This window comes from Anoplophora glabripennis, unplaced genomic scaffold (genome assembly GCF_000390285.2).
Source record: "Anoplophora glabripennis isolate ALB-LARVAE unplaced genomic scaffold, Agla_2.0 scaffold27, whole genome shotgun sequence".
In the NCBI taxonomy this organism is placed as follows: Eukaryota; Metazoa; Arthropoda; class Insecta; order Coleoptera; family Cerambycidae; genus Anoplophora; species Anoplophora glabripennis.
In genome coordinates, this window is record NW_019416292.1 from 1,401,203 (window position 1) to 1,470,857 (window position 69,655).

At 32.1% G+C, this 69,655-nt stretch overlaps 9 protein-coding genes across 12 annotated transcripts; 8 read left to right on the forward strand and 1 right to left on the reverse strand.

The window, feature by feature from the left end:
• Positions 1-23,154: 23,154 nt before the first annotated feature.
• On the forward strand, positions 23,155-31,270 carry LOC108910463 (fatty acid binding protein 1-B.1-like). 2 transcript variants are annotated; one of them, XM_018715073.2, is made up of 5 exons: positions 23,155-23,270; positions 23,394-23,560; positions 23,742-23,846; positions 24,395-24,461; positions 31,252-31,270. In XM_018715073.2, exons 1-4 carry the CDS (start codon positions 23,201-23,203, stop codon positions 24,455-24,457), a joined length of 405 nt encoding a protein of 134 aa, XP_018570589.1. In that variant the 5' UTR covers positions 23,155-23,200; the 3' UTR covers positions 24,458-24,461; positions 31,252-31,270. The 2 variants fall into 2 exon arrangements, with proteins under 2 accessions (XP_018570589.1, XP_018570581.1); XM_018715065.1 differs by lacking the exon at positions 31,252-31,270 and having other exon boundaries at positions 24,395-24,528.
• LOC108910489 (fatty acid binding protein 1-B.1-like) lies at positions 25,819-27,745 on the forward strand. Its single transcript, XM_018715097.1, has 4 exons — positions 25,819-25,933; positions 26,057-26,220; positions 26,423-26,527; positions 27,615-27,745. The coding sequence occupies exons 1-4, from the start codon at positions 25,864-25,866 to the stop codon at positions 27,675-27,677; spliced, it is 402 nt and encodes a 133-aa protein (XP_018570613.1). The 5' UTR covers positions 25,819-25,863; the 3' UTR covers positions 27,678-27,745.
• Positions 29,686-31,335, forward strand: LOC108910481 (fatty acid-binding protein, liver-like). Its single transcript, XM_018715085.1, has 4 exons — positions 29,686-29,797; positions 29,921-30,087; positions 30,255-30,359; positions 31,185-31,335. Exons 1-4 carry the CDS (start codon positions 29,728-29,730, stop codon positions 31,245-31,247), a joined length of 405 nt encoding a protein of 134 aa, XP_018570601.1. The 5' UTR covers positions 29,686-29,727; the 3' UTR covers positions 31,248-31,335.
• Positions 31,336-34,130: 2,795 nt separating this feature from the next.
• LOC108910036 (fatty acid binding protein 1-A, liver-like) lies at positions 34,131-35,017 on the forward strand. The gene is made up of 4 exons (XM_018714531.1): positions 34,131-34,246; positions 34,362-34,528; positions 34,777-34,884; positions 34,950-35,017. The coding sequence occupies exons 1-4, from the start codon at positions 34,177-34,179 to the stop codon at positions 35,007-35,009; spliced, it is 405 nt and encodes a 134-aa protein (XP_018570047.1). The 5' UTR covers positions 34,131-34,176; the 3' UTR covers positions 35,010-35,017.
• Positions 35,018-39,183: 4,166 nt separating this feature from the next.
• On the forward strand, positions 39,184-43,656 carry LOC108909883 (fatty acid-binding protein, liver-like). Of its 3 annotated transcripts, none has more exons than XM_023453930.1 (4): positions 39,184-39,299; positions 39,415-39,581; positions 39,830-39,937; positions 43,490-43,656. In XM_023453930.1, exons 1-4 carry the CDS (start codon positions 39,230-39,232, stop codon positions 43,547-43,549), a joined length of 405 nt encoding a protein of 134 aa, XP_023309698.1. In that variant the 5' UTR covers positions 39,184-39,229; the 3' UTR covers positions 43,550-43,656. The 3 variants fall into 3 exon arrangements, with proteins under 3 accessions (XP_023309698.1, XP_018569853.1, XP_018569838.1); XM_018714337.1 differs by lacking the exon at positions 43,490-43,656 and adding an exon at positions 40,003-40,070; XM_018714322.2 differs by lacking the exons at positions 39,184-39,299; positions 39,415-39,581; positions 39,830-39,937 and adding exons at positions 42,545-42,662; positions 42,757-42,923; positions 43,321-43,428 and having other exon boundaries at positions 43,490-43,604.
• Positions 43,657-47,776: 4,120 nt separating this feature from the next.
• LOC108910010 (fatty acid-binding protein homolog 5-like) lies at positions 47,777-49,148 on the forward strand. The gene is made up of 4 exons (XM_018714501.1): positions 47,777-47,918; positions 48,353-48,516; positions 48,784-48,891; positions 48,997-49,148. The coding sequence occupies exons 1-4, from the start codon at positions 47,849-47,851 to the stop codon at positions 49,057-49,059; spliced, it is 405 nt and encodes a 134-aa protein (XP_018570017.1). The 5' UTR covers positions 47,777-47,848; the 3' UTR covers positions 49,060-49,148.
• Positions 49,149-51,593: 2,445 nt separating this feature from the next.
• On the forward strand, positions 51,594-53,610 carry LOC108909979 (fatty acid binding protein 1-A, liver). Its single transcript, XM_018714464.1, has 4 exons — positions 51,594-51,721; positions 51,825-51,988; positions 52,660-52,767; positions 53,453-53,610. Exons 1-4 carry the CDS (start codon positions 51,652-51,654, stop codon positions 53,513-53,515), a joined length of 405 nt encoding a protein of 134 aa, XP_018569980.1. The 5' UTR covers positions 51,594-51,651; the 3' UTR covers positions 53,516-53,610.
• A 1,197-nt stretch (positions 53,611-54,807) lies between these two features.
• On the forward strand, positions 54,808-56,231 carry LOC108910060 (fatty acid-binding protein, liver). The gene is made up of 4 exons (XM_018714558.2): positions 54,808-54,953; positions 55,059-55,222; positions 55,632-55,739; positions 56,084-56,231. Exons 1-4 carry the CDS (start codon positions 54,884-54,886, stop codon positions 56,144-56,146), a joined length of 405 nt encoding a protein of 134 aa, XP_018570074.1. The 5' UTR covers positions 54,808-54,883; the 3' UTR covers positions 56,147-56,231.
• Positions 56,232-63,846: 7,615 nt separating this feature from the next.
• On the reverse strand, positions 63,847-67,414 carry LOC108909951 (fatty acid-binding protein, liver). Its single transcript, XM_018714431.1, has 4 exons — positions 67,150-67,414; positions 65,165-65,337; positions 64,717-64,821; positions 63,847-63,967 (listed from the first exon to the last, which is right to left on the reverse strand). Exons 1-4 carry the CDS (start codon positions 67,217-67,219, stop codon positions 63,908-63,910), a joined length of 408 nt encoding a protein of 135 aa, XP_018569947.1. The 5' UTR covers positions 67,220-67,414; the 3' UTR covers positions 63,847-63,907.
• Positions 67,415-69,655: the final 2,241 nt, after the last annotated feature.

Below are 69,655 nucleotides of genomic sequence, written 5' to 3' on the forward strand. Positions count from 1 at the left end.
CATACTTTCAAAGTGGCTTAATTGCATACAGGGTGCTAGAAATTTAATGCCGAGTTTAGTTAACTTCAAGCCTTCATAAGTCGGTTTTCTTAAATGGAACACCCTGTATGTTTTTCTATATTCTGATACACAATTTTATTCTCTTTCGAACGGTATCAGAGTTCCCTATACCTATCTCTTCTAGTTTTTAAGTTTTCTACAATTTTTGGGGAAACAACCAAAAACCTGGAAATTCCTGGGAAGAAAAACGGGGAAATTTTAACAAAACTTCAACTAATTTTAACTAGCTGGTTATTGTAATGTAAATGGAGAAAATCACCCATCTTTGGAGCAGCCCAGTAAACAACAAGATTATAGGGTGGAAATTGGAGATAGGGGTGAAAATGCACCCCTTTCAGTTTTTTAATTGTAGCTCGAAAACGAAGCAAAATTACACTATAGTTAATAGGAAAAATTATTTAGAGAATTGAATTTCTCATCGAAATAGCTTATTTAAAAATTTTAAAAGGAACATTTTATGGAAAAAAATCGTTAATAAACTATTTGAAAAAAGCAAAAAATTCGATTTTCCCACTGTTTTTACTTTTTTACCTCTAGTTTTTTTTTGAGTAAAGATAGGTATAGGCATTGCTTCATAGAAAAAAAAGTTGATAAAATTTCCTTCAAAACAAGAGGTTGTAAAGTATTTTTGGATGAAAATGACTCATATATGGCCGCTCAAACTTAGCCAATTTTTCGATTTTTGTCGCGTTTACCCTTATACGTTTTAGGAAGGAAATAAGAAGTTCAAGGATTTTGCTCACATGACTTGTTCGAATATATTATTTCTGGTACTAAATTTATTATATCCATTACCTGAAAAACCACAACAAAACATTTCATGTACAACTACCATACTAATGGTTGTAGTCTTGACTTCTTAGTGTCTATCATAGAAATTGGCTAGATTGTTGCCCAAGCAATTTACTAATGTACCTCAGAATTATTAAACTAGAGTTGTTTCTCATGATATTAAACAACAGCACTCAATGTTCAGAGCGTATCTGGCTTTAAAGCAATTGCGGGTCCATTTATCTTCCTCAATAATTACTTAATTGAACATTAAAGTAATTTTCTCTTATAGCGGGGTTCTGTGAAAACATAGTTTCATGTAGTTTTCCACAAAACGTTGGATTTTCGATAAAATATTTTCTGTACACGTTGGCTTTAGTACTGGAAATATTTACTGCAATAATTCAATAGAAAAACAATGCCATATATGAAAATTTAAATGTTACTAGACAAAGTGTTAGTCATGTATTAAAATATATGATTAGAAAGGTAGGTGAATTCGCTGACTTGAACCTAAATGTAGATATAATCATTGCCAATAAACTGATATAATTAGTTACGTTTCTCATTTTGAAAATATGACTATTATATTTTATATTCCAATGCAACGAAAGTGAAACAATACGCTACACTTATTTTTCCGACAGATGAAAATTTGTTCAAGAAATGAAACGCAGCAATTCCACTTCTAACTTTGTTCCATTTTGTTTGTAAAAGTGGAGGGGTTTGTTATTTGCATTGTGCATATTAGAATATTTCTCATCAAGAACTCGCAACAGTTCGTTTTAATTTAAATTGTTATATCTTCCGAATTTCTAGTCTAAAATATCGGCCAATGTAGCAAACTAGTTCCTTAACTTCCTTTATTATTTATATTACCAATTCTAAATATTTAAATAACATATTTTTCTTTATTTGAATATTTACTTTCTATTTTTTCAACGGGTTTGAAATATGAAGAAGTTTAATTACATTAGTCTCATCGATTTAGGAAGTATGTTTGGGTAAATCTAGTTCTATTACATTCGATTTTGTGGTTAGGACTTCTTATGACAGTTAGTTGTAAACTCTATTCGATTTAAACTTTGATGTTAAAGGTGCCTTGCATCTCTAAACGTACATATTCCTCATAATTAATAAGTAATTTGAGCATTTGGGGAGCCAGTTTTCAATAGAAGGAAAGTCGTCCTTTTGACGCAAATGACGTAGACCATATTAATTAATTAGACTTTAAAGTAAAATGCCCGCCACGGAAGACCACTTAGTATTGATCGAGGGAACTGCGAGCCCGCGTAATTAATTTTACAGCCCAAAAGCGTTCACCTGAGAGTGAACTAAAGTTTAAATGAAAGTTGCATCGAGCGAAAAGCAGGCAGTAATGTGATTACTTTGTTTTGGCTTCGGTTGATTTGTTAAAATGTTAAAAGCTTTATTTACGGTCCGCGCCCAACGGAGGCAGGCAGAAGGTAAATTAATGTGTCGGCGCGGACTCTGACGATTTCATTAAATAACATGATACTGATTCGAGCTTTGTTTGGGGCTGGCCGGCGTTGGAGGTGTTAAAAACGCAATTTTTCGTTGTCACGGCCTCCCACTTCCGTGTAATGGGGACGTCATCGTCGATTATGCCATCGTTTTACCTGTTGTGCAGTCAATTAATAAAAAAAGGACGAGATGAACTTTTTTCCTCCATTCTCTTTCCAAGGTGCTTTTGGTCTTCATTTCAATTATTTTGTCATTCCTTTTCTATGGTTTAAGACGTTGTCGTTTTAGGTTTCTTAACGTTTAGAAGAAACTGTGAAATTGGAAATTAAGTCTCTGATTGGTATTTTTATTCTGATCCAGTGTCCATGACGTTCTGTCTGATCCATGCTTGTAATTGACGAAATTTGTTCTATATTTTGTTCTGGTCAAAAGACATCATGCCTAAACCCTTAACTCTATTCAGCCTCTTCAAATTGTTTATAAAAATAAAAATACAAGTGGTCCAAGATTTGAACCTTGAGGTACACCTGCTAAAGGGACAAATGGTGGTAATTTGAAACATTCGTTTTCCAACTTATGTTTTCTGGTAATAGACCAGGCAAGTTAGACAATAGTTCAGAAAATTCTTTCTAATGAACCGATCGAGTTGCGGTTTTCGGCATTATCTTCGGAAAAATATCAGGAAAAAAGTCTATCTGTTACACTTTGGGGCTGGATCGAAACTGCATTGCGGGTGCATAAAGTGCATCAATTTTTACGAATTTTCTAAAAATGGTAAAAATTGACTAAAAGTTGTAGAAATTTGTGTGGACGGGTTTTCGGGGTCGGAGATTCCAAATTTGACCCTGAAAAATATGCCCGACCGCCCTGGACCCCCCCATGGAGGCAAGGGGGGGCCTTCTGTAAAACATCGAATAGCTGAGTAATTACCTTCTAAATTTCCACTCGGGGGTTTTCGGGGTTGGAGATTCCGATTCTGACACTGGAAAATATCCATTAATCTTAGCTTGTCTATCACTGAGAAAAATTTTCGTAGAATTGGAGAACTCCTGGACAATCCGGACAAACACACATGTATGAGCTGATGAAAATTCTCATGCCACTATTGTTTCGCATCAGCAATATCAGTTCCAATCAATTAACATCCAGGCAGGAATTATTGTAAATTTTTTTATTGCACCATTCGTATTGACGGAACAGTTGAACATTGAATGGACAACTTTATTTGAAGTTCCTTCAGAGCGCTTTGCTAGATTTAATAGAACACCTTATTTCAGCGTTGGTGTGCGGGAGCACCTGAATAACGTCTATCCAAACCGTTGGATACGTAGAGGAGGACCTATTGCCTGGCCTCCTCGATCTCCCGACTTAACGCTTCTGGATTTTTACCGTCGTGCCCTAGAGTATATGACTTCACCTGTACGAACAAATTTTATAGGAACTTATTTTTTATCTTATTCATTCATCTTATTATTCATTTTTTTCATGTTCTATCTGCACCCGAGAGATTTCCCACATTTTCCTGAATACCCTGTATACAGAAGAGGAAAATTAGACAATGTTAATCTACTAAATGCAATGAGTTCTTACGCAAATGTACCTATTTATTTGTACAAATTTTAGGAAAAATTTTGAGTATCATTGTGGACATTCATCAATTTGTTGTTGAACATTGATCGGTTTAAATATACACTGTTGCGAAAATCGCTGAATGAATACTAATTTGTCCAAATATTTTTATTGTCATTGAGGCTATTAATACATTACAGCAGTTTTTATTGCCCGGCCCCAGGTGCCCATTGTAATACCGCTGCGGCGCAAATTCTCCATTACACACAAAGCAACATAAAGTAGACAGGCGTTCCATGCTCGGGCAAAAGTGGCAATGAAATGTCTACCCGGTTTATTTGCTCGTAAATTAACCAAAACTAATAGCTATTTGCCCAATTATACGCTTCGGTTTATTACCCTACTTATATCCGATGTAATTATTCAAGGGCTGTTTGCTACAATGTAAAATCGCGTTATGCACCCTACAAAGTACTTACATCCGTCCAACGTTCCGAATCAGCTCTAATAAGACAAACATATCAGTCACGAGTAAACATCGGACACTTTGTGGCGACAATCAAATAAATAAACTATATTACGCTTGTATCGAATAAATTGATCGATGCGAAACTTCAGATCATAAAAGAGAACCCCGTACCACATTGAAGCCGCTCTAACATTTCCGATTTCTAGTCATGAGCTAATCAAACATAATTTTATTATAAAAGGATGAAAAAATGTTGGGGAAAGAATAAAAGATATAAGTCTTGGACACTCTGTTTGTTGGCTATTATCAACTCTTGAATGAGGAAACTTTGGTATTTTAACATGCGGGATCTGTTTTGCTGTGTACCGTTAACAGCGGATACCCTGTATGCGTACATCCAAACGTAAATTTGCATCGCAGGCAGTCCATCGTCCTCTATAATTTGTAGCGCAAATCCATGATTACGGCATAGACGGGAAATTCATTTTGGCGCACCATAAAGTAAATCCCGCAATAATATCAAAGGGTAATTTAATGGAGATGCATTATATTTCGTCAATAAAATCTGCAGTGTCTGTTGCGAGCTACTTCATTGTGCAGTACCGACCGCACACCGCATATCACGGGGCAATTACTTTAAAATAAATATGTGTTGGCTAATGGATTCTGTGAGGTAGATAAATGGTCGTCTGCCTCGGGGATGGTTCCCGGGAATATCCGATTTAGTTTCACTGGGATATACAGCGTGTCTCTAGAAGATCTGGACAAAGCTCTCCCACATTCCTGGGGCCAAAATATGATGGTCTGATCCAAGTTACCTCAGTCCAAAATTTGATAATTTCCGAGATACAGATGTTAAGTTGCAATTTTATTTTAGTTTTTCTACAATAATTTTATTATTTGTTGTAGCAAATACATAAAACCTGGTATAGGGGAGATTTCTTACATGAGAAATTGAAATCTGGTGTGGAATTTGCTGAAATTATTAGAAACGCCACCTACTGTATTTTTCATGCATTTAAATTGTCATAACTTTTTTGTGTCATTGTGTATTGAATGTATTGTGTATTTTTTTCTAAAAAGGCATACTTGGTAAAAGTCGTTTTGACAACTGATTTTTGGATATCTAGATTTAAGGGTTTATAAATTACCTTAGAAATTGTAGTCATAGTATAGCAATTTACTAAGCTTTTATTGAATTATTTATAATAGACAACCTCTTAATTTTTTTAAAGATTTGCATATACAGCAGTAAAGGTAGCAGAATTTCTTCGTGCCTCGTCATAAATTAAAACAATATCAATTAATAACTTGTATAGTCAATGTAAACAATAAATCACGGTAATAAGGGCACTCTGAAGACCACAGTAATAAATATAAACAGATTACAGCGGTCCAGTTACATAGTACTTTTAATTGTAACACTTCAAACACTTTTTTACTACAACTTTTTTGGAGATATCAATTATATATTTTATGGCGAATATATACTTAAAATTTTTTGAGGAAGTTGTCAATCATTGTGTATAATAAATAGTTATTACTTATATTATTTCCAAACAAAGTATACCAATGTGTGTTTTTTAATATAAAAATTTGTCTAAAAGATGTCTTGAAAAAAAACTTGAATTGTTTGCTTTATTATTTGAATGCAGTCTCTATCGCGCTATGTCACTGTGAGTAATAATAGATATAAAATTAAACAATATTAATCTACAACAAACATTATATCATAAAAATATTATCATGTTACATTTGAAATGTGATTAACAAAAATTTAGATAACATGTTACTTAAATATCCACCAAAAATTCTGAAATAACAACAAAGCAATAAAACAGGTGTGCATTGTCAAGGTCTCTACTTGGTATCTACTAGAAATCATTTTAACGTAGTTGATAACAGTTATAAGTAAAATATTATGATATATCCATCCCTAATTTAAAAAATATTGTCTTTATTAGATAAAAACATTGGCCCTGCGCAGTTAAATATATTTTTCTCGAAAAGACTATTTAATATGTATATACTTACTTTTGTTTCCTTCCTTAAAACAAAAAGCGATAAGGAATTGGATAATCTGAAAGACTACAATCTTATAATGTACATCAAATGAGACTTTGACAGTTCTTATGGTTAGAATGTAATTTCTCAACTGTTCTTGGGTGAATGTAGAGCAACTTTGGATTCAAAATATATTTATGACTTCCATTGTGCTTTTTTAAATCACTATAATTTGAATGGATGAAGACATTTCAGTTAATCATCGCCCTTTCTGACAGTGAGCACTATATTGTAGAGTTGAGAAAATGATTGTCAAAAATTAATCAATAAACTGTAAGAAACAAGGCATGTTCTACATTTGACGATTTTAGATGAGCAAGTGGCTCAACATATTACTGAACCGTAAGTAGCTACTTCATTCGTGGGACTAGCTTATCTGAAATGAACCACTTATGGAGCACGAATCAAATTCATGAAGTACATAATACGTATTAGGTACAACTTCAAATTTTTGTCGTGCAAGACTAAGAAAGTTAAATTTCCAATCAGAGAGGCTGAAAATAATTCATGGATCAACTTGATGCTGTAAAGCATGGTTATGGTTCCTCAAGTACTGGAAATACCGTCATCTTTATCAAAGAAATCGTAATTATAGAAATACTGTGTTTATAAATCGATAAAATATCGGAATATTACGTTTGGCATTAGTTTCTGTACTATTTGTATGTTCACTTTATTAAGCAGAATCTAAATTTCAAAACATTCCAATCTTTAAGGAATTTCCGTTAACACTCATGAGTTTCATGCGTCGACTGACAAAGCATATATTATGTTAATTAAATTACGTATATCTCGCGATATCTCGAGTACGATTAGGTGTAACCACCCGATAATGGTTTCTTTCAGTTTAGAGCAAAAAATACAAGGCAACACATTATAGCCTTTTAAAATCTAGTTTTGTTTCATATTGCTTTATCTACATGAAATAGCGAAGAGAGGAGGGGAAGATTTTCCATTCGCATCCGATTTTTTAAAGAAGAAACTGATAATCGAGAATATCTAAATCGAATATAATCTAATCTTTCGCTAAAACTACTCAAAGTGGTTCTAAATTGGCAGATAGCAAATTTAATTACAATTTCGGACAATTTATCCGTACAAGGATTTGATAAAAAAAAGGGAAAATCACAGATTGTTTTTAACTCCAAATCCAAGCTGGAAAGAGATAAATTCAAGGGTATGGTACAAGAACTGCCTAGAAAGAAAATTAATTACATGCGTATATGATGTCAGAGTATGTTACAAGTGTCATCTTAAATAACAGAAATATTTTCGGGGGTAATACCATAAAAATAACATAACATTGCTATATAGACCGATCGAAATAACTCATTTAGAGGAAAAAAAAAAGAAAATTGTTACCTGGACTTTTATAAGTGGAAATGGTAAAGGGGACTATAATAAACGAAAAAAATAAATAAATAAATGCATGAGCAGGGGTGGCAAAGGGTTGATTTGGGGGGTTGAAAAGTTGTATCATTGGGATTTCTGGCGAAAGTTGACGTCAAACAAAAAAGTATCCAATACAAAAGTTGTAGATCATACAAAAATCTACAACTTTTGTAGAGATCACTTTTTAAGATAACCTCAAAATTTCTGAGAAGAATGCGAAAAACCGGGTTTCTTCTTATTTTTCGTTATTATTTCTTATTTCCGCAAAAATAATTTAATTTTAACGAAACTTGGCGAAAGTATACCTTTCTATGTCTTAAATAACCTCAAATTTTTTGGATAAAAAAATCAAGAAGTTTCCGAGATACCTATTAATTTTTTCCGATCTAAAACACTTTTTTTTCAAAGAAAAATTCTACCTACAAAAATAATCGTACAGAGTTTTGCCGTGATAATTTTTTTCGTTTTGACATATACTTTTAAGTGAAATAAAAAATGACTTGGAACGATGAATTTTTCAGTAATCGTCGATAATTTGTTTAAATTTTAAAAAAACTGATTACACCATTTCATTGTACGGAAAAAAATACAAAAAGAACTGCCTCATTTTTTCACCCAAAACTTTATTTTTGTAAGTATTGCTATAAACATAAGTCGAATAGTGAATAAATAAAATAAATATTTTTTTTTACATAGGAATGATTATTGGTGTACTTATTTTTTTTTTAATTTTGTAGAATTCATAGATATACAGTGTATCCAAGATAAAGATGGGATAGTATTGATCTAGGAAACGGTAAGACGTACGGGGTGGCTCAGATTAGAAAACAGTTTTTTTTATACCTAGCAATATGCAGTTTAAAAAGTTTTAAAATTCCGGGTAGTTCCGGAGATATCCTGAAAAATCCGAAATTTTGCAAAATTGTTTAATTTTTTTTTGTGGCTTTATGTGAAAACGAGTTTTAAAATAAATTGCATATTTACGATGCAATTTTTTTCGCTCTATACAATGGCGTCATCATTTCTGCAATCCGACGTTTCATCTTCGAGGGGCCATCAGGTTATTTTTTTTAAATACGTCGCTGCTTTTTTTATGACAAAATCTAGTCATTTTTAATTCTGAATTAGATGAAATTACTATTGTAATCGCTTAAAAAGTTTTTAGCTTGTTTAGCTATCATTTAAAATTTTCCGTGAGTACGACTCTGAACGCTTTCAAAATATTTATTGGATGTCATAACAGTATAACAGTCAAGGTTAGTTTTTTCCTACTATTAGCAATACTAATTAGAAATAATAAAATATTTCATAAATTCGTATTATTTTTTTTATTAGGTACAACTTTTTAAATTATTGAATTAAAAAAATTGTTGAATATTTTGTGATAGCTAAAACAAGCTAAAAACCTTTTTACAATAGTAATATCATCTAATTTAGAATTAAAAATTACTAGATTTTATCATAAAAATAGCAGTGGTGTATTTAAAAAAATTAACCTGATAATGACCCCTCGAAGACGAAACGTCGGATTGCAGAAATGTTGACGCCATTGTATAGAGCGAAACAAATTGCATCGCAAATATGCTATTTATTTTAAAATTCGTTTTCGGATAAAGCTGAAATCTCAAATCTTTCAGAGATAATTTATCATTTGTGATATACTGTACAAAAATAAAGTTTTGGGTCAAACGATGAGACACAGTTTTTTTTCTACTTTTTCCGTAGAATTGAATGGTATAATCAGTTTTTGAATATTTTTTAATTTAAACAAATTATCAACAATTACTGAAAAATTAATTGTTGCAAGTCATTTTATATATTTTTTTGCATTTTTGAGCATGTTTTTGAACTGTGACTACAGATTTTTTTATTTCACCAAAAAGTATATGTCAAAACGAAAAAAATGATCACGGCAGAACTCTGTACCATAATTTTTCTAAGTAGAATTTTCTTTGAAAAAAAAATTGTTTCAAACCGGAAAAAATTAATACTTCGGAAACTTCTTAATTTTTTTATCTAAAAAAAATTGTTGTTATTTAAGACACAAAAAGGTATACTGTCACCAAGTTTAAAAATTAAATTATTTTTGCGGAAATGAGAAATAAAAACCAAAAATCAGAAAAAACCTGTTTTGCATTTTTCTCAGAAATTTTGAGGTTATTTTAAAAAGTGACCTCTACAAAAGCTGTAGATTTTTGCATGATCTACAACGTTTGTATTGAATACTTTTTTGTTTGACGTCAACTTTCGCCAGAAATCCCAAAGATACAATTTTTCACAACTTTTGAACCCCCCAAATCAATCCTCCGCCACCCCTGCACACGTAATTTTTTTTTTTAGGTTTATTATAAGCCTTTTCACCATTTCCACTTATATAAGTCCAGGTAACAATTTTTTTTTCTCCAAGTGTTTTTCCAACCTAATTTGTCTGCTTTTTTTTATCTAATTGCATTTATCTTCCTTCCTATTTAGCCGATAAGCAAACTACGATTTTTGTGTTCGAAAAATTGGATATTTTCTAAAATATATGAGTGGAATTGCCAGAGAGAAAATTTTTATAATTATATCAATTTGTGTCATATTTCGGCTGTAACAAAATATTTAATATTTTGAAGAAACAAAGGCTTCCTACTATTTTCGAGTTTCTTTCCTCAGTGTATTTATGAGATGTGAGATACTTGGCATCCGATACAGCTCAAAGTTGACTAATGCCACTATCTTAGAAGGCTTTCTAATAACATACTCGTAATGTTGGTTGGTTCGAATGAAGAGACTGACTTGTTAGACAGCTTTCGAAATTCGGCAAGTCTGTTGCCATTTTCAAGATTTATGTGAGCGAACTTTCCAACTGTTTCGAAATGTGATTTCCGTTCGGCTTCCAGGTAACCCGCCCCTCAGCCTACTCCGTGAAAATGTTAATAATATGAAACATTTCAGCCGACTGCCACCGCACACATTTATCCACGTTGCGTTCAGAATTTATATTTCCATCGATTCCTGAAAGATTTATGAGGTGCAGAATCATAAATCACTGGCGCGCTGCCGCGTTTTAAAATCAATTAGTTAATTGCTCGGGGCTCATCCGTAAAATGACGGACCGCGGGGGTATACGCAGGCGGCGGCATCGCAACTATAGTTGGTTGTGTAATTGGAGCTGGCATCTTTTGACGTCCTCCAAGGCTCCGGTTGTCCCAAATTCGATAAATTTCGCCCGTGGTGGGCGGTAATTGACGTTTGTCGCAGGAGATTTTACGGTGGGGAACGAACTCGATTCCGTGTTAAATAGGAACACAACGGAGACGCTTTAGACTTTTCTTCATATCTAAACCAATAATTGTTCTTAATAGATTCGTTTCCCATTTGTGATTTTCGACCATTTTTTTAAGTTTCAAAAATTGTCTTTGAACTGATTCCAATATTTGCCGATGTACATTATAAACTGGGTCATAGGCGTAGCTAGGATTCTTGTTTGGGGTGGGCCCAGGGCTGCTGAAACTGCTGCAAGTTCTATGGAGGCTTCTAAAACGAGTTACCGATATAATTTTTCAAAACTTGACACTCTCTCGTTTCTAAACGAGGTGACACAGTCAGCGACTTACCGATATGAGAAAGATGATATTATTGGATTTTTTTTCTGGGGTGGCCCCTAGCTACGCCCATGCATAACGTGGAGCTATATTCCAATTTCGAGATAATAAATGAGAGAACAAAATAGTTGCGATAAACAAAGCCGTAAGTTTTAAAATAGTATCAGTTCCATTTTATGGATTTTTGCAAACCTTTTACAATAAATTACAATTTTGTGAATATCCTGAAATTATAAAACCTAGAATAAATTTTGCAGAAGGAAAATAATATCATTACATGAAAATTAAAAGAGACTGCGATTATTTTATTCAACGGTGAAAGGTGACTGTCAAATTACTCCGCCAACTTAGATCTTTTTTGCCTACAAACGTTAAAGAAGAATTAAGTAATAATGTTATAATTATCATAATTATAATATCTCTAGCTGTACAAACAGATAAACAAACGAATTTAAACTGTGAAACCTAATTAAAAAAAAGAGAAGTCATTCTACGTTTTGATAACGAAAAAAGATTATGAAGTTTTATGAAACGCCAACTGTAATTGAAGTGTGTGATATGTGTATTTTTTAATTTTTATTTGACTACTTCTTCAGTGGACGAGTTTTGATTAGTAAACATAGTTTAATAAAGATAACCAATGAGTGATCCTTATGAAGCAACGGTTTTTCAAATTATTTTATTTTTTCACTGGTGGCAAGATACCACATAAACAGATAACAAACGTTATACAAGGCTTCTATAAGCTTTGTGACAAACTTTGACAGATGATAGCTGGGTTAATTTGAAACATTTATTCTTATATGAACATAGGTCCCATTCGTTTTGTTTAGAAGATACAAACATTTAAAAAAATATTATTTCATATTTTAGTCAAAGTAGCCTGATAAATAAAAATCATGGTTGTTGTAACAATCATTATTATTTGTGCCATTTTGTTTATTCATCTGATACTTACCGTTAAGGGTGCCGTACTCTTTAAATAGTGTTTTCCATAAAGACAAATAATTTCAAACATTTAATAACTGAATAATCTAAAGCTTATCAAGTAATAGGAATGTTATGTCATGCCATCCGAGTATTTTCAAAGACGCCGCAGTAAAACGAATAAACAGGTGCAAAAAACGATCGAACCATCAAGGTTTTAGGTACTGAAATCTACGAAAATACTAACTTTTTATACAGGGTGGCCAAATGAAAACGAAACAGAGCCATTTTCAGGAACTGCGTCAAGATTGTAGAAAAACGCTCAGACCCGTCGATTTTAAATTAAAGGGGGACATTCTTTGCCGGTATTTTTGACTTCGCCACTTTCACCCCCAAGCAAGGGTAAGCATCACCCCAAAATATTTAAATGGCATTGGGGGTTGAGTAATATTTCTTTTGAAAGCTCTTACAATTCTCTTTACAACAGACTTTAAATTTTATAATTCCGTACAATACTTTGAAAAAAATTTACATTTTAAAATTTAAATTATATTTAGTTGCTTACTTACTACTTAATTGATTAAATGTTCAAACTGATGACCGCCCGCTTCCATACAAGATTAAAGATTTTGCTCGAAACGTTCGCGCACATTCCAAAGCATTTCGGAGTGATTCGACGGCATTCGTCGACGATTCTTTGGCGCAAATCTTCCAGCGACGCTGGCTGTGTTTTATAGATTTTACTTTTTAGGTATCCCCACAAAAAGAAATCAAGGGGCGATAAATCCGATGATCGTGGAGGCCACTCAATGCTGCCTCTTCTCCCAATCCAATTCCGTAAAAAACGTTGGTCAAAAAACTGACGGACAATTAACGCATAATGCGGAGGAGCACCGTCCTGTTGTAAAATCAAAAGATCTTCATCATACTCTGGAACATTTTCCATAATATCAGTCAAGGCAGGGTCGGTAGCGTCTTCCAGTAACTGCAAATACATTTGGCCAGTCAAATTACCAGGTAGAAAAAAAGGACCCACCAGCCGCTCACCGAAAATTCCAGCCCATACATTTAATTTTTCCGGTTGCTGTGTATGCACCTCGTGAAAAAATCTTGGGTTTGAATCGGACCAATAACGATTTACCGTTCCGTTCAAGAAAAAACTACATTCATCAGAAAAACAGATGTTAAAAAGGAACTGTGGATCATTCCCTGCTCGCTCACTCATTATTTCGCAAAATTGCAAACGGCGATCACAATCATCCTCATGAAGTTCCTGGACTAAATGTATTTTGTATGGATGGAATTTATTCTTCTTCAAAATGGTTTGTATGCTAGTTCGATTGATCCCAGACACAGATGCCAGCTGCCTCGTACTTAATGTAGGATCAAGATGAACTTGTCCCAAAACTGCAACTTCACTAGCTTTATTAACTATAGGTTTTTCAATTTCTCGTTTTTAATTGGCTACGTTTCCAGTCTCTTGAATTTTTTTACTAACTCTAGAACATACTTCCTCCTGACATGTCGATCTTGATGTTATTCATTAAATAGCTGAGCTGTTCTATTCGCACATTTATTGTTCATAAAGTAAAGCGAAATGATATCTACCCTTTCCGCAATGGAATAAACCATAGTGTTTAATTTTCAAAAACACACTTAAATACACTACCAACCAACGCTTCCAAATAATACTAGAAAATAATTTGGAATCCACTAATTTTACGTTCATTGTGTGTGTATAGCATTAATTTATGTTTTTTCAATTGTGTTTTTTTTTACGAAACAAATTACCAAAAACCAATGTAACGCAAGAAATACTAAATTTATACCATTGGCGTATTTAACTCGAATGACTGACATTTTTACCGTTACTAATTGTTTGTACATAAGTTTCAACTTTAAAATTGGGCGGAGTTATAAAATTTAAAGTCTGTTGTAAAGAGAATTGTAAGAGCTTTCAAAAGAAATATTACTCAACCCCCTATGCCATTTAAATATTTTGCTTACCCTTGCTTGGGGGTGAAAGTGGCAGAGTTAAAAATACCAGCAAAGAATGTCCCCCTTTAATCTAAAATCGACGGGTCTGAGCGTTTTTCTACAATCTTGACGGAGTTCCTGAAAATGGCTCTGTTTCGTTTTCATTTGGCCACCCTGTATAATATTACGCCTATATACCGTACGCGGTAGCGCAAAACGGCGGCGGCGGCGGCGGTTCTCGAAACGTGTCGTTCAACTAAAATTATTCCGGCGATTAGCCGACCAATACATATTATTAAAAAAATTCGGGAAGCCCGGCAGCGCCCACTTTGCATTTTTAGGGCCCATTAACGAAATCCATGCATTTCCCGTGCGTTCAGCTAAGTGCTAATATATGTATGTACACGCTGGGCCCCGTAATAACACCTGAATGTTTCATGAGATGCGGCGCCAATTCGGACCATCGCGCCATAATCTCACCTATTTATTCTATTATTTACGCCCTCATTTTGCCAGATTATTATAACGCCCATGCCTCATTCATTAAATTACAGCGAGTGATTTACTTTACCGGGAGACCAGGTATTACCGCCAATTTATATTCAAAGTACGTCACCGGTCGCAACTTACTGATTTGACAGTTTTCTGTACGCTGAATAGCATGATATTTATAATAGTTTCATGCCACTTACAAAGTATTATCCCTTGTCTTGAATTTTCCCTCAAAAACGCTTCCATGAGATTCAAACTGGGATACGAGACCGAGTTGTCTTGTATAAATCTAAAATAACAGCCAGATTCCAGGACGAGGCGCGTCAATAGCCAAAACTCATCTGAATATAGAAAGACCAGAATCCATACCGAATAGCAGTCCTCCAGAATTGGCGGAGCCACCATGAACCGCGATCGAACGTCGACTTTGGTATCTTCGTGTTCTATAATCAGAGTAGAAGTCTCTTCTGGCCAGCTTATGTAATACATAACTTGAGTATTTGTTGCCTTTCGATGCCATAAAGATGTCTTTGCTTATCTACAGGGAAATAAGTACCAATATGCTGAGTGTTCCACACGACAGGTCCAAGGAAAAACTTGGAAAACGAAATGCAGTTTTTTTAATTCGCTTTAACTTTTACCACATTGTGATTAATATTTTGAAAAAAAATACAATAAAAACTTTTATTTTTACAAAATAAATTATTATATTTTGTTGTTTGAGACCTAGATCGTCAATCTACCATCCAATCGCTCAGGACTTCATATGCCTGTGACGAGGATTATAAAAAACGCTTAAATACAGTAATATTACACACATAAACAGTGAAAAAAAATCAGCCAAACGGCTCAGTTAAAAACTTTTCTACTAAACTACATACAAAAAAGAAAAAATGGGATTAGTTAGCTATAGTAGTATTATATATTACATATATTATAAAAGCAGTTATTCAGAAGAACTTTATGCCTAAATTAAATTGAGAAGATTCGAAGGTTTATCATCTATTGAAGACAATCATTTCAAAAGGTTATCTAGAAACTATCGCAATGAAAATAGGCCGTATCCTGCTTATGTTAAGGGGTGACTCTGGTAGTTAGATTACTAGAATTTGACAATTTTTATTTCAATCTTCCCAAAGAGGATTAATATTTCTTCTTGATTTAATTTGAAATGTCATCTTACTCTGTAACTTCATATTTAATAATAAATATATTAACAATACTGTTTTGTTGTTCCTGGAATATAAGAATTTATTACCTAAAATACCACAATTATCTTAATTCGTCGTATCTACGGAAAAATCCATGGGAAGACACACCCAAATGTCAACTACAATTTTACACATACGAAAATTTAATACAAGCAAATATTATCTTAATGACATACTATTCTCTTTTTTTAGACGACTTAACAGCTACGAGATAAAGTTCCTAATATTTTGATACCATACAATTATCAGATAATTCTTGCAACAACGTATTAATTGGAAATATATTGTGTATTTGGTGATTACTAACAGCAATGATACGAACTTTTCTATTGGAAAAATAGTCAGTTATATTTTGTCGATACCTATACAGTAATTTAATATTTTCCCGATCGACATTAAAGGCGTAGTTTTAGTAACAGCTGTCAGGCACTAAAGTGTCACATTTACTGTCTAGGCATTTTTATTGCCGCTAAATTAAAAATTCGTGTTCAGCAACATCGAAAACCTCCGTGTACAAAATTTGGTGACAATCGGTTAACTTTCAAAAATTTCGTCCGCCATCTTGATTTCGCCGCCATTTTGAAATTTTATGGGGGTTCCCATTTAAAAAAATCATTTTGACCCTATAATGTCCACGTGGTCAGTGGTCATGGCATGGTGACCATTGAATAGCCCGGGAAAAATCCTAAATCCATATCTCGCAAGATTTTTTGGGGTTCCCATACTTTTATGCCACCCTGTATATGTATAAACATCTAACTTGCAGAAAAAATATTTTTCTATTTTAAAAAAATATTTGCCGTTCTTACTAACTTTATAATTCTATTTGAAAGATGTTTTGCTGATACGAATTCAAAACAATATTTGAAAAATTATGTTTTTTTTAAACTTGGTCTAGAAAGTTTATATAAAAATTATTTTTCAAAAAAAAAACATATATTTTTTAAGGTGTAAAGTTTAATACGTGTTTTATTGCACGCGCTGAAACCGTCGTTAATCGTTTGTAGATACTAGTAAATATATCGAGGATTATTAATTGATTTATAAGAGCGCCTACAAAGCTTCGTTAAACTGACAGCATTTGGGGTTGAAATTGCGTGACCAGAGGGCCAACACGCCTAAGCAAACCTTGCGTTATCAGTACGCATAATTTCTACCGGCTACCTTTGGGCAGAAACGAATCCAACTTGTTTGATTAGTTCCTAGGGTTCCAATTCCAATCGTGTTTTGTAATTAAATTTTGATTGCGAAACTTTTCACTTTATTCCCACTCGGATCGGGCAAAAGTTACAGCGATGCCACGGGAAAATTTAAATAACAACGTGTGTGGTTTGGTTGAGAAAAGTATGGAATACGTACGTCTGTAGAATTAGAGGTATGCGGAATGATGGAAGGTAGAAATTAATACTAAGGCATAAAAATAATAATACGATAAAGGCATATTTACGGGCTTCGCTTTGAATTACTGTCGCAGATGAAGTTCTCTACGGGATACACCAGGAAAATTAGCGAAAATAAAAGAGAAACTCGAAAAAAGTCCTATCCGCGAGATTATTGTAAAATTGTCTAAATGAACATAATACAAGACATCTCTCGTCTCGTGAGTCAAAAATTTTTATTAGCTAACTTTTCTATTTAAACAAATAAGTGAGGAAAACAGTTTTTTCACTTTGCAGGGAAAACCATCAATTTTAGCGAAAAGTGACTCTCAGACAGCTTATAGGGAGTAAAATTATCTACAAAATTAGACTTGTTAAATTAAAATCGGTTAATAAACAAAAAAGTTATTGCAAAAAAACAAGAAAAGTGCCCATTTTTAAATTTGTTTATAACTATCGCATTTATTGTTAAAATTTTATAAAACCTATGACAAGTTCAGGGTTTTGTCATACTTCAAAAGTCTGCCAAAAGTGGGCGCTGTAGGTGCAATAGTTTTCGCACAATTAAATTTGTTTATAACGGAGGCTCCAAAAGTTATGAACTTTAAGGCTCTGTACAGGCGTTAATTTTCAACCAAACATGATTCTGAAAGCGTCATTGTAATCTTAAAGACGTAATTAAGCGACCTATTTAAAAATATCACCGTTTTTTGACATTAACATTCTCAAATTGTGCATTAAAAACCGTGAGTTTTTCGCTTATAAACAATTTGAATAACATTGTTGCTATTTATGCTATCTCAACCGAAAATAGATGCAATGGATAGCTGGCAAAAAAATACAAATTTAAAATAAAAAAGTACCCTCTATGACCAACAAGAGTCAAGATAAGAATTTTTTTGTAAAAAATCGTAGCGCAATTGTTTATAAATATTAAGACTTGAATTTTTCGCAAAATAAACGATTTCTCGTGAATTGCATTGAAAAATGTTGAAAAAAGTTCAAATTGATGCGCGCTGTAAATTTAGCAAAATCTCGGCTTCTATTCATCACAGAAACTTATTTTTGTTTTCAAACTGGGGTAGCTCGACGGAAAAATAAGAATGGGCATATTTACGAATTCGTAGAATAGCCCTGAACCCCAGAAAAAATGCATCTTTTATACTTAAATTTTTTTAATTTACAAAAATGTCACATAAATTATTGTTAAACGAAATATTAATTAAAATTTCCATTTCGGAATTATTTTGTATGACAAAACCTTGAACTTGTCATAGGTTTTATAAAATTTTAACAATAAATGCGATAGTTATAAACAAATTAAAAAATTGCCACTTTTCTTGTTTTTTCGCAATAACTTTTTTGTTTATTAACCAACTTTAATTTAACAAGTCTCATTTTGTAGATAATTTTACTCCCTGCAAGCTGTCTCGGAGTCACTTTTCGCTAAAATTGATGGTTTTCCCCGAAAAGTGAAAAAACTGTTTTCCTGACTTATTTGTTTAAATAGAAAAGTTAGCTAATAAAAGTTTTTGACTCACGGGATGAGAGATGTCTTGTATTATGTTCCCTTAGACAATTTTACAATAATCTCGCGGATACGACTTTTTCCGAGTAAAAATTTAATTTGCTTGGTCTATTTGTATTTATCGTCCGCCTGTATTTTCTCTCTGTCCATCAACCTGCCTTTCTATTGGCAATTTTGTCTATCTTCCTGTCTGACTAAATGACTAAATGTTTCTATCTGTATGTTTTTCTGCCAACCTGAATGAGTTTGAACAAAGATATCAGGGTGTTTGGGAGAAGAAAATGTCGCAGACTATTGCTGCAATCTAAAGAGAGGCACAAATAAAGCACTAAAAGAAAAACGATTCGAAGATTATTTCAGGAACAAAGTAAGCGCTCTCGCCCGAATTTCGACACTTATGCGGAGAAGTGAATTCATTTGTTGAAGGTTTTCAAAAGTTTCTTTTTCATCTAGTTTTTTTGTGCATTTACGCAAGACCGAGAAAGGATGGTAGGCAGAAAGGTAAGAAAACAAACTGACAAGAGGACAGACAGACCGTCAGTCGACATTTAGGCAGAGAGTGGCACCAGTGGTGTTTCAAAAATTAGTAACACGTTTCTATAATTTTCTTTGGTGTATCTCATTTGCTGACAACAGTTGTACATTTACCCAAGTTCTGAATGACCCTGTATATGATTCTCTGTAGTGATCTAAATTATGAATTCAAGGAGAACCTATTTTACTTTTTGTCCTTCCAAGATGAATTTTACTGTTTGAATCGTAGAGTGAATCACGTAATCATCTACAGTGATTGGATAATTATACTAATGCAACATTATTTTGGCATTAGTATAATTACAGGTTCCGTTTTTTAAAGGAATTGTCATTGTACTATTATTTACAATTGCTTTTAAGTAGAAAAATATTCATATGCAAAAGCATTATTATTATTTCAAGAACAACTAGTCTTTTGGAATAATAAAGTAGAAAGTTATAGTTTTAAGGTATAAAGTCTTACTTTAAATTGCAATTTCAGCTAACGTGATTTTAAAATGGAACGTTTGTTTTAATTTCAGTGTAAGTTAGTTTCAGAAAGTGCTGTCCTCATAAAATTAACCACTCACTGATAAATCATCGTCGAATGATTCAACTCTGATAATAATTATTTATAGTAATATGAAACAATACTTAAAAGCTTATTAAAAAATTGTGTTTCATTTAAAAAGCTCTCCTGCAATTCATGCTTTTACGTAAGTGAAGTATATTTGATGTGTTCTCTTATCTTCGAATCAGCCAATCAATAAAAGGAGGATAAGTCACAGCAAAATAGATTACAACAAATTTAAATTGTGATCTTATCACCAAATCCCCAAGTAGAGCAGAATTTCATGGATTAAAAGTAAAAAACAAACTGTTCTTCTAGACTATCACCGCTCTTTGAAGAATTTTTCTGGCGGAAATCAGAAAATAGCTTAAATAATCATTTCACAGCTCCCAGTTGCTAGCAATGTATTCTTGCATATTATTTCACATATAAGGCTATTCCTTTAAAATAAACATAATTGTTTAATTTATGGTATACAGTAAAATATATCTTTTGTTGTAATAATGAACAAATAAGAGAAAATATATTGTACTGTAAATATTTACATGGTCTCGCCCTTAATATTTTGCAATTTATTAACGGCAATGAATCACATAACAAACATTTGTATTTTTTTTTTTATTATAATCAAAAATTTCTAAACTTTTTTTCAGGTCTTTAAACGTTCTATGGATGGAAAATCCCTCTCAGCCAGTCGTATCTACAAGAAGATTTAAAACACCTTATTTTATTATGTGAAGAAATTAAGAACATTTTAAACATTTTGTATAATAAAGTTCATAATAAGCTATTATAGTCCAGGCGTTATCTGTTTCGGTTTGGCTAAAACGCATATGATCGGAGATTTTTGCTTTAACGGCTTCTAAATAACATCAGAAATGATATTTTTTCTATGCAAATAAAAAAAAACGTGGGCTTAATTTTTATTGCAAAAAAGTATAAAAAAATAATAAAAACATCATTTTTTTCTTGGATTTCTCAGCGACAACTTAGCAACTATTCATTTTAGACAAAAATGGAAAAGGAAAAAAAGTTTTGTAATTAAATTTTGATCAGAGTTAGTTGCAATTCGAAACAATAATTATTGTTATTGCTAAAATCGAAAAAAATAATTTTTACATAATACCTAATTGTTTAATTTTTTTTTAATTAAAAATCTAAAGCCTTTGAATACTTGAAAATTTCACCACAAAAAGAAGAGCTCTCAAGCTTCAAAATGATTTTTGAAAAATTCAAATCGGACGATTAGGTGAACTGTGGTGATTGTTTAAACATTGTCGCAATTTTCACGCTTATAAACAATTGCAATAATTTAATGTTTTTTTCAATTTTTTTTTAATTTTAAAATATGGTTTGAAAGTACTCGGAAAGACGAATATTAAAAAAAAAACTGATAATCCGCCCATTATTTTCGGAGTTATAGCCCGTTAATTAACCCTTATTTACAGTAAAACTATAAGGGTATAAGGGCTGTTTTTTGAACTAATAGGTTTGCCTTTTCGAGTACTTTCCAGATATAAATTTTCAAAATTTGCAATCACGGGCGTCCCATTTAAAATGTCACTCAAAGATATTCAAGACCGCGTGAAATCAATGAAATATCGAGTTCAAGAATGCTCTGAGTATTGCACCCATTGCGAAGGGCAAATGTGTAAAAATGCTTACAAAATAGTGGAACTAGACAAGAGTCAACAACAAGAGAAAATGATATTTTGCAGTCGCAGGACGAGTAAATCGACGACGAAATAGATTGAGATAAAACTGATGAGGCATGTGAAAAATCACCAACTAGTAAAAGAATTAGATTAGATTAAATGTAAATAAAAATTGAAATAAATAGTTTAAAATTTGAAAAATCATGAAAAGTGTGTACTGTTTATTGAAGTATCCAAAAGATTCTTTTACTTTTTTATATAAATAAACAATAAATTTTAGATAAATATTTTAAANAACTATAAATTAATAGCAATTTTCAGTTGTTTATTTAAATAATTATTGTTTAAACAATTTTATAATATTTAAACAAACTTACTAGTATTACCTGGTGCAACATGCACCAATTTTGGTCGTGAATATTAACATAGAATTAAATAAACATAATAAATTAATCATTTTTTAAAATAACTGTTTATCGGCATGTCAAAAGTTCAATAATCAATAATAAAAGGTAGTTGAAAACATGATAATTGAATTTTTTAAGCTGAGATCGATATCGCCGAGAAATCCAAGAAAAAAATGATTTTTTTGCTATTTTTTTATACTTTTTTGCAATAAAAATTAAGCCCACGTTTTTTTTATTTGCATAGAAAAATTATCATTTCTGATGTTATTTAGAAGCCGTTAAAGCAAAAATCTCCGATCATATGCGTTTTACCTAAGTATACACTTTTTAAAACAGATACCGCCTGGACTATTATACGCATTTTATTTTCCTTGTGATTCAATAATTCCAATGTTGCATTTTTTATCAAATTTACTCGGGCAAAAAAACTAATCCTTTTTGTCTCAAATATAGCTGGCCGAGGTCCAATTTACTATAATTTATTTCAACTATAAATAAATAAATTAATCGTAAAATAGTTTTGACGCTAATATTAGCAATATTTCGAAATTTTTGAAAAAATATTGTTTGATCGATAGTGTTTCATGAATAGTAATATGTTTTATTAATATTTCTTTGGTGAATTACATTTGTTCAGATCAGCTGTACACTAACTAGGTGACCCTATACAGGTTTATTCAGAACTTATCCAAAAAAAAAATGTATGTACAGCGAACTCTTACAAATACTAAAAAAGAAATCAAAATCGAAAATGATTTACAAATACACTTCTGCACGGTACTGGAAACTGGTCCACTCTGTAAAAACTGACCATGCACAAGGGATAGCATGCAGTTGGCGACCGGCTTTCCGGCAAAGTGTAATAAAATATGAACGGACAAAAAATTGAAAGAATTTCTTTCCCAAAGAAAGAAATAAATGTTGTAAGTCCTATTTTATATCAGCAAATTCAACTGCTATTGCCATTGGAACAAATTTTTATACATTTCAAATGATTTGAGAAAGATTAGATGTAAGATTACAACAAATTTAAATAGTGCTCTTATCGCGAAATCCTTAAGTAGAGTAGAATTTCGTCGATTAGAATTGCTTATAAAAGACAAATCTTGTTTTAGAATACTGCAGTAATATTTAGTTGGTGAAATGTCTAAGTTAGTCGGAAAGTATCAGCTCGCGGAAAACAAAAATTTTTATGAATTTTTGTTAGAACTCGGTAAGTAATGTTGACACTTCATTGGGTAATAAATAATAGTATACATTTGGTGTTATAATATTTTTTTTAAATAAAAATGTGCGTTTGAAACTTTTATTCCAAAAAGGAATCACTATATTTCAGGTGTGCCTGAAGATAAAGCAAAAGGAGCAAAGGAAATTAAGGGAACTATTGAAGTTAAAGTAGATGGAAATAAAGTGACTCTAGTAAACGATTCTCCTCCACATGTTACCGATTTTATAATTGGTCAAGAAGTTGAGGAAAAGATTACGGATGAAACAGTACTTAAGGTAAGTACCCAATTGGTGAAAAATAATATTTGCGTCATAAAATAATAGTTTATTTTTTAAAAATGTGATACGCTAAACAAGTTAATCGATATTTCACGATTCACTTGCGTGCACTGAAAAAAGTAATGAGTTAAATTTAATAAAATGTTTCTTCTAATACTCTTTATGTTTTATGTATTAGAGCACTGCGTCCTTAAATGGTAACGTCCTGACAATTTCATCTATAAAGGATGGCAAGCCTTCAGGAAATAGGACACTTACATTCTCCGACAGTGGACTGGAGATGGTAAGCCTAAAAACTTAAACATATAAGTCGGAATAATCTCAATTTGCATCACGTAACGTGAACAGATTTTTCTAAAAAAAAAGTATCTTATTATTAGCAAAAAACCTTTGCATACATAGACTTCTGGTATAAAATAATATTGTGTGTTTCATTTGCTTAGATTTAAAAAAAAATCCAATTAAATAAATTTAAATATATTTAAAATAACGTAAAAAACAAATTTTTCTACTAGACTATAACTCTATTTGAAGAATTTTTGTAGCGGATACCAGAAAATAATTTTTGTGGATCAATTAACAATATCCAGTTGCTAGCAATGCCCTTTTGAATGATATTTCACATTAAAGGCTGTTGCCTAGAAATAAATAAATGTACTTTTTTATTTTATCGTATATGGTAGAATAAATTTTTTCTTATAATAGTGAACAAATAATAGAAAATATATTGGCCTCTAATAATGACAAAATCCCTTAATATGTATATTAAAGTATAAGTATAAGTAAATATCCATGTTCTTGCTATAATCAAAACTTTATAACTTTCTTCAGGTCATCAAAGATTCTAAGGATGGAAAACCCCTCTCAGCCACTCGTATCTACAAGAGGATTTAAAACACTTTATTTTATTCTGTGAAGAAAATAGAAATTTAAAAATTTTATATAATAAACTTTATAATGAGCTATTAAGACTTATTTTACTTTCCTTGTATGACGAATGATTTAAAACTTTTGCATTTCTCTTCAAATTGTCTCGGGTAAAAAGAAACTAATCCTTGTTTTCTCAAATCAAGGTCCATTTGTTGGTGCGCTCTATTAATTATTACCGGTTGCGACCTATTAGAGTGCCACTTGTGACCTCAACTGAAATCTCTCCTATGATTTATCGCTCTCATTTTCCGGTCTAAATTAAATAAAACTTAGAAAATACTATTAAGAATCTCAGTCCATGAACGTAAATCACCAGATATATCTGAAAATAACGGGAATTTCCTCTCGTACCGTACATTATACTCCTCTATAGCGACATGTTTCCCTCTTATAACTAATTAGTAAGGGGATATAAATTTCCCAGTAATTTTAAACTAAAAATCCTTATAACTAATTAGTTTAGTTTGGCAGTTAAGTATAAATAGTATCCTGACATTCTACACGTTAATAACAGAAATGTAACGAATTGTTGGTTGCAATGTAATAAGATCGAAGGACATCAGGATGTTTCGAGTATAAAATTTCTTTAGTTTATTTTACATCTGTCTAAAGTAGAGAAAAAAACGACAAGAAAGACAATGAAGAATAAAATGTTTGCTATAGTGTGCAGATCTAGCTAAAGTGGAATCTAATATAATTTAGTTCTACTATAAACAAGTTAATCGTGAGTGAGTAAATCGTATTTCCAAACAATTTTTGAAAAAATATTGTTTGATCGGTGGTGTTTGGGAATTGGGAATAGTAATATGTCTTTTTAATATTTTTCTTTGGTGTTTCACATTGGATGAGATGACTATCTGAAACGAACTATGAATTCAAGGAATTGCTACTGCGAATAATAATTGCGTTAGGTAGAAAAATATTCATATGCGAAAAGTTTTGGAATAATAAAGCAGAAAAATATAGTTTTAAGGAATAAGTCTTACGTTAAATTGTAGACGAACTATATTGTACTGCAATTTCAGCAAACGCGATCTTAAAATGAAATCTTTATTTCACTTTCAGTGCAAACCCTGCTTAATCACTTATAAATCGTCCGTATTCAAAGTTACATTAAAATGTACTTCAAGGTTTTTAAAGAATTTGCTGTATCTTCAAATCAGACTATCAAATAAATGAAAAATCGTTGAGTCACAACAAAATTTTATACATTCCAAATGTTTTCAGAAAGATTACATGTGAGATTACAACAAATTTGCTCTTAGTGCTCTTATCGCGCGATCCTCAAATAAAGTAGAATTTCATTGATTAGAATTGCTTATAAAAGACGAATCGTGTTCTAGTAACCACAGTGATATTTAGTTGTTAAAATGGCTAAGTTACCAGGAAAGTACGAGCTCGCGGAAAACAAAAATTTTTATGAATATTTGGTGGAACTCGGTAAGTAATGTTGATAATTCATTGGGTAATAAATAATAGTATACATTTGGTGTTATAATATTTTTTTTAAATAAAAATGTGCGTTTGAAACTTTTATTCCAAAAAGGAATCACTATATTTCAGGTGTGCCTGAAGATAGAGCAAAAAATGCAAAAGAAGTTAAGGGAACTCTTGAAGTTAAAGTAGATGGAAATAAAGTGACTCTAGCAAACGATAATCCTCCACATACTACCGATTATATAATTGGTCAAGAAGTTGATGAAAAGATGGGGGAAGCAGTACTTAAGGTATTAAACACCCAACTGGTGAAAAATATAATGTTTGCGTTATAAAATAGTAGTTTATTTCGTAAAAATGTGACGACACATAAAACAAGCTAATCAGTATCTGAAAATACTCACTTGCATTGCCTTTTATGCATGCACTGAGAAAGATAATGAGTTAAGTTTGATAAACCTTTTTTTATACTCTTTATACATTATGTTTCAGAGCACTGCGTCCTTAAATGGTAACGTCCTGACGATTTCAACCATAAGGGACGGCAAACCTTCAGGAACCAGGACTTATACATTCTCCGACAGTGGACTGGAAATTGTAAGTCTAAAAACTTAAACTTGAGAGAAGTATAAAAGGTCGAGATTGTAACTGTACAGATGCAGTAATTAAAAAACAAACAAATACGAATAATTTTTTATTAATAGGCTATGAATGTGCATATTTTTGGAGACAACTTCCTCAAATTTTCGAATTTAATCAAGTCTTTTTGGTATCATTCTTTTTTAATTCCGCAGCATTCTATAAATTCTATTAATTTTAAAGTTTTGTTTATAAATTTACAGTTTCTCGTATATTTTCAATTTTTTTCTAAATTAACGCTGAGAGAAAGGACAGTTTTGCATTTCGTGAGAACAATTGTCAATATTTATAGTTCAATTAATATTGAATAATTGAAAAAAAATAGTAGGTCAAGTCAAATGATATAGAATAAAGTTGTGTTTTAATTACGAATAAAAAAATTGGATATTTGCTTTTAAAAAATTGATTGTACGATGGATATTTTCAATTTTGAAAAAGTTATAGTTTTTAGTTTAATAAAAAATACTGAAGATTATTAGTTGTTTCGTTCTGTACACTTATAAGTCGGAATAATCTCTATTTCTTCTTTTCTAAAATAAACGTATTTTATTATTAGCAAAAACATATTTTGCATATACCTACAGATTTCTGGTGCCAAATAATAATGTGTTTCAGTTGCTTAGATTTAAAAAAAATTGAATGAAATAAATATATTTAACGTAAAAAACAAAGTTTTCTACTAGACTATAACTGTATTCGAAGATTTTTTACAGCGGAAACAAGAAAATAATTTGAAATAAATATACTTTTTTATTTTATCGTTTATGGTAGAATACATATATAAAGTCATCTGCGGACCAATGTTTATATGAACTTTTTGTCATAAAGTCATTCAAATAATTGTCTGTTGAATTTATTGTACACACTTAATTAACACCCTGTATAAGTATTGGTCTCTAATAACAGTATGGTCCCACTTTTAATATTTTGCGATTTTATTAACGACATAACCCTTTTTATATGAAATATTTGTAATTTTTCTTTTCAAAAATATCGAAATATATATATTCTTACTATAAATCAAAACTTTATAAACTTTTTTCAGGTCTTCAACAGCTCTAAGGATGGAAAATCCCTCTCAGCCAGTCGTATCTACAAGAGGATTTAAAACACTTTATTTTATTCTGTGAAGAAAATAGAAATTTAACAATTTTGTATAATAAAAGTTTATAATGAGCTGTTAGACTTATTTTACTTTCCTTTTATGACAAATGATAATTCGTCAAACTTTCTCGGGCAAAAAAACTAATCCTTGTCTTTACTTCTCAAATGAAGCTAGCCGAGGTCCATTTGTAGCTGCACTCTATTAATTTATCGGTGAATAGTTGCGACCTGCCCGAGCTCCACCTGTGACCTCAACTGAAATCTCTCCTATGATTTATCGGCCTCATTTTCCGGTCTAAATTAAATAAAGCTTAGAAAATACTATTAAGAATCTCAGTCCATGAACGTAAATCACTAGATATATCTGAAAAAAAAAAGGAATTCCTCTGGTGCCGAACATTATACTTCTTTGCAGCGACATGTCTCCCTCTTATAACTAATTGGTAAGGGATATATCCATAGAAAATTTCCCAGTAATTTTAGATTCACGTTGATATGGGCATTACCGAAAAAAAATGATAATTAGTTTAGTTTGGTAGTTGANCAAGGTCCATTTGTTGGTGCGCTCTATTAATTATTACCGGTTGCGACCTATTAGAGTGCCACTTGTGACCTCAACTGAAATCTCTCCTATGATTTATCGGCCTCATTTTCCGGTCTAAATTAAATAAAGCTTAGAAAATACTATTAAGAATCTCAGTCCATGAACGTAAATCACTAGATATATCTGAAAAAAAAAAGGAATTCCTCTGGTGCCGAACATTATACTTCTTTGCAGCGACATGTCTCCCTCTTATAACTAATTGGTAAGGGATATATCCATAGAAAATTTCCCAGTAATTTTAGATTCACGTTGATATGGGCATTACCGAAAAAAAATGATAATTAGTTTAGTTTGGTAGTTGAGTACAAATATGATCCTGACATTCTGTAGTTAATAAAAGAAAGGTAACGAATTGTTGGTTAGAATGTAATAAGATCCAAGGATATCGTCAGGATGTTCCGAATTTAGAAACAGATAAACTTGATTTTTTCCACTTTTTCTAGTACTGGCCAAAATAAAGAAAAAACAGCAAGTGACCTTTCCAAATATTTATTATAATAAAATGGTATAAAGTAGATATAGAATAGTGCAAAGTAAATGTAAAGTAGAGAAGAAAAAAATCGCTTGCTACACTCAATATATCCAGCTGAAATAGAATTAAAACTCTAATACAATTATTTATCACAGAATCAATTTGCTAAAGTCATTTGTGCATAAATGGCCTTTAAAGGATCAATGTTTTACAAAAATACCTGGAAATTATCAATATTGTTTGTTCAGTCGGTTAAAAAATTGGTAATAGTAACACGTTTCTTTAATTTTCTTTGGTGTATCATTTTATGACATCAGCTGTACATTTACCCAAGTTCTGAATGGGATCGATCCTTTGTAGTGACAATCTAGGATGAATTATTATGAATTCAAGAAAACCTATTTTGCTTTTTGTAAAGATCTACAACGACTGAATGATTATACTGATGCAACATTGTTTTACGATTTCTATAATTACAGTTTTGTGAGCACAGTTCCGTTTTTAAAGGAATTGCCATTGAAGTAATAATTAAGTTATAGTTTTAAGGAAAAAGTCTTGAGTTAAGTTGTAGATGAACTGAATATTGAACTCGAACCTGTAAAACAATTTCAGTTCGCTCGATTTTAAGCTGAAATGTTTATTTCACTTTCCGGTCTTCATAAAATTAATTATTGACAAATCATCTTCGAATGATTCATCCCTGATGATCTTAAAATATGCTATAAAGCTTTTTAAAGAAATGGATTTTATTTAAAAAGTTTTCCTGCAATTCATGGTTTTATATAAAGTTGATGAGTCACAACAAATTTTTATACTTACATTTAAAATTATTTAAGAAGGATTACATGTAAGGTTATAACAAATTTAAATAGTATTGTTATCGTCAAATCCTCAAATATACTAGAATGTCGTTGATTAGAATTGCTTATAAAAGATAAATCGTGTTCTAGAAGAGTGCAGTGATATTTAGTTATTAAAATGGCTAAGTTAGCAGGAAAGTACGAGCTCGTGGAAAATAAAAATTTTTACGAATATTTGTTGGACATTGGTAAGTAATGTTAACACTTCACTAGATAATATATATTAATACTATTTTGATATTGCAATATTATTTTTTATTATAAAAATGTGTGTTTTAAATTCGTGTTTTCAAAAAATAACAATATTTCAGGTGTGCCTGAAGATAAAGCAAAGAATGCAAAAGAAATTAAAGGAACTCTTGAAGTTAAAGTAGATGGAAACAAAGTAACTCTAGCAGACGATCATCCTCCACGAACCAGCGATTATATAATTGGCCAAGAAGTTGAAAACAAATGGGGGGATCAAGCAGTAATTAAGGTGAGTATCCAATTGGTGAAAAATAATATTTTCTTTACGAAATAATAATTTATTTAATCAGTATTTGAGAATACCCATTCATAACAACTTTTATGCGATCACTGGAAAAAGTAACGAGTTAAGTTTAATAAACCTTTTTTCTATACTCTTTATGTTTTATGTATTAGAGCACTGCGTCCTTAAATGGTGATGTCCTGACAATTTCGTCTTCAAGGGATGGCAAACCTGCAGGAACTAGGACTCTTACATTCTCCGACAGTGGACTGGAAATGGTAGGTCTAAAAACATAAACCTGAGAGAAATAGAAAATGTCGAGATTGTATGTAATTGTACAGGTGCAGTAAAAATTTTTGGAGACAACTTTCTCAAATTTTCAAATTCTACTACGATTGTTTTAATGTAGAAAAAAAGGACAGTTTTGCATTTCGTGGAAATAGTTTACCAGATTTTACAGTTCATTTAATATTGAATAATTGAAAAAAAATCGTAGTAGGCTGAATATTCGCAATTTAATAAATAAATTTAATAATAAATAGTTATAGTAGTAATGAAGATAATTTGTTTTTCGTGTTTGAATATTTATAAGTCTAAAAGGTCTAAAAAAACATATTTTATTATTAGCAAACTATATTTTCTATATAGCTAGATTTCTGGTATTAAAAAATATTGTTCCACTTCATTAGATAAGATTAAAAGAAAACTGTTGAAGTAACTATGTAAATACCTTTAAAATAAATTTAAAAAAATGTATGTTTAAGAATATTTGTAGAGGAAAAATTTAACATGTAAAATTACTTCACAACTTTCATTTGGTAGCAATGTTTTCTTGTATATTATTTCACATTAAAGGCTTCTGCTCTTAAATAAACATAACAATATATCATTCGTTGTAATAATGAACAGATAAGAGATAACATATAGTTCTCTAAATATGGTAACTCAATGATTCCACTTTTAATGTTTCGCATTTTTTTCAACGATAACAGTCCACTTCATCCATTACACGAATAATACAAATATTTATAATTTTTTAACCTCTTTTCAAAAATATTTAAATACGTTTTCGCTATAATAAAGAAATTTATGAACTTTTTCAGGCCTTCAATACTACTAAAGATGGAAAAGCCTTTGCAGCAAGCCGCATTTACAAGAGGATTTAAAACGCTTACCTTATTTTATTCAGTGGATGAAATAGAAACATTCTGTATATTAAAGTTTATAATGAGCCATTAGAATTATTTTACTTTCCTTCTGCGACAAACGTTACAAGATTTTTAACTGATGCATTTCTCGTTAAATTTTCTAGGGCAAAAAACTAATCCTTGTTGTCTCAAATCAAGTCGGCCGCGGTCCATTTGTTGGTGCACTCTATTAATTATCGGTGAAGCCAGCGCCACCTGTAACCCCAACTGAAATCTCTCCTATGATTTATCGGCCTCATTTTCCGGTCTAAATTAAATAAAGCTTAGAAAATACTATTAAGAGTCTCAGTCCATGCCCGTAAATCACCAGATATATCTGAAAATAACGGGAAGTTCCTCTCGTACCGAACATTATACTCCTTTGTAGCGACATGTTTCCCTCTTATAACTAATTGGTAAGGGGATATCTCTATAGAAAATTTCCCAGTAATTTTAGACTCAGGTAAATAAGGACATTACCGAAAAAACCTGATAACTAATTACTTTAGTTTGGTAATTAAGGATATTATATTGACATTCTATACGTTAATAAAAGAAAGGTAACGAATTGTTGGTTGGAATGTAATAAGATCCGAGAACATCATCAGGATGTTCCCAATTTGGAAACAGATAAACGGGATATTTCTTTTTTTTTTCATTTATTTTAGATCTGGCCGAAATAAAGAAAAAACAACAACTGACATTTCCAAATATTTATTATAATAAGCTTGTATAAAATAGATACAGAGTTGTATAAAGTATACAGGGTGTCCCAATTAAATCTTCCCATCTGGAAAATATCGCAATGCAATTAAAAAAAACTTGAGACACGTTGATTTTCATTTCAAGAGGGACAGGTGATGGCGTAAGTTTTGGTGTCTTGGAAGCTACCCCTTAGATGGGGACGTAAGATACCCTTAAACTTTAAATAGCACCCTGTGTTGAGTGACACCTCATTTTAAAGCTGTTTCAATTCTACTCAGGACGACATACAACTTTTTAAATTTTGTTTTAAATCATCACTTAAAGAATAAGACAAAATGAAAGAATGTTTGTTTAATTTCAGTGTTCAAATTGATTTCCGCCCGCTTCCATACAATAATAAAGCCTTTGTTCCACTTCCAAACGAACATTTCGAAGCATTTCGGGCGTTATTTGACGACATTCTTCAACAATTCGTGTTGCATAAATTTTCGACTTTAAGTGTCCCCATAAAAAAAAATCTAAGGGCGTTAGATCTGGCGATCTGGGAGGCCGCTCAATTGTACCTCAGCATTCTATTTTCAGTGATTAGGAAAGTTACATCTTGACATTAAAATCCGCGTGATAAAAAATTGTTTATCTCAAGATAAAACATTTAGATATAAAATTGGTTCATAGGTTCATATGAGGTAAAAGTTCAAATAATAAATCACTTAATAATCTTCCCAATATTAGTCATTGATTGAAAACCATTGATAAGATTTTTGAAGGTACATTAAACTGCTACTGTAATACTTAAAAATTGTTATTCATTATTTTGTTATGTAATAGCATGGCACAAAATAGGCATCAAAACATTTCAGTTCAGAAAACTAAAATAAAACGAAAATAAAAATTACTACATTGATAAAATTCCTCCTTGTATTAAAAAATATACAAGGTGATTTATAAGTTATCCAAAAGACTTTAGTTTTATAAGTTCCATTAAAAATAGAACCGATATCACCAAAAATGTTTATAGATAAGTTTTTTTACACCTGCTCCCTGACGGAACTTACTTTTTCCAATTTCTTTTGACAAATGCCTACTTATTTAGTATTACTGTGGGTTTTATACTGCTCTTATTATCGTGGTTTACTTTTTACTTCATTATTACAAGTGTTCAAAATGGCAACAAGATAAAATGTTTCAAGAATGTACGTATATAGACCTTTACCACGATGGTTCAACACGGAATCGTGGAAGAGATGCAGGTCATAGGAGCCCAAGTCATATTGTAGCAACCGAGGAGCCAATTTTAAATATCGTGGAAGGAAATTCCTGTATAAGTACAAAACAAATCGTTCGACAAGTGCCTGGAGTGTTCCAATAAAGTACATCTCTGTGAATGTGGCGTTTATTGTACGAGGCTATCATGTACAGGGTGTACTGTCATTAGTATCCGTTATGGGTTAGATTTTGTGAACGTGTTTCAACCAAATGTTCAAAAACTATTTGAATTGTTGTGAATTGTAGTTCTGAAAAAAAGTTCAACAAATTTATTCCCACAATACATACAGAACAGGACAAAATACTTCTTTAAATAGCCTTTTATTGACTGAAAGAATTTTTTTTTAGTTATTTGTGCCATAGTTATAGTTTTTCTGTTCATTTGTATATTTTGCTACTCGAGATTTTTTTTTAATAATTGCGGCAAAAGAAACAGTAACAGTTGTTTTTATGAAACAATTTGCGCCTGATTAAACATTTCACACTGAAATCTACTTGCTTACAAAAGACCACAACTTAAATAAAAATACGTTATGAAAATTGTGATAAACATAGTTCAACAAAACTAGATATATTAAACATAGGTATATCTAACAGTACGTGGTAGATACAAAGCAAACTGATACCTTTTGTCTATTTTGAATTAAATTTACAATGGGTTGTGTAGAATACAGTATTTAAATTTCCTTAACATTAGCAATTCACTTACCTGTTATTTTTATGGCAATTATTTGAGGATTAACCTTTGGATATGCGACATTGGCAATTATATTTTTGTATCTCGAACACCTTTGAACGCTGCAAAATATAATAAACACATTGGCGTTTTTTTGCTATCTGCCGTGCACTTTGTAATAATACGAAAAGTATAAATAAACTGGGGTTCGATTCCTAAACCCAGTTAGTTCGAGACGCACCCGCTGACATTACCACGAACATGGTGCAAATCACAGGCAAATACGAACCAGTAGAAAATATAAACGTCTACGAGTTCCTCGTTAAGATGGGTAAGAAATGATTTTAGTTTCTATTACCGTCTGTTCTGCATAATACTAATTGAGAGTGATGATTTCTTGGTGATGCAAAGCTTTACAAGCTACTGATGCAAAGTTTTTTCAATAGGCGTTCCGGAAGACGAAGCAAAGGCGAAAACTGAGAAGAAAAGTCCCTTTGAAATCGTGCTCGATGGAAATAAACTTCGTTTTACAAGCGGCTTAGCCATTAAGCCTGCAGAGTTTGTTCTTGGCGAGGAAGGAGAAGAAATACTGCCACCGGACATTGTTGTTAAGGTACGATTTTGTTTTAATAATTTTTTGTTTGATCTAATTTCAAGTAAAACATTTTGTTTCAAAATTTTATGAGCTGTGTGTCAATTCGTTATTTTTTAAGCGGAAGTGTGTATTAATTTCACATTTCTCAATTTTCACGTGAATTTTTTGCGTTTTTGATGATCTTTTTAGATTTATAATGGTAAACATCGACAGAGTCAAGGAAATAAAAATATAACGATTATTTGTATTTCTGTTTGTTGTTTCAGAGTATAGCGACTCTGGATGGTAACGTCATCACCGTCAAGTCATCAAAACCAGAAGTGGACTTAACTGGTTCCAGAACCCTAACATTCACCGATTCTGGATTGGAAATGGTAAGTTCTTCAAGTGCAGAACCAGTTCTTTTTAAATTCCTCTTATTATATATATATTTTTTTAGAAAATTGTCATCGACAAAGAAGGAGTGCCAGTAGCTATACGTAAATACAAAAGACTTTAAAAAGTATAGAAACCATGAGGGAGACCACATAGACTTTCGAGCTATATGTTAATTTAAAAATTGTATTTTTATGAAATAAATGTATTCTTATTGAATTTATCTTTTGTGTAGGTGTATGTTATATCTTAATTGTCGATCCTAGATATTGCGAGTGTAGTTCAATGCTGCACGGGACTTTATAATTGACCTAGAGCAAGCAATTACTCTAATAGTCCAGTCATTATAGCTTTCTTTCACAAACACAGAAAGATCTAGTTAACAATGAGGGTTGCTTTCGCTATGCAGCAAGAATAAAACGCTCACTCAACTGTAATAATAATGTATTTTATTGAAAACTAAGTTGTACAGAAAAAGACGTGTTGACGGGGTGAGTGTTCGTTGGAGTGTATGAGTCCGCATCTGGTCGCCGGTGCCAGCCCGCCGTAGACCCTTCCTGAAAGGTTGGTGCGCCCGGCGGCGCTTTTGACGTAATGCTTAAAATTTACAAATATCAGGTACATATGTTGTGTAAAATTCGAAAATGAATTTGTTTGTAAATTTCGGGTTGAAAGAATGTTAATTTCGTTAATACAATAGCTTCAATGCTCACGAATTTTCGCGTTACCCCAAATTAAAAAAAAGAATCATCTCGATACGTTCATTATTAACCGAGAAATGGCTAATTTTTCCGACTCCATCGATTTGAAGCCGCTCGATCAGCTTTCTGCTCGCAATCAGACGCGCAACGCGCATGCGCCGCATCGCTCGTTTGCTAAACCGAGTAATAGCACGTATCGCCGCTATCTTTTCTGCAATTAAATAGTTGAATTCATCTGAACGTTAATGTAGGACATGAAAATATAGCTCTTAATGTATACTCTCTCCAAATTTCCACAACGATTAAATAAAAAAATATTATCTCAGCTTCTAATCAACTTAGAACAACGATTTTTTTTTTAATTCGAAGAAAAATAATACCAACTAAACTATAGAGGTTCCTATTTCATTTTATAATATACCTATCTTAACAAATTAATAAATATTAACATTTTTTCAAAGTCATTTTTAAACAATTAAACTGTCAGTATATGCATATGTCAATACAACTATATAGGTACAAAAGCAATAAATGATCGAAGCTCTACAAAGCCTGTGAGGTTGGGAAAAATGAATTGAAAACAGCATCTTCTTAAATAACAAATTCCGCCAACGCCAAACTAATGAAGCTTTCGGGCTGAAATTTTTACCACCTATTAAGGGTGCAACGAGCTTAAAAAATCCTGAATTACAAGTGTTTTTGGGATGAAAATTGCATTAATTATTAGCAAAACTGCCATTTTCGACCTACCTTTTTTGTATTAACCATTTTTCGCTATGAATAACAGTTTTTTTACACGAGTCAAAAAACCACTTTTCCATAACTTTGACCATTGTTTAAATAAAGTTTCCTAACTAGTTTAGATTTTTTGATATTTTGTTTATAGCACGTTTAAGAACAATATTCCACAGAGAAACTTTTAATCGTATTTTTTTCCCCAAACAGACTGTTTCATGTCCTAAAATGACTGGACTTTATGAAGTCCACTCTAAGTCATCCCAAGGTCACCCAATGTCATCCCAAGGTCGAAAGTGGAGGGGGGGGGGGGTCTCAGCACCGGCTATAAAAACCTACTTATGTGTATTTTCCAAGATCGGGATACTTGTCTTTAATTTTTTTTGCAAGGTATNTTTCCCTCTTATAACTAATTGGTAAGGGGATATCTCTATAGAAAATTTCCCAGTAATTTTAGACTCAGGTAAATAAGGACATTACCGAAAAAACCTGATAACTAATTACTTTAGTTTGGTAATTAAGGATATTATATTGACATTCTATACGTTAATAAAAGAAAGGTAACGAATTGTTGGTTGGAATGTAATAAGATCCGAGAACATCATCAGGATGTTCCCAATTTGGAAACAGATAAACGGGATATTTCTTTTTTTTTTCATTTATTTTAGATCTGGCCGAAATAAAGAAAAAACAACAACTGACATTTCCAAATATTTATTATAATAAGCTTGTATAAAATAGATACAGAGTTGTATAAAGTATACAGGGTGTCCCAATTAAATCTTCCCATCTGGAAAATATCGCAATGCAATTAAAAAAAACTTGAGACACGTTGATTTTCATTTCAAGAGGGACAGGTGATGGCGTAAGTTTTGGTGTCTTGGAAGCTACCCCTTAGATGGGGACGTAAGATACCCTTAAACTTTAAATAGCACCCTGTGTTGAGTGACACCTCATTTTAAAGCTGTTTCAATTCTACTCAGGACGACATACAACTTTTTAAATTTTGTTTTAAATCATCACTTAAAGAATAAGACAAAATGAAAGAATGTTTGTTTAATTTCAGTGTTCAAATTGATTTCCGCCCGCTTCCATACAATAATAAAGCCTTTGTTCCACTTCCAAACGAACATTTCGAAGCATTTCGGGCGTTATTTGACGACATTCTTCAACAATTCGTGTTGCATAAATTTTCGACTTTAAGTGTCCCCATAAAAAAAAATCTAAGGGCGTTAGATCTGGCGATCTGGGAGGCCGCTCAATTGTACCTCAGCATTCTATTTTCAGTGATTAGGAAAGTTACATCTTGACATTAAAATCCGCGTGATAAAAAATTGTTTATCTCAAGATAAAACATTTAGATATAAAATTGGTTCATAGGTTTATATGAGGTAAAAGTTCAAATAATAAATCACTTAATAATCTTCCCAATATTAGTCATTGATTGAAAACCATTGATAAGATTTTTGAAGGTACATTAAACTGCTACTGTAATACTTAAAAATTGTTATTCATTATTTTGTTATGTAATAGCATGGCACAAAATAGGCATCAAAACATTTCAGTTCAGAAAACTAAAATAAAACGAAAATAAAAATTACTACATTGATAAAATTCCTCCTTGTATTAAAAAATATACAAGGTGATTTATAAGTTATCCAAAAGACTTTAGTTTTATAAGTTCCATTAAAAATAGAACCGATATCACCAAAAATGTTTATAGATAAGTTTTTTTACACCTGCTCCCTGACGGAACTTACTTTTTCCAATTTCTTTTGACAAATGCCTACTTATTTAGTATTACTGTGGGTTTTATACTGCTCTTATTATCGTGGTTTACTTTTTACTTCATTATTACAAGTGTTCAAAATGGCAACAAGATAAAATGTTTCAAGAATGTACGTATATAGACCTTTACCACGATGGTTCAACACGGAATCGTGGAAGAGATGCAGGTCATAGGAGCCCAAGTCATATTGTAGCAACCGAGGAGCCAATTTTAAATATCGTGGAAGGAAATTCCTGTATAAGTACAAAACAAATCGTTCGACAAGTGCCTGGAGTGTTCCAATAAAGTACATCTCTGTGAATGTGGCGTTTATTGTACGAGGCTATCATGTACAGGGTGTACTGTCATTAGTATCCGTTATGGGTTAGATTTTGTGAACGTGTTTCAACCAAATGTTCAAAAACTATTTGAATTGTTGTGAATTGTAGTTCTGAAAAAAAGTTCAACAAATTTATTCCCACAATACATACAGAACAGGACAAAATACTTCTTTAAATAGCCTTTTATTGACTGAAAGAATTTTTTTTTAGTTATTTGTGCCATAGTTATAGTTTTTCTGTTCATTTGTATATTTTGCTACTCGAGATTTTTTTTTAATAATTGCGGCAAAAGAAACAGTAACAGTTGTTTTTATGAAACAATTTGCGCCTGATTAAACATTTCACACTGAAATCTACTTGCTTACAAAAGACCACAACTTAAATAAAAATACGTTATGAAAATTGTGATAAACATAGTTCAACAAAACTAGATATATTAAACATAGGTATATCTAACAGTACGTGGTAGATACAAAGCAAACTGATACCTTTTGTCTATTTTGAATTAAATTTACAATGGGTTGTGTAGAATACAGTATTTAAATTTCCTTAACATTAGCAATTCACTTACCTGTTATTTTTATGGCAATTATTTGAGGATTAACCTTTGGATATGCGACATTGGCAATTATATTTTTGTATCTCGAACACCTTTGAACGCTGCAAAATATAATAAACACATTGGCGTTTTTTTGCTATCTGCCGTGCACTTTGTAATAATACGAAAAGTATAAATAAACTGGGGTTCGATTCCTAAACCCAGTTAGTTCGAGACGCACCCGCTGACATTACCACGAACATGGTGCAAATCACAGGCAAATACGAACCAGTAGAAAATATAAACGTCTACGAGTTCCTCGTTAAGATGGGTAAGAAATGATTTTAGTTTCTATTACCGTCTGTTCTGCATAATACTAATTGAGAGTGATGATTTCTTGGTGATGCAAAGCTTTACAAGCTACTGATGCAAAGTTTTTTCAATAGGCGTTCCGGAAGACGAAGCAAAGGCGAAAACTGAGAAGAAAAGTCCCTTTGAAATCGTGCTCGATGGAAATAAACTTCGTTTTACAAGCGGCTTAGCCATTAAGCCTGCAGAGTTTGTTCTTGGCGAGGAAGGAGAAGAAATACTGCCACCGGACATTGTTGTTAAGGTACGATTTTGTTTTAATAATTTTTTGTTTGATCTAATTTCAAGTAAAACATTTTGTTTCAAAATTTTATGAGCTGTGTGTCAATTCGTTATTTTTTAAGCGGAAGTGTGTATTAATTTCACATTTCTCAATTTTCACGTGAATTTTTTGCGTTTTTGATGATCTTTTTAGATTTATAATGGTAAACATCGACAGAGTCAAGGAAATAAAAATATAACGATTATTTGTATTTCTGTTTGTTGTTTCAGAGTATAGCGACTCTGGATGGTAACGTCATCACCGTCAAGTCATCAAAACCAGAAGTGGACTTAACTGGTTCCAGAACCCTAACATTCACCGATTCTGGATTGGAAATGGTAAGTTCTTCAAGTGCAGAACCAGTTCTTTTTAAATTCCTCTTATTATATATATATTTTTTTAGAAAATTGTCATCGACAAAGAAGGAGTGCCAGTAGCTATACGTAAATACAAAAGACTTTAAAAAGTATAGAAACCATGAGGGAGACCACATAGACTTTCGAGCTATATGTTAATTTAAAAATTGTATTTTTATGAAATAAATGTATTCTTATTGAATTTATCTTTTGTGTAGGTGTATGTTATATCTTAATTGTCGATCCTAGATATTGCGAGTGTAGTTCAATGCTGCACGGGACTTTATAATTGACCTAGAGCAAGCAATTACTCTAATAGTCCAGTCATTATAGCTTTCTTTCACAAACACAGAAAGATCTAGTTAACAATGAGGGTTGCTTTCGCTATGCAGCAAGAATAAAACGCTCACTCAACTGTAATAATAATGTATTTTATTGAAAACTAAGTTGTACAGAAAAAGACGTGTTGACGGGGTGAGTGTTCGTTGGAGTGTATGAGTCCGCATCTGGTCGCCGGTGCCAGCCCGCCGTAGACCCTTCCTGAAAGGTTGGTGCGCCCGGCGGCGCTTTTGACGTAATGCTTAAAATTTACAAATATCAGGTACATATGTTGTGTAAAATTCGAAAATGAATTTGTTTGTAAATTTCGGGTTGAAAGAATGTTAATTTCGTTAATACAATAGCTTCAATGCTCACGAATTTTCGCGTTACCCCAAATTAAAAAAAAGAATCATCTCGATACGTTCATTATTAACCGAGAAATGGCTAATTTTTCCGACTCCGTCGATTTGAAGCCGCTCGATCAGCTTTCTGCTCGCAATCAGACGCGCAACGCGCATGCGCCGCATCGCTCGTTTGCTAAACCGAGTAATAGCACGTATCGCCGCTATCTTTTCTGCAATTAAATAGTTGAATTCATCTGAACGTTAATGTAGGACATGAAAATATAGCTCTTAATGTATACTCTCTCCAAATTTCCACAACGATTAAATAAAAAAATATTATCTCAGCTTCTAATCAACTTAGAACAACGATTTTTTTTTTAATTCGAAGAAATATAGTACCAACTAAACTATAGAGGTTCCTATTTCATTTTATAATAATTACCTATCTAATCAATTTAATAAATATTAACATTTTTTCAAAGTCATTTTTAAACAATTAAACTTTCAGTATATGCATATGTCAATACAACTATACATATAGGTACAAAAGCAATAAATGGTCGAAACTCTACAAAGCCTGTGAGGTTGGGAAAAATGAGTTGTAAACAGCATCTTCTTAGATAACAAATTCCGCCAACGCCAAACTAATGAAGCTTCCAGGTTGAAATTTTTACGACCTATTAAGGGTGCAACGAGCTTAAAAAATCCTGAATTACAAGTGTTTTTGGGATGAAAATTGCATTAAATATTAGCAAAACTGCCATTTTCGACCTACTTTTTTTCTATAAACCATTTTTCGCTATGAATAACAGTTTTTTTACACGAGTCAAAAAAACACTTTTCCATAACTTTGACCATTGTTTAAATAAAGTTTCCTAACTAGTTTAGAGTAGATTTTTTAATATTTTGTTTATAGCACGTTTCCGAACAATATTCCGCAGAGAAACTTCTAATCGTATTTTTTCCCCAGGCTGTTTCATGTCCTATAATGACTGGACTTTATGAAGTCCACTCTCAGTCATCCCAAGGTCACTCAATGTCATCCCAAGGTTACCAATTGTCATGATGTCACTTTAAAGTCATTCAATGTCGAACGCCTCCTCCCATATGCAGAGGTCAAATAAAGGTCACCGTGACCTCTATCAATGTCATCCAGGTTATGGATGACGCCATCCAAGGTCATCCCAAGGTTACTCAATGTCATCCCAAGGTCGAAAGTGGAGGGGGGTCTCAGCACCGGTTATAATAACCTACTAAACAGTTTGCAGACATCTCCGAATGGATAAATACAGGTCCTGCATGGTTTTCAATGGAATCTTATACCATTCTTCCTGCAAAATAGTGGCAAGTTCAGGAGCATGATTCATATCTTACCCAAAAGACACTTTGGTGATAAATGCACCATTAAAAGTAAAACGGATATTGCCAAAGAAGTTACAATAAAATATTTACAGATTACGAGAAAAAATATTCGAAGTGATGTTATCTCTAAAATGAACTACGTAAATCAACTGTAGTTTATTTCCTTGCAGATAGCTTCAGCATTAACAAATTCCTATTTATTTAATATTACTGTGGTTTTTATAGTGCTCTTATTATCGTGGTTTATTGTTTATTTCTTTACTACAAGTGTTCAAAATGACTTACGTGTATCTATTCCGATCTATATTTGCTAAATATTCCCCACGTAATAGGTACTGTAGAAAATAGTATTTAATTTTGCTTAATGTCAACAACATCTACTTGCATGTTATTTTTCTAGCAACTATTTTAGGATTAACCTTTGATACGCGAGATCGACAGTAATATTTTTATATCACGCACACCTTTGTACGTCGCAAAATGTAATAAATACTTCAATGTATTTGCTATCTGCCGTGCACTTTGTAATAACACGAAAAGTATAAATAAACTGGGGTTCGATCCCCAAACCCAGTTAGTTCGAGACGCATACGCTGACATAACCACGAACATGGTGCAGATCACAGGCAAATACGAACCCGTAGAAAATGTAAACTTCTACGAGTTCCTCGTTAAAATGGGTAAGGATTGATTTCAGTCTCTATTACCGTTTGTTCTGCATAATTCTAATTGAGAGTAATGATTTCGTATTACTGATGCAAAGCTTTTCAATAGGCATTCCGGAAGACAAAGCAAAGGCGGGAAACGAGAAGAAAAATCCCTTTGAAGTCGTGCTCGATGGAAATAAACTTCGCTTTATAAGCGGCTTATCTAGTAAGCCTACGGAGCTCGTTCTAGGCGAGGAAGGAGAAGAAACACTGCCACTGAACACTGTAGTTAAGGTATGATTTATTTTTATTAACGTTTTATTTGATCTAATTTCAAGAAAAATGCCGTGTTTGAAAGCTGTGTAATGTTTTATTAAAAGGTAGACAATTGATTACTCAATTCAACCTTGAAATTATATGATGAGTTATAGTTATATCATTTCAAATCAGACAAAGTTGTAATAGATAAATACAATTGAAAACAGAACTTTGTTATTAACCTTATCTTATCGCTATAAACAGTGTTTTAATTTATTATTTTAAGTAGGTTAACTGTATTTGTATATGAAATCACATTACTCAATTTTTAAGTGAGTTTTTGCGTTTTTAATGATTAATTCATATTATAAACATCAAAAGCATCAAAGAGAATAAAAATACAACGATTATGTATTTCTGTTTGTCGTTTCAGAGCACAGCGACACTGGATGGCAATGTCATCACCGTCAAGTCATCAAAACCGGAAGGAGACTTAACTGGTTCCAGAACTCTTACATTCACCGATTCTGGATTGGAAATGGTAAGTTTTTCAATCGCAGAGACAGCTGTTTTCAAACCCTTTTATTATTTGATTTTTTAAGAAAATAGTCATCAATAAAGAAGGAGTGCCAGTAGCTATCCGCAAATACAAGAGACTTTAGAAAGTACATAATACATGAGGGAGACCACATGCAAGACTGTCGTAATATTTGTTAATTTAAATGATGTACAATGAAATTTTATGAAATTAATATATTCTTATTGAATTTTTTGTCTTCTTAATGAAAAGAGTGTAGGTGTATGCTATATCTTAATTGTCGGTGCTAGATATTGTGAGCGTAATTCAATGTTGCATTCATATAGTCCACAGAGTCAGAGTACCTACAGGGTAGATGTATGCTTTTAAAATTCGCGAGTATTATGAAAGCATACAATTATTTTTTGTAGATTGGTAGCACTGTCCTAGATATCTAGATATATAGGGTTTTACAAATATGTATATACCAGTCTATGCATTATAATGGGCGTCATATTGATAATGCAGATGATATTATTAATGCATTAATGCTCTAAATCTTATTTACCGTCATCTTCTAACAGCAATAATTCATATTCTAGCAATAACATTAATAATATCATCGACTTTAGTGAAACCGAAATTCTTTCGGCTTTAAAAAGAATTAAACCCAAAATGACTATTGGTCCGGATGGTGTTCCCGCGTTTCTGATAAGAGGCTGTGCTCAGATTTTTTCTCGTCCCTTAAAGAAATTATTCAACTTATGCCTAACAGTGTCGGTTATCTGATTTGTGGAAGCGTTCAAAAGTGTGTCCAATTTTTAAAAAGGGTGATAAATTCATTTCGTCATATCTCCATTATAAGTTATTTTTGTAAAGTTAAATATTACTGCACGACTATATTTATTATAACATCTCTAATATGATAATACCCTATCAGTATGGTTTTATGAAAGGACGTCCTACTGTCACTAACTTGATCAGTGTTACGCAATTTATAGCCGATTCTATAGACAACAATTTACAAACTGATGTCATATAAACTGACTTCAGCAAGGCGTTTGATAAGCATAATCACTCAATTTTACTCCAGAAACATGATATGTTTGGCGTATCAGGGGCCTTAATGAATTTCTTCAAATCTTATTTAGACAATAGAAAATAGTATACGTATAGTTTATAATGGATATAAATCGATTGAGTATGTCGCTACATCAGCAGATCCTCAAGGTTCCATTCTTGGACCTTTACTATTCATTATATTCATTAACGATTTAGTTTAGATGTAAATTTTCTTCTTTATGCCAATGATGTGAAAATATACATATCAGTTCGCAACATTAATGACTGTATTCAGCTTCAACGAAACCTTCTTAATATAAAATCTTGGTGTAATAATAACAGGCTAATGTTAACTATGGAAAAATGTAATGTCATGTATATTTCCATGCAAGGACAGTTTGATTGGTTCATGTACTATGTGGAGTGCTGACGATCTTATCAGTTTCAATAAAAAATTTGATAGCAATTTCTCGAGCTTTAGCTGATTGCTTTTTGATAGAATGACCATTTTACGAGTAATTTCACGGAATGGCTGATTATTATTTATTTATAGAATTTTGATCATCGAATTACAGAAAAAGCGAATTGTCCATTTATTTAATTCCACTTGTATGGGCTGACATCCATAGTAATAAATCTGCGTCATTGCACAACGATAATAAAACATTGATAAGATTAATCTATAAAAGCTTTCCAAAAGTGTTTGTCATTTCATAATTTACTATTTACAGATCCTTAGAAAATATGCAAACATCGAAAAATTCTGAACAGTAAACTCGAATGACAAATACATACTGATAATTTTTGTACTGTATATTACCTGCAAAATATTTTGAAACCTGTATCGAATTTGGTATCGTCCAAGGTCATATCCAAGTAGCATTAAAGTGATGGTAACTGATACTTTCGTAATTGGCACCAGATTATAACAACTTTGCTGGAAATATATTTTCATTTTTTACCAAGTAATAATTAAGTACATAATTAAGATATGATACAAGTTTTGCAATCTTCTTATGAAAACCACAGTAAAACACTACTAGGATCATATTCGATGCAAAGTAATAAATCATTGCCTGTCAAGGGATCCAGTGCAGTACGGTTTTAAGAGGTTTAGAAATTGAATAATTTCTTTATGCATTATGAAGCGGTGAAGGGATCAGTCCACGTCTGGCACCTCTGTCGCTACAAAAATTCCTGTATCCTCATAAACTATTAATTTAAAATGTAATATGTACTACATTTTACCTCTGTACGCGCCACTGTTGTTTATTTGTTTTTTGAAGGCGATCTCTGATTTACGACCAAGCTCGCCAGGTTAGTATTTGACTTATAACCGACCACTTCGTACACTCACTATACACATGGGCGACTACAGATAGTACCAGAACACAGTGCGTATGCGGCGGTATTTCAGATTTTACATTCAATTTCATTTTAAATTTAAATGGTTCATCTTACGCGTCCTAAAAATGATGACACGATTTTCCTTTGACAAAAGACCGACAACTTTTTCCATTGGAAATTTTTGAAGAATTTTGTACACAAATATTGTAATCAATAATAGTCCTCAATACATTTTACTCGAAAAAATAAGCCAACTCTGATTGTAACTAAATATTAAAATTACAACTTGGGTTCATTATTCATATAAGGTCTTGCAAATCATCATCATCATCAACTGCCCTGCATTGTTATCTACTTTATCTTAGGAATTATGTTCAGATGTATTTTTATCAGCTATTGCTGATTCCTAACGCATTGCGATAAAAATTGGTGGCGTGATATTGCTATTAATAATAAAATTATATTAATACTAAAATTTCTATAACTACAGTAACTTTACTTTACATTACACATGAGCATTCGAAAGAGGAAGTGGCTAAACACTACAATAAAACTATTAAATACAGATTACATCACGATAAAACTGAAATTTCTCATAAATGCTTACAAGCCATGTGACCGCCGAGCTTAGGCAACCAGTATTGCACGGCTGATACTGTCAAGTAAAACTCACTAAATCTTCAGCGTCATCACTAATAATGATTCGTTTACAACGAACAATGACAAACCGTTACGTTTACGCTCGAGATAGTGATAGCTGATTCGTTGAATAAAATCTCGTGAAAAATTATACCAATCATAATCATATTCATTAATATACCGAATTAGATCTTTAATTGCATGTCGTTTTTACATGGATGTTTCTATCGTGAATATTACGCTGACAAATTTTTCAGAAAATTATAACAAATCTTAACTAAATACTCTATACTCTATAGCTTTAATAATCGTTATAAAAACTTAAATTTTTGTTATATTCTTATAACTGTATGTAATAACGATAACACAGAGAAGAGAAAATATTTATATAAGTACCTATAAAAGAAGAAGTAAGGTTATTGTTCTGTATGTATAATAAAATCCTGATAAGTCCCCCAAACTATTGTGGATATGACACACACACACCAATATTGTACTGAATACTACTCTTCAGTACTTTTCACTTTAACTCTGCTTATGACCATTGAAATTGCTAGGTGTCTACTTTATTCATATAAGATCTTGCAAGCAATCATCGATGTTCATGCATTTTTATCTACTTTATCATCATGTTCATAACAACTATTATCATCTACAGCAGATTTCTAATGTACTGTGATATAAATCAATGGCGTGATATTGTTATTAAGAAAACAATGAAAGCATATTGACAGTAAAATTTCTGTGTCTCCTTTAGGTACATTAAAATGCGCATTCAAAGGAGTAGCTAAAAACTACAATAAAATTATTCAATACAGATCACGATAAGGGACTGCAAGTGAGCGAGATCGCATGATTATTTTTATAAAGTTGTACGTGATTCTCGTATCTTTATGTAAATCTAACAGTATTGCATTTAAACCTAGTTTGATGCTTACTTAATACAGTTGACATAATCAAATTTGCTTAAATGCGTGTCTTACTCTATGCATACAATTTTCCTTTGTTGTTACTAGAGTACTATGTATATACACTATTTTGACCGAAATAAAATATCATTTATCACTGGATATTATTTATTTCTTGTAACTACGCATAAGTTTTCTTCAAAATATACTCGATGTATGCCACAGCCGATATTTCTGGGAAAAAATATCAGACTTACAAAGTCATCATCGGTAAGTATGTTATATATAAAATCTCAGATAAAGCACTCTAGAAGGTAGGTTAACTTAAATTTGGTAGAGCAATAACACAGTCAAATTTACATTTACTTATCTCGACCAAGATAAAACAAACTTTGTACCTTCCACTCATTTATAACGAGCCGGAGATGGAGAAAATACAGTTGTGGTTGTGAATATCAAGTAACTAACAATCGCGTATTGTTCTCAAAATGGTCCAATTATCTGGAAAATACAAGCTTGTTGAAAATAAGAATTTTTATGAATTCTTAATCGGTGTGGGTAAGTAAAAATGAATATTCTTCAAATACCCCGTTAAAGTATCGATTAATTAATGATTTTCGTCGTAAAAAAATAAACAAACAGTGTTTTTAACTGTTACAATTACCTTGCACTTCGTTAGCCTTAGCCCGCTGAATATGCGTATTGTGAAGAAATCTCAGAGGATCTCCATTACCTGAGGAGTTGTTCCATCTGTAGTGGTTTTAGAACTAACTAGAACCGAAACAAACATCAAGGTGGGCCTAGGGGTTCTAATCCAGCTCCACAGAGCCTAGAACGAGAACAACAAGGACAGGTCAAAGGATTTAGCTAATGTTAAGGAAGTGCAATGTAATTCTGTAACTAGTGGCAACTAGGTACATAGGCCAAAGCAAAACAATCAGAAAAACCTCGCCATTTCTTTGCTGGTAATATTTGCAAAATGTTCTTTTTAGGAGAATCTGAAGAAAGAGCAAAGGAGGGGAATGCAGTTAAAGGGACGTTGGAGGTTAAAATCGATGGAAATAAAATTTCAATGACGAACGATACGCCTGCCCATGTCAGCAACTTAGTGGCAGGTGAAGAACGGGATGAAAAATTTGGAGAATATGTAGTTAAGGTAAAGAAAATAAAAAATGTACTTAAGGTTTTTGGGCTACAATTATAATACAGAATGTATGTATGCACCTTAAAGTTTGTATTTGCAGAGCCATAAAAATCAATATTGTTTTATCAGAAGTAATCTTGAGTCCCACTAGGGGCAAAGGTAAATTAACCGCAATCTCCACCAACCAAGATTTAACGTTTTAAATGTTCTACAAATATTTGTGCGTTTTAACTGTCATAATATGACTGTTACTAACTGGAAGAATTTATTGAATTTCAGAGTAAAGCTACCATAGATGGTAACGTCCTTACTGTGACTTCAAAGACACCGGAAGGTCAACCTGCAGGGTCTAGAACCTTGACCTTCTCTGACTCTGGATTAGAAATAGTAAGTTTAAGATCATCTAGATAGGTAGACAGAAAAGTTCATCATCATTCATTAATATTATAATTGTCGTTAAATGATAATAACGAACAATTTTTTTCTGTTTAGGTAATCAGTAGTGCTAAGGATGGCAAGACATACTCAGCCACACGAATTTATAAAAGGGTTTAAACATATTTTGTAAAACATTTGTCACACGAAGAGAACTAGGGTGTTATTTTTGAATTTTAATATTATTTAATAAAATAGTAACAAAGTAATTAGTAACGTATCATTTTTTTACTCAATTATCCTATGATTGAGTTCAGTATTCACGCACTGGCACTACTTTTTTTCACAGATTGTCCCCATGTAATTAAAATTATCTTCTCCAAAAATAACAAACATGAAAAACAACTATATCTGTTGTGTCATCTAGATATTCTCGCTCTGTGTACATATACGAAAAAATATAGGTATTAATTTTCCAATTACGCAGGCTGCTACTAATTTTGAATAGTACTTTCTATATAAAAAGGAATATGCTCAATCTAAAGAGTCAGCATATGTAAAAATTATTTTTTATTAATCTAAATCTAGATATACATTAATACAAGTTAAGGTCAATATCGGTCAGTGAGTAACATTAATAATATGTTCGATTTACAGTCACTATAAGTATTAAGTTGACCATATTATACCTATTATTTATAGTTATAAATGTCACTGATAGTAGGTACAGTCATTGAAGCTTTTCACCTCCGAATTCTTTGAAACTGAACCGATCGACTTGAAATTTGGCAGATAGTTGGAGAAAAGGTAAATGAACATTAGTGACAGCGCCGATTGACGCTTCCACCCCGTTGGGGGTGGAATTTTTTTTCAAAAATAAATAGATAGAGAATCAAATTTTGAGCAAAAACTATTCGAAGAAATTTTTCGAGAAATCAATAGTTTTTTAGTTATTCACGATTGAAAATTTGGAATTTTGAGTGAAAAAAAACACTTTTTCAAAGTATTTTTCGCATATAACTCAAGAACTACGCATTTTATTAAAAAAGTGTAATGAACAAAAATGTAGCTTATAAATAAACAAAGAAAATTGTTTTTTAAAAAGTGTTGTACGTCCTATACAAAGCGAAACATGGTTAGTGGAAGGGGACTTGTTTTGGGAGGAATACTCGAATCGATGTATTCACCGTCAAATAACGGAAAAAGGATTAATTTTACGTGTATAACCCTCCAGAAGTTTTTTGTGGTACTCAAAAAGACCTTCAAAATGAGCACTTATAAAAGTTAATTAGAGCAAAATTTAAGGAGTTATCGTCAAAAACATATGGGATATTTTTTAAGGAAAATGAGCAACAAACGCTGTACCATTTCCATCAGAATTAAAATTAATCGTAGACCCTTCACAATTAGTTTTGTTTTAGTGTTTTTTATACGATCCTGAAGTTAGACCGGTTTAGAATGCGTATTTTTTTAATAATGTACGGTAAAAGTTGAAAACGTATTTTTCATTATTCAAAAAAAATTGCCTTATTTATATAATAACTCTGAAACTATGAAAGATACGTAAAAAATGATAGACAACAAAAATGTAGCTTTTTTTTCAACAAATATTTTGCTTTTTTTTTTCCTATAGCGTAAAAAATAAAGGAGATATCGCCGCTTGAAGTATCCATTTTAGTGAAAAAACGACCTGTCTCGAGCCCTTCGATCCTTTCCCTTTAAAAAACGAAGGACTTAAAAGGTTTTATATGCAAACGATCTTACAGCTCTTGAAATTATCTTTAAAATGCTTTTTTGTAGGATACTATAGCTTCAAAATTAACCGAGTTATGGTAAAAAAACCAATGACATTTTTTCGGAGCAAAATAGGCTTTCTCATTTTTATATATTATATATTATATTATACAAATAAAATAAGTAAAAAAAATTAGTGTGATTGTCTATATGCAGCGTAGCAATTTTTTTATGATTGATTGTATTTAAAAATCGATTACAATAAAAATATTTTACATTAATATTGGTAAAAGGGTAGTTTATAAGAGTTGAAAATGGCAAAAGTAAAATATTCTTTCATAAACAATATAAGGGAATTTTTATTTTAAATTATTACACAATTATAATATTCCAAGATTTAAAACGTAATTTTTTATAATTTTTTTAGCACAGGGGCTATTTATAAGGGTTGAAAAGTGTTATGAGATACAAATTCTTTCATAAGCAATGAGGGATTTTTTTTGTATAGGGGTAGTTTTTAAGGGTTAAATAAAGGGTCGAAAAGATCAAATATATCATAAAACATGTTCGAGAATATGGGATATTATTTAATCTTTGTGCTTGAACAAGATTTTTATCAGTAAAATGCTTAAAACTTAATTTTTTCCATTTTTTTCACATCGGGGTAGTCTTTACCCCTAAAAAACAAAAAGCGTCACTTTTGAACTTGAGCCTAAGATGAGCCTAATTCTAAATTTTCATGTAAATCCATGTTTTCATGTTTCGAAGAATTCGGAGGTAACAGCTGATTTTCAGTTTCAATGACTGTACTATGAACATGTTCATAAAATTTAAAAAATTTGGTATAAACCCCGTAAACGACATGTTATAAATTTAAGCTAGGCAAAGCAATAACAGCATCAAACTCATTCTTATCTCCAAATCTTTAGATAAATAAACTTTGCACCTTCTAATCATCTATAATAGGAATCGAGTTGGAAAATATTGCAGTTGTGATTTTGGATATTGTGTAGGTAACAGTTGAGATTTTCCGTCGAAATGGTTCAAATAACGGGAAAATACAAGCTTGCGGAGAATAAGAATTTCCTTGAATTCTTATTGGCAGTGGGTGAGCAAAAATATATTCATATCAATATTCTTCAAATATAGGTATTAAATTATAAAGATATGAATACCTCTTTGCAAAACAAATTCTACAAAATATTTCTTAGGCATGCCAGAAGACAAAGCAAAAGAGGGAAATAAAATTGCTGGAACATTAGACGTTAAAATCGATGGAAAAAAGATTTCGCTGGCAAATGACACACCTCCATATGTCACCAATTTAGTCCTGGATGAAGAGGTTGATGAAAAGTTGGGAGAAGACCAATTCAAGGTAACGAATATTTTTGGCTGGATTTGTTTATTAAGTAAATTTGCGTCTCTCAATTCTATGATTCTACCTTTGATCTTCTAATATTAATGACGAAAAATGATCCTGCCCAAAAAAATTGTCATTTTGGAATAGAATAGGAGTGTTGTAGTGGCGGGTAGTTGTAGATAATTTTTTGAAAAGCAAGGATACATCTGTTTGTATTAGTTGAATGTGCGAAAAAAATAATTTGAACAAAAATAATGTCGGTCCCACGTTTCAGTATCAAAATAAGTCGAATTAATTTTTCACCTACCACCAGTAGAGTGCTGATATGCTCTGAACTGGCAAATATTTGCCAATTAATAATGGATAATGTTGTATCAATAAATGTAATTAATCACACTTTTATGACAAAGATAACAGAATCTCACTGAATTCTGCCCCCTTTCTTAAGTGGCTAAACTTGCTATATTTGTGGAACATATGTATAAAAATTTCCTTTTTCCTCGTGAATATCTCAAATTAAAAGGACTTGTTGTTTTTATGATTGTGTGTTTCTTTGACTTGCTACCATAATATGTTATGTAGACCAATAAATATTCTATCCTATTCTTCATCAACCATACTCGAATTTGTACTAATAACAATTCCCTTGCAACTATTCCCAATTGTAAAAATTTATTGAATTTCAGAGTACAGCGACACTAAGCGGCAACGTCATTACTGTAACTTCCAAGACAAAAGAAGGTGAACTTGCAGCAACTAGAACCTACACTTTCTCTGACAGTGAATTAGGAACGGTAAGTTTAAGTCATGCCGAGAAAAAAATAAATATAGAAAAGTTATTAAGAATCAGACGATTTTTCCTCTTGTAAACAGTACTTTCTGTGTCATATCAGCATTAGTTGTATTCTAAATAGTTTGAAAACTCTTTTTGACTTATTTCAGAACAATCTAGATTGTTCGCTGATTGCTACTGATCCATTTCTATTTTTCAATTCCCAGAATAAGTTCCACACAAAATATTACATTTTATTGCTAAAACCAACATACGAGTACTTTTAAAATGTCCCGTATATGATTCTACGTGCGAATATTCCACTTATTACATTAATGTTAGTACCGTCTTAAAAAAATAGTCAATATGGCTCCGATATTAAATTAAACGATTGTATATGTAGAATCATTTATATGGTTTTATATTCCTTTTTATTGTTTTAAGATTGGGAATTAATGATGTGTTTGATTCTTAATTGAGGTATATTTGTCGTGTACCTAGATTTACAATCTGTTGGGCAATAAACGTATTAATATTATTAGTTTTTTAATTTTAAAACTTGATGACAAAGCATTCGCCTCTATTATCAATATTAATTTAATTGACTAGTCCACTAATATTGTCAGTTTTCCATAATTCACATTCAGTATCACCGTTATTATTATCACTGTGAAACAAATTCTAATAAGATATATTTTTTTGTTTAGACAATCACCGCTTATAGAGATGGTAAGACCGTTTCAGCCTCACGTATTTACAAGAGAGTTTAGACCGATTTTCTGAGACACCTATCCATTGGAAGAATGTAAGGCTATGTTATTTTTCAGATTTAAAAATGTTATTTAATAAAATCATAACAAGATTAGTCTATTATTCTTTCCTACGCTGAATTTACATATATCTAGTAATTCCTTTCAAAAATGTTGCGAAAGGTGTGAAAAGGGCAGCACTCGAGATTTCCGAAGATATTTGAACGCCCATGGACATATAATAAGGTACAAATAGCTTATTTATACAATAATGACATAAAATACCAGATTATTAACAATAACATAACCTGAAATAAACAATAATAGCACGATTTAATCAATCAATCATTTATAATGGTTAATACTTTTAATAAATTATATTGTCTAAAGATTAGTTAAGTAGTCTTCATCATTCTACAAAGTCGCCAACGTTATATAAGGTTTGATCCAACACAGAATTCAGAACGGTTCCTAACTTAATTCTGGATATCGCAAATGCGCAGACGCAAATTAGACACGGTTTAGAATTCAGTTCTTTGTTGGATTTTTAGATATTTTTAGAACCGAAACTACTAATCAGAAAAATGCAAATGTTAACGATGTGCAGTGTCAACATAACCTCTTTAATTTTAAAATTTTAGTATATGTACTTTCACAAAGACTATAGTTTACATATTTTATTCTTTGTCGAGTTTAGGTTATAATGAACGATGGATCATAGACCTACTTTTCAGATCTATGCGGTGGATAAACGTCATCACACCACCACCGGCACCATCACGCATGCTCCAGGATTAGAAATTCTTGTAAAGTCCCAGAACTGTTTGAACCGTTCGTAACTCGTTCAAAAATCGTGTTGGAACAGCGAACGGAAAAGTACTAACGGTTCTGAATTTGTGTAGGAACGCGAAAATTGTAATACGCAGACTCATTACGATTCCGGACCATCCCGAATTTTAGTTGGAACGAACCTATAATTGTTTATTATTCTTCTGTTTATACATCAATATTGCCCAAAATATGTCCAAATACCAGTATTATACTGTCATTTACAGCAAAAAAGTGAATAATACCCAAAATATGTTCGATTTGTAGTCAGTATCAGTAGATATTAATTTGGTCATTTATTATTTACCTATAAATAATATGAATGTCACTGCATGTCCTGTTTACAACATCTAAAAAATGTGGTATAAACCCTCGTAAACGACATGCTATAAACTTAAGTTTGTGGTAAAGCAATAACAGCATTAAACTTGTTCTTATCTCCAAATCCATATATAAAACAAAACGTTGTACCTTCTAATCGTTTATAAAGGGAATCGATTTGGAGAAAAATGAAGTTGTGACTGTGGACTCAGTAGAAAACACTTGAATTTTGTTGTCAACATGGTTCAAATAACAGGAAAATACAAGCTTGCAGAGAATAAGAATTTCCTGGAATTCTTATTGGCAGTGGGTGAGTCAAAATATTTGGATTATATCAATATTTTACAAATGCACTATTAAATTATAAGAATATAAACATCTTGTTGCAAAAAAATACTAATGATTTTTTTTTCAGGTATGCCCGAAGAGAAGGCAAAGGAGGAAAATAAAATTACTGGAACGTTTGACGTTAAAATCGAAGGAAAGAAAGTTTCAATGGAAAATGATACACCGCCATATGTCAGCAACCTAGTCCTGGATGAAGAGGTGGATGAAAAATTGGAAAATGAAGAATTGAAGGTAACACATTTTTCTCTATAACTAAGTTTCATTTCCATCTTTCAATTCTATGACTCTGACCATTCTGTTCTTCCTTTGATCCTCTGATATTAATTATGGAAAAAGAAACCTGCTCAAAAAATCGTGTCACTGTGGTACTGAACTCGCAAATATTTGCCAAGTGTAATCTATAATGTTGTATCAATAAATTTATGCAGGTCATACAAAATTTATTCTTTTATGGCAAAGATAAGGAGTCTGACTGAATTAAGTGCCTACCTGGTTAGTCATATTTGCAAAAAATATCTATTTGCGTTTTCCTCTACCTAGAACATCAACCATTCTTGAATTATTTTAAAAATAATTATTACCATAATAATAACAATTCCTATACAACTATTCCCAAATGTAAAAATTTATTGAATTTCAGAGTACCACCACATTGAGTGGTAACGTCATTACAGTTACTTCCAATACAAAGAATGGTGAACCTGCAGTAACTAGGACTTATTCTTTCTCTGACAGTGGATTAGAAACAGTAAGTTTAAGGTCATACCGAGAAAAAGTTTGATAGGAAGGTAGTTAGGGAGCTGAGAGATCGCTGTTGAAATGTTGACTGAGTTAATCAGTTGTTGGGTTAAATGTTGTACAGAGAATACATTAATATTTTTAACTGACCTTTCTTTGAAGATGTAGTTGAAAATGATTTCAAATTCAGGCTTTCATAACTTTGATGAATAATTATTAACTGAATGTTTACACTTTTTCATGTTGCAATCAGAATACTGGTAATTGTTAGAAAAACTACTTAATTCTCATTCAGTATCACCGCCATTATTACTGTGGAAAATTCTAATAAGTTGTTTTTTTTTTTTTGTTTAGACGATCACCGCTTATAGGGACGGTAAGACAATTTCAGCCCAACGTATTTATAAGAGAGTTTAAACAAATTTTCTGAGACGCTTATCCACTGGAGAAAAGTGAGACTTCAGTTTTAAAATTATATTTAATAAAACGGTAGTAACATGAATCTGTTATTATTTTCCTACACTGATTTAGTATCTAGTAAATCTGTATCGAGTAAAAATTGTAGATTTCGAGTATTCAATTCAATATTAAAACAGATTTTTCGGAATGGTAACTAATATCGAATTGTTAACGTATAGTTCAGGAAAATAACGAAGAAATGAGCGAATTTTTTTACTCTGAAATTTTTTAGACGCCTTCATTACAGCCATTTTTCTCTATCGCACGGATTTCTATGACTTTCTTTATCGCTCTCACGTAACGGCCGATAAACCATGGGGATTTTCCAACCCTGTATACTGTGTCCCAAAATTGTGAAACAAAATAAATATTTTTTTTCAGTTCAGATTTTAAAAAATTGTTGAAATTGGTCAATTAGTAAATAGAAATTGTCACTTTTCTGCAATATTTTCTATTTTTTTTTAGCAGACCTATAATAGCTCTTCTAAAGACGAATTCATCGATATAAGATTATAGCTACTTTTTTGTCATAAACTAATGCAAAAAATTAAAGGGTCAAAAAAATGTTTCCGTGATTTTTGACAGACTATACCCATTTAGGTGAAAAATGGTCGTATCGGGAATTAAAAAAGCATTTTAAAGCTCTAAGATTATAGTATTTAGATCTTTCGGTCGAAATTTTTTAAGAGTTACGGTTATCATGCAATTCTAATAGCGCGACAAAAAAAAATTGTAAAAAAGGGGTAATTTATGTTTTTTTTACCCTGTGAAACACTTAGTCATAAACACATAATCATGATTAAAATGGAAACAAAAATTAAAGTTTTCTCACATTTTTATCGCAAATAACGTTTAAATTGATGAAAAAAAAAACTTTTCGAAATTTTTTTTCAGAGAAGAAAATGGGTAGTTTTGAAAAAACTGTTTTTTAAGTGATTACAGACTGCACAAAAATTAATTAGAAATTTGTCAAAAACCGGTATGAATCGGGGTCGAAATCTGGTTTGGGTCATCAACTTTAATTTTAATTTAATTAAAAGTTGAAACAATTGCATTTTGTTTTCTTCAAGGTTTGGAAGCTTTTCCAAAAAAACAAAAAAAAAACTTAAAAAATTTCGAAAATTTTTCGAATTTTTTTTTTTCATCAATTTAAACATTATTTGCGGTAAAAATGTGAGAAAACCCCAAACAATTTTTTTTCCATTTTAATTATGATTATGAAGTGTTCAAGCTCAAAAAACGTGACTGAATAATATTGTGTTTTATAATTAGTTTTGATAACTCCAGCTGAATGGGACTGGGCACGTAATTATTATCTTTAAGGTAAATTTTGAACGGGGCTTGCGACTTACCTCAGATTTTCCTGGGTCTTCTTTGTAGCAGAGGGCCCTCAGTATTCAGTCCGGCGGCAATGGGAACAGGGCAAAACAAAATTGCGGCACATTGAAATTTAATTAAGGCAAAAGTATCTTGTATTATACATATAGCGGCACTCAAAAAACAGCGTTGAAGCGTTAACAACGGACGACTCGAACTTCACTCTCTGTCTCCATGTAGCTGTGTTAGTCGCAAGTCGGTATCGCGCAATTTTAAACAAAAAATAATAACAAAACCGAACAGAACAGCGGGTTATTTTGAATGCAATAGGGCTAAACTAAACTAAGGCTAAAATTAATTATATTAAAATTACTATTTTGACGAATATTGAACAGTGACCCTTTAATTTTTCTCAAAAGTTTGACTATTTGAAACAAAGAAACGGCTAGATCGAGGTGATACTTCACAGGGTTCTTCTGGGTATATCGAACTGTAAAAGTAATTCTTAACATTAGTCATTTCGAGAATATTTCTAATTTAGCAGTCAATTTTCTAAAAAACCATACATTACCCTTTTCTTCTACGTTTTTTAAAATTCGTTCGTGTAAAAGATGACAGAAAAAAAATTCCGAAAAGTTGCGGCAACATGTTATAGGAAATTTATTCCAGTTTTCGAAACTCCGTTCAATTCTCTGTACGACCATTTGTCACCGAGATATCGATGGTTGAGGAAAAAATTATCTTTTTCCATTAAAAGTCCGATATTTCGATGAAAAATGGTCATATCGAAATTTAAAAAAAGGAAATTGAAGCTGAATAAACAAGCTGTCTGGTTCATGCAATGGCTTAGCTGAACTCAGAAAAAAAAATTGCAAAATGTGTTTGTCCCGCTATTTCTTAGAATTGCATGATAACAGTAGCTCCTAAAAAATTTCGACCGAAAGATCTAAAACCTAGAATCTCAGAGCTTCAAAATGTTTATATGTAATTCCCGATACGACCATTTTTCACCTAAATACAGTCTGTCAAAAATCACGGAAAAATTTCGGAAATTTTTTTCACCCTTTAATTTTTTACATTAGTTTAGTTGTCAAAATAATGTAAAAAATTGTCTTTTATGTTGTACTGACGACTATTTCAAACAATCGGTGGATAGCCGCACGGTTTAAGGCGTCAGTACTTAAATCGTGTGCAAATTCTGCCTGGGTTCGATTCCCGCGGCCGGTAGACCGTAGATTAGCTATGCTTGTACGGAGGATTGGCCCCCTCTGTGTAGGTATGGTAGGGTGGAATAATGTTGGCTTGGGTCAATGTGAGAGATTGACACCGGTTGGTATTTGACCACCCCCCTAATTAATGAGATTTTCCAGATTTCCCTCATTACTGCACTGAATGGTGGTTAGGGCCTACCAACATAAGTCGTTCCTGGGCGCAAATGCGACCTGCGTAATAATAATATGCCGCCTCCTCTCCCGCACAAGTCTCCGACTTATGGGCTAATTCTCGTAATTAGAATGNTTACCCTTTTCTTCTACGTTTTTTAAAATTCGTTCGTGTAAAAGATGACAGAAAAAAATTCCGAAAAGTTGCGGCAACATGTTATAGGAAATTTATTCCAGTTTTCGAAACTCCGTTCAATTCTCTGTACGACAATTTGTCACCGAGATATCGATGGTTGAGGAAAAAATTATCTTTTTCCATTAAAAGTCCGATATTTCGATGAAAAATGGTCGTATCGAAATTTAAAAAAAGGAAATTGAAGCTGAATAAACAAGCCGTCTGGTCCATGCAATGGCTTAGCTGAACTCAGAAAAAAAAATTTGCAAAATGTTTTTGTCCCGCTATTTCTTAGAACTGCATGATAACAGTAGCTCCTAAAAATTTTCGACCGAAAGATCTAAAAACTAGAATCTTAGAGCTTCAAAATGTTTATATGAATTCCCGATACGACCATTTTTCACCTAAATACAGTCTGTCAAAAATCACGGAAAAATTTCGGAAATTCTTTTCACCCTTTAATTTTTTACATTAGTTTAGTTGTCAAAATAATGTAAAAAATTGTTTTTTATGTTGTACTGACGACTATTTCAAACAATCGGTCGATAGCCGCACGGTTTAAGGCATCAGTACTTAAATCGTGTGCAAATTCTGCCCGGGTTCGATACCCGCGGCCGGTAGACCGTAGATTAGCTATGCTTGTACGGAGGATTGGCACCCTCTGTATGGTAGGGTGGAAGAATGTTGGCTTGGGTCAATGTGAGAGATTGACACCGGTTGACATTTGACCACCCCCCTAATTAATGAGGTTTTCCAGGTTTCCCTCATTCCTGCAGTGAATGGTGGTCGGGCCTACCAACATAAGTCGTTCCTGGGCGCAAATGCGGCCTTCCTAATAATAATAAATAATATGCCGCCTCTTCTCCCGCACAAGTCTCCGACTTATGGGCTAATTCTCGTAGTTAGAATGAGGAGTAGAGATATTATTATTATTATTATAATCATAATCTCTTCTGTGCAAAATAATAGGTTTTGGAGCTCAGAAAATCCGCATTAAATTGAAAATTTAAATTTCATGACAATAGGAAATTAATTTTCTGGAGCTGCAAAGGTATAATAAAAAAAGTATATCAATATAATTTTTTTATGCATTTATAATTAAAAAACAACTTCTTTTAATCATTATTTTTAATAATTTTTTATTGACATCCATATCTAGGTTAGTTTTGTAAAACTACTTCAACGCTGTAGCTAAAAAATTTCACTTTTTTATAAAAAAATCTCAGAGTGAAAAAGTTCCCTTATTCCGTCTTTTTTCTTATATCAAACTTTCCTGGACTAGGACTACACCGCAGGTAACTTATTGTAGTGCACCAAACTTCTATGAACGTTTGTTCCAAGCAGCCTAGTTAACGGATAAAATACCCTTCTTTCGTCACAAAGACTCTCATCCAAAGCTACAAATACTGGGACTCCTGCCCCTTGGAGGGCCAGTGCTCCAGAGAAACCGTCCGGGTCAGCAGAACAGGGAACGAATATGTAGAGCCATAACTTTTAATTAACCTCACCCTTGTGGCGCGACACGTCTGCATGCGGTGTTTATTTCGAGAAGATGCCTGATATGTGGGCCCCGCGGCCCCAGGGAGCGCAATAATGGAGACAAAACTGCTCGGGTTGTGCTTTTGCACGGGCGTATTGCGTTATTTAGAGCGCTTCATTTAATTCCGGTTTCCCGGATTTGCGGAGTGTTGTAGGAATATTAGTTACGGAACTTTAAATACACCGAAGTATTGATAGCTACGTTTAATAAACTTTATTTCGTGGAATATTGTGTATCTGACCATTAGCGGGTATTACACTGACAGAATTGCTGAAGAGCTATTTCTTCTGTTCACCATCCGAAATATGAATGTTTTCGTTTCTTCGTGGAGTGACCTTTTTTTAAGAAAAACATAGCAACTAATATGTATATTAGTCATGATTAGTTCCAATACGATACAATACATTTTTGTATGTTTGTTATTGTAACCTTTAAAGGGGAAGAGATAGAGAAAACATTTCTGCAAACAAAATGTTCATAAAAACTAGATAACTTTAGTTATCATAAAAAACGGGTAAGTTGGTGGAAAAAAAAGTTGATGACACTATAATCTGTTTGGAAATGAAAAGAGTAATAAAACCCCGAGATAAGAACCGGCCATGGGCGTGGTAATATTTCGTTTCAGGTAATTATCGGGTAACACTAATGCTAACAGGTAATGGGTGTACATTAGTATATTTTACTGGATACATCATAGGGCAGGAGCCAGTGTATTGTGACAGATCAATCCAGTCTTAGAGCTGAATATACGAAGACGTGCTAGTGCAGTAGAGTAAAATTCGACTTGTGTTTAGTGACTATTGTGCCAGTGGATATAATATTGTTTGGGTAAAATGTCGAGCTTATCAGATTACGTACCTGCTAAACGCGTGAAAAGATGTGCGCTGTCTCAGAATGAGAAGATTATTATATTAAATGTATTTAATGCATTGAAACACCAAAATCCTACCAACAGTGTTGACGACATCGTGGAAAAGTGTTCCAAAATGACAGGGATTGGAAAATCGACTATCTACAGACTTTTAAAGGAAACAAAAAATGAACAAGATACTGTAAATCCCCCAAAATCATCTACAGGGAGGTCAAAAGTCGTTATAGATGATTTCTTCAAAAATGTCATTCGCAGAAAAGTACACTCATTTTATTTTAAAAAAGAAATACCAACGCTAAACAAAATTTTAAGTGAACTTTCAGAGGACAACGATTTGCCAAAAATCAGTAGAAGCAAATTATGGGCCGTCTTACGAGAGTTGAATTTTTGCTGGGAAAAGCAGAACAGGAAGTCAGTTCTTATCGATAAAGATGAAATTATTTGTTGGCGAAGATCCTACTTAAGATCAATTAGAAAATTCCGTGACGAAGGGAGGAATATTTATTATCTAGACGAAACTTGGGTCAACGAGGGATATACTGTAACAAAAGTATGGCAAGATAAAAATGTAAAAAGTTTTCGACAAGCATTTTTGGATGGACTTTCAACAGGGTTCAAGGCACCTTCAGGTAAAGGGCGAAGATTAATAGTGACACATATAGGTAGTGCCAGTGGTTTTGTAGATGGCGGTTTACTTTTATTTGAATCTAAAAATACAGGTGACTATCACGAAGACATGAACGCAGATGTTTTCGAAGAGTATTTTACACAGATGTTGGATCTTATTCCTCCGGGGTCTGTAATTGTCATGGATAATGCCAGTTACCATTCACGGCAGACCGAGCGGACGCCTACGACTGCTTGGAGGAAAGCCGATATAATTCAATGGTTATCCGGAAAAAACATTTCTTTTGAAACAAATATGGTGAAAAAGGAACTTTTGACACTTGTCAATCTTAATAAAGATCAGAAAAAATATGTTATCGATGAAATGGCAACAAATCGCCAAATAACGGTACTACGGTTACCACCTTATCACTGTGAACTTAACCCAATCGAATTAGTCTGGGCGCAGGTAAAAGGAGATGTAGCGCGAAATAATACGACGTTTAAATTAAGTGACGTGAAAATTTTGTTAAAAAATTCCTTGGAACGAGTAACTGCAGATAACTGGCAAAGATGTATACATCATGTACAAAAAGAAGAGGAGAAAATGTGGGAACTCGATAATTTAATTGACGTTACTGTGGAACCTATCGTTATCAATCTAGGAGACGAAGATAATTCATCAGAATATTCAGAGGATGAATTTTAATATACCTACTTTTTTATTTTCTTTATTGTACATTTATACAACACTACATTTACTCACCATAATTTGAATTTTCAAAATACATATATTTTTGTGTGGAATAAAAGTCTATTCATTAAATTTAAATAAATATTTTGATAATAATATTGAATAATTTTATTTGAATTACTAAAAACCCTCTTAACCCGGTTATGATGCTTAAAGTAGCCTCATGTTTTGAAATGCTGTTTTTATATTGTTTACTTATAAGAGAAATGGACCGAGAAATTGAAGCGGCATAGACAAAGACGGATTGTCGGGGATTAAATTTTAGCTACCTGCTACAATTTAGTACAACCCGGTCACACAAAGTTTTTTTAAAAGTACACCTCATCTATACCGATAATACATAATATAAAAATATTGAATATAAGCATCAGTACTACATTTATTTACGATTTGCATACATAATAAGCTTTTATTACTCTCTTTCATGTCTAAACAGACTATAATTGAAGAGAATACAATATAATTCAATACATTACAAATATAAGAAGACATATGCAGTCATTCTCAGGAAAACGAAAACGAAGGCCACCCATAATTTTTTATTTCGCAAATTTTATTCGAAACCTTTCCGCCACGAAATATCTCATAGCATTATCAAAACGTGACCACTTCAATGTTCACTAATCGCCACACGGATGTTATTATCTTAAATGCTATAATCAAAACAAGGGAAATGTTTAGAATTGTTAAATTGTTATTAATTATTATCCTTGACGGAATCCAGACATAGCAGAAATACATATCATAACTCCGAAACCATTCGAAAATGCTCGGGAGTTTCTGCCTGATGGAGCACACGGCTTAATGATTTCGCGTATAGCTCCATCTTCATCTGTATCATTTAGTGATTGATGTGTAGGTACATCGTTAACCAGCTTCCATATCCACCGAGATAATGGATATTAAGTTTTAAATTGAAATTCTCATCATTTAATTTTCTTCCCCGCTCTAAAGTTCCTTCCCTCGCTTTTCTCGTTCGCATCGTCTCTACGGGGCGGAATGAAACTAGCTGCTTTCGTTATGGTTTTATTAAAAATAATAATTTATATAAATAGTTCTTCGGGTGTGTAGGTGTTATATCCTTTGGTAATATCGCTTTGCTGTCGGTACATTCGGATCTTCCGCTACTAAAGTCTAAAAAAAGGATATTAGATATAAGTGGTTGTCCATATAATTACACCTAAAAATGTTAAACGTAGTAAGTTTTTGAAAATATAACATCTGATGAAGTACAATATCCGCGTAATCGCGATTCAAGTACTGAATACATTTACTGATGGTAAGTCAGATTTGAAAATTACATTTTACTCGACACAAATCCGTGTATTTACCTCATTTTGACATAATGGAGATATGGCAACAAATTTGACATAAGTTCATTAACACCCCCCCTTTTTAAAATTCTTTTTTGTGGTCCTCCTTCAGTGTACTAATTGTAAATAAAATTTTACTGCGATATTTTCTTAATATTTAAACTTGGTTAAAAATCGCCATTTTTACTTCAAAAAAACTTTAAAAAACTGATTGTACTAAGAACCATTTGCAAATTTAGTTCTTCAATGCATTTTGGGACAATTTTAAGTAGGAGTATTATTAACCCCCAATGATTTATGCAATATTGAAACAAACTAAGATTATGTGAAATAAAAAACGAACTCAAATTGTTTTTGTATTTTTAAACTGTAAATGTGACCGAACTTTATCATTCATTAATTGTTATTGTATTGTTGTAAATATTTAAAATCTAGTATATGGGCAATAAATCTATAATAATTTAAGTAGATATTTTAAGAGATTTATCTTTTGAGGCAATTCAAAATTAATACTTTTAATGAGAAAAGACAGAAAGACTAAAAAATTCATGAAATTCCTATTTTACTTACCATTATTATCCCTGTATCTGTAAAGTCATAGATCCTAGTTCCAGTTTCACCATTAGGACCTCTTGAAGTTATTTTTAACTGGTTCTCATTAAAAGTGATCGTACTCTACAAAATACAAGCCCCGATAATTTTTGTATGATTTTTTTCAATGCGTAGATACAATACAAAACATAATTTTATCTTAACGTCAATTCTAGGGATAAATAAACATTTCTACAATGTTGGACTTGATTACTGTCACCTGTTCAATATTTCTACAGATAAACGTTGAGCGATTTTATCACTTTTCAAACATACATGTCTGGAGTTTAACCGGTTTTGATAAAAGATTATACTCGTATAGTAAACTAGTATAAAATTAAAAATCATTGCACGTGTTCTATTTCTCAACTCTAAAACATTTATTTGATAAATTTAGTTGATTTAGTTAAGGTGGATAAAATATTACCTTTAAAAGAATATTGAGCACGATTTTTTCATCAACTTCTTCGTTAAGGATAAAATTTGATGAAACCGTGGAATCATCTAATATTGTTGAAATTGTGACGTCTTTCCCTTCAATTCTGACTTCTAATATTGGTTTTGTTGCATCTACAACTTTGGCTCTTTCTTCTGGAATACCTGAAGTATAAATTAATAAAAAATTTATAAATATTTAAAATACATTAATTGAATTTTTTTTAAATAAATTGAACAATTTAAAAAAATATAAAATATAATAAAAACAAAGTTTCAAACTTTAATTTAATAATCGATATTTTATTAAATGCGAATTTTTCTACTACTCCAGTCATGATATGGAAATATCATCGATATCGCACTTTTTCGTAGAGGGGGCTTAGTAGACGATAAAAATGTTAAAAAGTTCAGCTAATTTAGGTCTATTGTTTATGAATTTAAAAGCCCAATACTTTTCGATCGCAAATAATCATATTGCTTAAATAAATACGCTATTGATCAAAAAGAAAAGTATTGATAAAATATTTATTAAAAAAAAGTCATTGTTACTGTAATTCATTTATAACAATTGTTATAATTTGTTATAAAATATTGAATGCAAATTCAATTAAATATATTTGTACTTTTTTTGTTATAACAAAGAGTAAATGAAAAATGAAAAAACAGATGCAATTGTTCACAGATAAAATGTGATTTTGTAGGTACCTACTTATTGATAAATATTAAATTGCATTTTTTTCTTTGTATTTCTCATTTTTTCTAGTGGAAACTTCGCACTTTTTATATTAAATTGCTTATTATGAAATAACTATAGCATAAAATTAAAATACAATTTTTTGAGTAAATTATTATTTCAAAAAAATGTTAGTTATTTAATATTACGAGATGAACGAATCTAAAAAAATTATCAAAATATACAGTCGCTATCATTTTTGGTTGATTCAAAGAATAGAATAATATAAATTCCCATCCTTCCCTATAGTAAAATATTGTTATTGATCAAAGATTAAAATACTAACATTATCTTCCTAACGTTCAAATTTTTTTTATTATTAACGATTTAAAAAAAAAGTTGGAATTTTAGTTATTAAACAATTTTTTCTAATTTTCCAGATTTTCCGATGGAAATTATATTATTATGTTACTTTGTGATTGTATATACGAAGGATTTTAAATCAAGTACCTAAGTGTGTGTAGAAATTTTTTGGAGTATGTACTTTTTATCTAAATTTCTGTCTTCTTGTCGGACTGGCGTCTTAACCCGATGTTTTTGTAGGACTCTACTACTTTTCGTTCTAAAATACATTCAGGTATTACTTTTGTCCGACATGCATGTATGAGGAAGAGCGATGTATTTGGGACTATTATATCATAAGAAATAAAAATAAATTCAGATAATACGAGATACGTATAAAGTAAAATATGAATACAATAGGATGTCGCAGAGAAAAAAAGTAATGATAAAAGTTAAATTCAAAGGTTGTTCCGATAATATTACTGAATGATATTTTTGTATTTTTTTTTCTACCATTGTAACATTTTCCTAAAAATATGTCCTGAAAAAGTGGTTTTCCTTTATATACCATCATTTTTTTAAATAGACAGGCGTACAAGAGGGAGCATAAACGTACAAAAATTCAGAAGCGCCACATAGTGAGGAAAAACTTGTGAAAAACTTTAGGGATTCACGGAAAATGGTCATAATCACTATATTTTGAGCTTCTATCGACTGGATTATGATCTTAAAAAGCAAATGACAAGATACAAACATTATTTGTTTTGAAATACCTATATCTAGCTAAATACAAAATAAACAAACACAATTTCCTTGCAACTAATGAATCTACATAAAAATTCGAACATCTACCTGAAATACTTCACTGGGAACATTAAGGAGACAGCAATCCAGGGTTAAATGTACATTAAAGCGCTTGTTTATTTGAAATATGCCTTATCATACAAGCTTTGACTCACCCAATGCTGCTAGGTGCTCCCAAAACCTCTCGTTCCGGATAAGTTGAAAACGCCCACCAATTTGGACCATTTTAATAACAATTAATTAATTTTGAACGACTGTCGCTCTACTTCTCGCAACTAAGAAAGCAGTTCTAGCTGCTAACGACGAAAATAGACCGCAGATAAAAAGTTTTATCGTCTATAAAATGGAATAGGCACCACAACGTTTATCGAAATCAGGTGAGTAGTGCAACGTATCACTCGTACTTGCGATAAGAACAATTATTTTAAAATTTGGATTAATGACTGATTTAAGTCTACACGTAGAGAAGACTTATTGATAATAATTAATGTGTGAGGTAACAGAAATACAAATACATATATAAAAATCTGATAATAATTAATACTTAAGTATATATTTCAGTCTGTGTACACAATTGCATCTAAAAGTTTAAAGATCAAAATCGGACCTCTAGAAGCTGAGCTGAGAAGCTTTCGAACTCGTCGATTGAATTTCGAGCAGTTTTATATTAAATGTATGTTTTATAGATTCAGTGTTAGTATAAATAAAATCAGCACAATTTGAATTTTCGAAAGCTGTGCACGCTTTCCAACATCTACCTTTCAAATAATCAAAACTTCTAATAATTTACATTTCCCCCTATCATCAAAAACCAGTTATTTTAGAAAAAAGTTTATTGGAACCACGCACAGAAATTCGATAACGTCATTATTTATCGAAACAATGAAATAATTACCGGTCGGGAGTCGGATTAAAAATACGTCGAATAAAACCAAATTCCGATCGATACGAATAATGCAAATGCGGCTTAAAATTGAAGGGTATTAATATGTCGCACGCATTATCAAGTGCGGTATTAAATAAATGTCAACGGCGGCAATTAAATGATTATATTTGCCGAAGTGTCGCGATTACATGGACGTTTTAAATTATCATGTGTACATCTGTGTCACCGTTGTTTAGCTATAAATTGCGCCTGGTTTGTCATGTATATGTACCAACAAATAATAAATACAAGATTGAAGGGGGTGGAAATCAAATTCCAATATAATTTATTAGAGTAACGCACAGGGTGTTCTCGACAGCCTTATTCACAAAAGTGTAAGCAAAGTTAAAACATATTAAAATTCTAAAAAATAGTTTTATTCCTTTTTTATCATTCAACTATTTCATCAACTGAACTTGGGCTAGACGTTTAAATGAATCCTAAAAACGTACAATAGAAACAAAATTAAACCGCAAATGATACGCACAAATTGAAAACTATTCCACTTTGTGAGATACGGTTCTGTATGAACGCGCGTTCTTGACGGAAATCTTGCGGTTTGAGGGTGGTAGATGGGCAAAAAACAAATAGTCAAAGTTTTAGTTTTCAGTTTATGAGAATTTCGCGACTTTTTGCATAGTTTCATTTCCTCATTTTCATTGTTAAGTTCCTGAGTGTAAATGTGAGAAAACAAGGACAGCAATGGAATGAATTAAAGTTTTATTTGTGGGATAATAGGTCTGCTCCTAAAATTCCCTGCCTTTCTCTTAAACTTTGAGATTTGACAACAACGCATGCCGTAGCTCCCAAATATTCATATGCTTGCTACTACTGTGAGGTCACACTAGTCTGTCCAGTGCCGGTTAGAAACAAAATTCTGTTTTCAGGATGGAATTTTAGAAAACAAACCAAATTTTTCTTTTTAGCCAATCAATCAATCTATTAGACGAAATGACTATCTAGATACGCCACGCTAGTGTAGTCAGTCAAGAGTGCAGTGGCAAGCATTTCTCGGTCAGGCTTCCTATTCTGGTCCGGGTTCGATCCCTGGCGTTGGCACTGGCAATGTTGATGGACAATGGGTGTTTATTTGTGTTTTTTCAAGTGTAGCTCCCTTCCGCACAGCCTTTGGCTTTGGATTTGGGGGTTGTCTCATTTCTGTGGTGTGTTTTATGTTTTTTTATACATATTTTGCAAAACAAGATGTCCGAACTACTTAAGAATATGCCTTTAAGTAACGAGCGTTCAAATAAAAACGTGGTCGAAGTTGGCTCTGACACATTGGACGTAGGGAATAGCTTATAGCGACCAACTTAACCTCATTTCTCAACGAGCTGTATAGCAGTTGTCAGTTTCAATAACGTTAATGACTATATAACTTTATTTTAAAGAATAATCGTGATAACAATAACAAACAATTAAAGGAGCTGCGGAAAGTGTCCCCCTCCTTGTTATAACAATAAATTAAAGCAGCTGCTGAAAGTGTCCCCCTCCTTGTTCCAAGCACTTTTCACACCTGTTCCTCAAAGAATTAAAGACATTTTCTAAGATGCTCGGGGTATTGTTAATTTCACGAATCTTGTCTATAAGTCGAGCCTGCAGATGGTTTAAATCAGGAATAGGCAGTTCAAAAATAGTGTTTTTAAGGTAAGGCCACAAAAAGAAATCACACGGCGTAATATCACATGACCTCGGTGGAAATTCATGTTCAGCATTGAGACTTATTAGTCGATTTT

Coding starts and splice junctions, on each gene's coding strand:
- LOC108910481 (XM_018715085.1), top strand. CDS start 29,728: ATGGCTAAGTTAGCAGGAAAGTACGAGCTCGTGGAAAATAAAAATTTT. Junction 29,798..29,920: donor CGAATATTTGTTGGACATTG/GTAAGTAATGTT, acceptor ACAATATTTCAG/GTGTGCCTGAAGATAAAGCA. Junction 30,088..30,254: donor GGGATCAAGCAGTAATTAAG/GTGAGTATCCAA, acceptor TTTATGTATTAG/AGCACTGCGTCCTTAAATGG.
- LOC108910489 (XM_018715097.1), top strand. CDS start 25,864: ATGGCTAAGTTACCAGGAAAGTACGAGCTCGCGGAAAACAAAAATTTT. Junction 26,221..26,422: donor TGGGGGAAGCAGTACTTAAG/GTATTAAACACC, acceptor ATTATGTTTCAG/AGCACTGCGTCCTTAAATGG. Junction 26,528..27,614: donor CCGACAGTGGACTGGAAATT/GTAAGTCTAAAA, acceptor AACTTTTTTCAG/GTCTTCAACAGCTCTAAGGA.
- LOC108909951 (XM_018714431.1), bottom strand. CDS start 67,219: ATGGTCCAAATTGGTGGGCGTTTTCAACTTATCCGGAACGAGAGGTTT. Junction 64,822..65,164: donor TGCTCAATATTCTTTTAAAG/GTAATATTTTAT, acceptor TGTATTTTGTAG/AGTACGATCACTTTTAATGA. Junction 63,968..64,716: donor CAGATACAGGGATAATAATG/GTAAGTAAAATA, acceptor TCCTTTTTTTAG/ACTTTAGTAGCGGAAGATCC.
- LOC108910010 (XM_018714501.1), top strand. CDS start 47,849: ATGGTCCAATTATCTGGAAAATACAAGCTTGTTGAAAATAAGAATTTT. Junction 47,919..48,352: donor TGAATTCTTAATCGGTGTGG/GTAAGTAAAAAT, acceptor TGTTCTTTTTAG/GAGAATCTGAAGAAAGAGCA. Junction 48,517..48,783: donor TTGGAGAATATGTAGTTAAG/GTAAAGAAAATA, acceptor ATTGAATTTCAG/AGTAAAGCTACCATAGATGG.
- LOC108910036 (XM_018714531.1), top strand. CDS start 34,177: ATGGTGCAAATCACAGGCAAATACGAACCAGTAGAAAATATAAACGTC. Junction 34,529..34,776: donor CACCGGACATTGTTGTTAAG/GTACGATTTTGT, acceptor TTGTTGTTTCAG/AGTATAGCGACTCTGGATGG. Junction 34,885..34,949: donor CCGATTCTGGATTGGAAATG/GTAAGTTCTTCA, acceptor ATATTTTTTTAG/AAAATTGTCATCGACAAAGA.
- LOC108910060 (XM_018714558.2), top strand. CDS start 54,884: ATGGTTCAAATAACAGGAAAATACAAGCTTGCAGAGAATAAGAATTTC. Junction 54,954..55,058: donor GGAATTCTTATTGGCAGTGG/GTGAGTCAAAAT, acceptor TTTTTTTTTCAG/GTATGCCCGAAGAGAAGGCA. Junction 55,223..55,631: donor TGGAAAATGAAGAATTGAAG/GTAACACATTTT, acceptor ATTGAATTTCAG/AGTACCACCACATTGAGTGG.
- LOC108909979 (XM_018714464.1), top strand. CDS start 51,652: ATGGTTCAAATAACGGGAAAATACAAGCTTGCGGAGAATAAGAATTTC. Junction 51,989..52,659: donor TGGGAGAAGACCAATTCAAG/GTAACGAATATT, acceptor ATTGAATTTCAG/AGTACAGCGACACTAAGCGG. Junction 52,768..53,452: donor CTGACAGTGAATTAGGAACG/GTAAGTTTAAGT, acceptor TTTTTTGTTTAG/ACAATCACCGCTTATAGAGA.
- LOC108910463 (XM_018715073.2), top strand. CDS start 23,201: ATGTCTAAGTTAGTCGGAAAGTATCAGCTCGCGGAAAACAAAAATTTT. Junction 23,271..23,393: donor TGAATTTTTGTTAGAACTCG/GTAAGTAATGTT, acceptor ACTATATTTCAG/GTGTGCCTGAAGATAAAGCA. Junction 23,847..24,394: donor CCGACAGTGGACTGGAGATG/GTAAGCCTAAAA, acceptor AACTTTCTTCAG/GTCATCAAAGATTCTAAGGA.
- LOC108909883 (XM_023453930.1), top strand. CDS start 39,230: ATGGTGCAAATCACAGGCAAATACGAACCAGTAGAAAATATAAACGTC. Junction 39,300..39,414: donor CGAGTTCCTCGTTAAGATGG/GTAAGAAATGAT, acceptor TTTTTTCAATAG/GCGTTCCGGAAGACGAAGCA. Junction 39,582..39,829: donor CACCGGACATTGTTGTTAAG/GTACGATTTTGT, acceptor TTGTTGTTTCAG/AGTATAGCGACTCTGGATGG.